The following is a 58,206-nucleotide window of genomic DNA, read 5'->3' on the forward strand; positions in this document are numbered from 1 at the left end:
TTCACACAAGTACAAGACATCTCTGCTCACTTTGGCTAAACAGAAATGTGTCCCTTTGCAAAATCAAACACTGACAAATAAGAGAGCACGACACTGCATGATTTCTAGAGCTGATATTGGGCAATTTGTTCAGCAGAGGGATGTAAGCCTAGTTATGGTTGCATCATCCATGACTTCTAGGAATAATCCATAATGTATGATGCAATACCAGGTTCAGATTGCATCATTCATTGTTTTGCTCAAGAAGCAAGTACTGTCCAAACCGTGTAATAGATTTATTCATTGAGATCCAGTAATTTCTGGTTTAAATTGAGATCCCTTACTTTTATAACTCGCTTATCTTCCGGCATTCCCAAGTCAAGGGTCGTATACACTGACCCAGTAGCATATCTTGAAAACTAAAGGCAATCAACAATTTTAAGCATCATTTTCATTCTCAGTGACCCAGAATCAGTCGAGTTCGACTGTAGACCAGTGGAAGTGACAAGGCAGAATTCAATGGAGGGTGGGGTCCACCTGTAATGAAGAAAGCAGGTGATTGAAAATTAGAATCGCCTGCAGAAAACAAAGCGTCAATCACCATTAGTGCGACCGGCTTCCTATAAATAGGGACCCCCCCACCCTCCACCAAAGGAGAACGGCGGGCGGATGGAGGAAGGCCTCAGCCAGCTCCAGCCGGCAGGGAACAGATTTGCGGTCCCTGAAAACCTCCAAGCGTCCCAGCTTGGACACCTGGTAGCAGGGACGGGGCAGAGGAGCTGCAGGCAGAGGCTGCCCCCGACGGCTGCCCCCGAGGGCTGCCCCCGACGTGGCGAGGAGCCAGCAGGGCCGGCTGGGGTTGGGGCCCACGTCGATCGTCGCCTCGAAGTCGGCTTTCTTGTGAGTGCAGCCCAACCAGTGGGTGGTGAACGCCAGCTAAGGCTAAACACGTGCCTTGTGTGTGTGTGTGCGGTGTTCGGGAATGCGTAGGCTCAGGTGTGAGGTGTGGGGACAAAGGGGTCGTCCTGGGGTGTAGTGTGAGCCCACCGTGTTGTACAGATGTCCGCCGTGGTGTGAACGTGGGCAGGGGGCCCTTGTCTGCAAATTAGTCAAACAAAGCCTCCGAACTACGCGTATTTGTACCATCTTATTTGACAGGTACTAGTCTCTTTTACCGAGTTGCTGACATCCCCAGTGTTTAACAGCGCTGCTGTTGTTTTGGTTTTGGCAGCCAACATTGTCCGTAACCCCTGTGGAGGTTCTTCACTCGGAACTTCCCTTCTAGCCCCTCCTACAACATCAGAGTGCAGCGCCACATTAAATACGCACTACAATGACAATAGTTTAAAGCGATTTGAAGCATGTTTTACTTTTTGGGGGGGGGGGGGCAGAGCTTTGTGACGTCATATTTGAGGGGGGGTCTGACTTTTTGTGACGGGGGGGGGGGGGTCAAAAAACGTCAAATCGCGTGACGTCATTTATGGACGGCCCCTAAGTGCAGCTATCCGAACGGTTAAATTTCATTTTATTTCTCTCAATTTAGATAGATGATCTAATTAGTCTTGGCCAGTCCTAACTAATTTTGCACCGAACTTAAACATTGCTGGCACGCGTGTTCTGCCCCTACCGACAGTTGTGTGTCTGGGAGTGTTTGATATTCATTTGGTGTTCTCTTAATCTCGTGCTGATCATTCGTCCGGTCTGCCCAACGCAGCATTTGCCACACGTGTCAATTAATCCGGTACACACCTTCTGTTAGCTTCGGTAATACATCTTTGGTACGAGATATTAATTTCTATTTGATGTACCGCGCCAAATCTGACTTCGATGTTCTGTTTTTCCAAACATCTGGCTAGTTTATCAGTTACTCCCGCAATGTGTACGGTGTTTTAATCGTTTAAATCACTTGGTCAGTTTCCATGCTCGTGTTATTTGATTTGGTTTCGGCATTCAATGCCCTGTCGATTTGCGCATCATTGTAACCGTTAATTGCAGCGCTTCTTTAACATATTGAATTCCATTTCTCAGGCTATCACCATCTGACGCTTTCTTAGTCCGATGTACGAGCCTCTTGATGAGAGCTGATGTTTGTGTGGGGTGATGGTGTGACTGCATTCAGGCGTCAGCGTGCGTTTACTTTCGGTGAACGCTGTTTTTTACCATTTCGACCGCGTCGTGGGTTATCTGTAGCTACATCAGAGTGCTGAGTCCTCTAAATGACTCGTTGACTGTAACCCTCGTGAACAGAGAAGTCGCATCAAAACTTACGAGAACATCATTCGGCTTAAGCTTAATATCTTTAATTATATTGACGATGTTCAGAGTTTTTAATGAAGAAGAGGCCCTACCGATGTAGGGCTGTATTCGTTTCTTTACGTATTGTGCTCATTTGTATGTGGCAGAGCCGATTGTACTAACTATAGATCTTAATGGAACATCAGGTTTGTGAATCTTTGGTAGCCCATCAAGTCTTGGTGGTTTTGACGCCTTGGGGTTTGATCCGGTATTGATTGCTCTTCCTTGGCAATCGATGACTTGGCAATGATTGCCGTTGTTTTACGTCCCAAGGTGTTGGCTGGGTCTCGTTCATCTTTGACTATTATCGTGATCCTCACGGAGCATCACAACAGTTGATCGGCCGTTATCAGCGGCAAGAATTTGGATATCTTTATTTGCTCAATTCGCACGTTTTGTAATCCATAGAAATAGCCCACACGGCGATGCAATACCCATATGCATTTATATCCCTCCCGCTTCGGGCAAGAAGTGCGCACACGTTTAGTCAACGAATAAAGTCAAACAAAAATAATATGTTTCACCACGTTAGCGAGATGCTTAAGAGGAAACAATATTGGTAGGGCAAATGTGTGCACAAGACAAAGTTCCCGTGGGCAAAATCTAGAGAATACGGCGCAAGTAGGAGATTGACTGCTGCTGCACTGAGCTTGTGGTGGTTACTGCTGCTGCTGCACTGCGCTTGTGGTGGTTACTGCTGCTGCTATACTGAGCTAGTGGTGGTTACTGCTGCTGCTGCTACTGCTGCACCTCCGGCAGCATCGCCACTGAACTTCGCCGCTCCGACTAACGATCTCAGAGCGGCGCGTTCCGTGACCCCGTGGCCAACACGCAGCAGCAGCGGCGCGTGATTCAAAGTAATCGTGAGCGCACGCGCACAAAAATTAGTCTCCATTCATCTAACGCGTTACTTGAACGCGCTTAAAACGCCAGGCGATTGTATACACGTGTGTGTGTGTAGAGCAATACACGGGTGTGTGTGTAGAGCTATGTAGCATTAAAAAAACGAACACAGCGGTCAGGATGGTTAAACTGCGTGTTCAGTTTAATTCGTCACCATCGTCACCGCCATCACCATCGCCATCACCATCATGAACTCGCTTACCCATTTCCTTTGTTACACAATTATAAAAACCCGCTTTCTCCCACGCCCGTGGTTTAGTCGAGTGACAAATCTCGCGTACAAAGAGGAAACCACGGTGTGGGCAAAACCCTGACCAAGCAGGCGAGCAGATTTGTACAGGTTTGAGTACAGTTGTGCAGGCGAGTACAAACGGGGCAATCTTTCCGCACAGGTGAAACCCAAACAGGTAAGTCGAGTACGTACAAAGGTAATTCCCAGCGTAAAGACGTAAGAGAAGCCCCGTGCACAGGTAGTGAGCTCATTGCAACACAGGCGAGTCCAATCGGGCAGGTAAACCCCAGTGCATAGGTGAGCTCGGTACAGTGGTAGCTTGATCCCCAGCCACAAATTGAAATCCGGTGCACAGGTAAATGAGTCAACACAGGTAGGTACGTACGTACGACAACAAAAACAACCCCTCCACCCACCTCACCTGTCGGGCAGGTGAGTTAATCGCACACGGACAAGCGAGGCGTGCAGGTGAGCTCATATGAAAGTGGGAACTAAATTTGCACATGGCGAGTCCATTTTCTGCAGGTGAATTCGATGCAAATGTGAGATCAGTATAGAGTCGAAGAGAGCGTGAAAGTGAGAACACTGCACAGGTAAAGGTGAGATCAACACACAGGTGAACTTATATCCCCGGTTGAAGTCGGTTCGTCAGAAAAGGTGAGAGCAATGAACAGCTGAAGTCATCCCGGGTTGAATTCGGTTCATCAGTAACGTTAAGAGCACCGGACAGTTAAAGTCTCTACACAGGGGAGCTCTGCGTTGGCATCAAAGAGTGCTGAAGAAGCGCCGTGCGGGCGGAGCTGGAACGTCGGACAACGGCCCGAGAAGTCGCCGGGACCTCGCGTAGCGACACCGCAACTTTGAAGAGTAACTCGAAATCCGGCGTAGAGGTGAACAGCCAGTTAAGATGAAGCAGAGGCGAAACTGAAGCCGAATTGCACAGTACCCGTGGCGCAGATGAACCGGAGCTCAAAGGTACAAAACGCCTCGTGGCACGCGTGGCTTCATTTGGGCGCAGGCGAGCGCGGCGGCAACGACATCGTGAGCTCGGTGAGTGCGGCAATGGGTCAGGTGGGCCCCCAATGTTGTGATTTGTCTCGCACGGCCGCACCCTCGAGGCTACTCTATCTCATGTCCTCATCCACATCGTCGTTACGCTCACGGTCTCGAACATTGAACGCTGCCGGGGGCGCTCCAACGCCCTGGTAAAATGCAGCCCACGACAGCTCCGTGCTAGAAACAAAAGTAAACCGCGTTTTCAATAACTGCTGTACTTTGACACTGTTGCAAAAAATCTCATGATGGTGGTCAAGGGGGGGGGGGGCAACTCGTAGCTTTGACCACCGGGGGGGGCAGGGGTGGGGGGACAGGGGGGGGGGGCAAGGCACCCCCCCGTTCTCCCTCGCGCTCGTTAAATTATGTTGTCAATGCATTACGCACGCAACGCACTCGATATTCAAGTTTGTGACTGTACAGGCCACGCGCCCTCTCGTGGCTGTCGCCCTGCGCCGGTTGAGCAGAAACCACCGCGGGTTTCGGAGTGCGACTGATCAACTCAACGTCTGCCGGGTTGCCCGACAGAGATGGGGACATTTCATTGGAGTCGATACACGGTGGGGGACGGAGGCGGCGGATGAGATTCCAAGTGACGAGGTGAGAGAGTGAGTAATATTGATTTGAAGCTTTCGTGACTGCAGGAATCCATGCGCTTTGGTTCTTTCGGTAAAGTCACGTGGGTAGAAAAATAATAAGAGCACGACGTTTCGATCGCGATTGCTGCTGCGGGGTCCACTTTCTGTCCCGCCTCTCCCCCCCCCCCTACTGCTGAGGCCTACTATATAACCTCGTGCCACGGCAGATGTCGCCTACTATGGCAGTTTGTTCTTGCTGTGGTTGTCCCACCTGATGATGATTGCTTGTGTTGCGACCGAAACGTCGTGATCTATTAGTTTTCTACCTACGTGACTTTAGCGAAAGAACCAAAGATTGTGAGTGAATATGTGAGTGAATAGGTGAGTGGGTGAATGAGAAGGTAGGCGAGTCAGTCGGTGAGTAGGTGAGTGAGTGGGTAAGTGGATGAGTGAGCGAGTGGATGGCGAGTAGGTGAGTATTAGGGTGCCACTCAAAGCACGTAGAGGCAGAGGAGAGAATGAAGTGGCTGGAGAGGGTGGGGACTTTGAGCCCCTGTGACTGAGCAGAGTAGAAGGCGACTCAGGCAGTCAATGTTACGTTCCACAAGTCACAGAGGGGCGAGCGATCAAACCGAAACCTCACTGTGCCATACGCATATTGAGTGTCATCCTCCTGCACGGGTGAACCCATATGACATATATATACACGCCTGTTATATACAAATACACAGACTTAGAAGTTGGGACACAGACTGACTTAGCCATACGCAAGAAGAGTTACAAACTTAGGGAAACGGGCCGGTCCCGCCCATGGGGGTGCGGGGGCTGGAGTGCGGGGGGGGGCGGGGCTGGATCGGCCACTGAACGGCATGGAGGGGTTTGCGCCGCCTCGCTTGACAACGCCGAGCTGTTCCCGCAGCGCACGGGGGGACTTTGCCGCGGTTGTCAAGAACTGAGTCCAGAGTCCACGGGTCTCTGTGCAGTCATTGTTGACTCGGCTGAGACCACCGACTCGCTGCGCTTGAGAACCCGGTTTTTAGAATTGAAGGACAGCTGAGAAGCCAGAACCCCGGACACCGGGGACTCGGTGGAGGTGGCTTCGTGTCGCGTTCCCGACATGGACATTGCGAACCCCCTGCAGCCACCCGATCACTGCTTGTGACCTTGAAATTCAACAACAAAATCCATAAGAAGGTTTTTTGGGTTAGATTGCGTAAATAGAAATGTGTCGTTAAACCCACCACCACCTGACGCAGCCAATTAGGAAGGTTTGTCACTTAGACAGAACACGCCAATTAATTACCAGTTCAGCACAACGGTGTTTGAGGGTAAACCAATCACGACATTTACAATTGTACGCGATTTCACCAAAAAAAACCTCATGGATAAGATTGGTCGCGAAAGCCTACTACTATGACGTGTTAAAACTAGCAAAAAAACAACTTGCACTCGACTACATGATGAACATCGATGGAATGCAATTGGCTGACTGGACTGTGATGGGGGGGCGACCGTGAGGTTATAAAGCGTCATCGGTAAACTGTTTCTAACCATGCCGCCGCCGCGTGTGTGAATCCAGCAGATCGTCCTATACAGAACCCTCGTCTCGTCCACTAAATTAACCATCGGTCTATCTTTCTACATAGTGAGTCTTTTGTGTACGACTTGGGGAAATGCGCATCGATGCAGAGAGCGACTCTACACATTAAAGGAGAGAAAGTAAAAAGTAATTCCGTTTGACTTTTGTCAACTCTTCGATTTAAAGCTTTCGTGACTGCAGGGATTCATCTTCTTGGTTCTTTCGGTAATGTCACGTAGAAGGGAAGTAATACAATAATAAAAATAAAACATAATAAAATAAAATAATATAAAAATAAAACATAATAAAATGAAATAATATATTTTATTTTATTATGTTTTATTTTATTATGTTTTATTTTATTATGTTTTATTTTATTATGTTTTATTTTTATTATTTTATTACTTCCCTTCTACGTGACATTACCGAAAGAACCAAGAAGATTTTGTCAACTCGCCAAAAAAATAACCCTCGACTCAAATCACGTGTTTTGACCGACTCCATACACACAGCGTATTGCGTTTATATCCATACTATATATGTACATATATATACTATATATCATATATAAGTATATATACAGGGACTCCTGTAAGTGCAACTTCATTCCTGTCGATTCCAAACACGTCATACGGCGTGTCCACTAAACATGGAGAAATGGCTTTAAAAGTTGTATAATCTCCTCTAGATGTAATGCCACTGGTTCTTTGTGTTCTGCTGATGTAGATGCCACTGGTTCTTCGTTTTCTGTATATGGAGATGCCACTGGTTCTTCGTGTTCTGCAGATGTAGATGCCACTGGTTCTTCGTTTTCTGTATATGGAGATGCCACTGGTTCTTCACGTTCTGCAGATGTAGATGCCACTGGATCTTTACGTTCTGCAGATGTAGATGCCACTGGTTCTTCGTGTTCTGTAGATGTAGATGCCACTGGTTCTTCGTGTTCTGCAGATGTCACTGGTTCTTCACGTTCTGTAGATGTAGATGCCACCGCCGCCATCTATTGCGCGGCGGTTGAACTTACGACTCGCGGTCCAAACAGGCAACTTGACATGCGGACCAGGTTTGTTCGTATCCGAGTTTGTAATTCGAATGTTCGTAAGTAGAGGAGTCCCGGTCTGTATGTATGTGCACAACAGCAGCCGCCATTTTCACACAGTGGCGGTGACATCACCACGCTATTTGTGCCAGGCCAGGTGCACCTCGAAGGCTGTCACGAAGGTGTGTAAAGTGCTGCTGCTGCCAGGAGCTCCACGGGACAGACCCAGGTAAGTACCAATAGTGGACTCCTGTGCCAGGCTAGGTGCAGGAGGAGGTCCCGGGACAGACCCAGGCAGGTGCCACATGGGTTGACCGACCTTAACTTGGCAGAGGCACCACCTGTGCTCCCAATGTGCCAACAATGGCAACAGCCGCCATTGACCACTAAGTGGCGGTGATGTCACCACAGCGCTTGTGCCAGGCCGGGTGCACTTTGAGGCCACTTGAAGCGTCGAGTGCTCGCTGGCAGGAGGTCACAGAACAGACCCAGCAGGTGCCACGTGTTGACCGACTTGGACGACTGGCTGACGATATGTACATACACGCACACCTGTCTCGACGTTCGTCCAACGTGGAAGAGTAGGCCAAACACACCTAGAACCCGGAGGCTTGAATCTTTACCTTTCCAGCTATTGTACATACACACGACTTATGCAATGTACACAGTATTTATCTTAAATCTTTTTTATACAATTTGTGTAGGTAGTGACGTGTATATATATATAACATATGTCTGAGACTATTGTGCTCAATCTAATTGGATTCACAATTGACTGCTTTGGGGCAGATGGCTTCAGTAACTCGCCCGACGATGCTGGTTGTAACTTCCAGCGAAGCGTCCGTGTCGACCCAATTGCTGTGCATACGTTGAACTCAATTTCATTCACACCGTACGTAGCCAACTACGCTAGCCAGAGGTGTGACACACGTTGTGTGTGGATCACTCTTCCCCCGCACCTCTAATCAGCACGGTTGATTACGTACTGTTCGAAAGAAGTTAAACACGCACACACACACACAAAGTCGAAAAATCACTTTCCTCTGCCTATCACTTTTCCCTTTCCAAATCCAAATTGCAAAATCATTTCTGTTGAACTGCTTTTTCCGTGCTAGTTTGTCATTCCCCCGCACCTCCGATCAGCACGGCTGGTTAGGTACTGCGCGAAAGGAGCGCAGACCACAGCGGGCTCACCGTGCAGTCCGTAGCTTGTCTTGAGTGTATCTCGATGGGTCTCTGTGTCTCATTGGGTCTCTATGGGTTGACTTTATGGTCCATCGTTTGGGTCTCATGACCACAGCCGCACGGCCTTGGGCTCGTGTCTCTAACAACAAATTGGCAGTGTTTGTTTGACGGGGCAATGTTGCTACATCGGCCGTGTCGGGTGGAGGAGGGTACGACTACACACGCAATTATTTTTTTTACCGACACGATCCGACTCCAAAAAGTCAGCGAACCGGCGGCTCGCTCCGTTCCACAAGTAAACACGTGACCTTCGCGTCGGCCGCACCACGGAGGAGTCTGGGTTGGACTCCCGACCTCGGGGTGCCAGTCTGCGTGGAGCGTGCACATTCTCTCTTCCCCCTCCCCCCCCCCCGTTCCCTGCCACGGGGCTTCCTCGGCGTTCTCTCGCTTCATCCCATGGCAACAACCCCCATACACCACACACGCACAAACAACGGAACAACGGATATCCACCAAATCATCACCACTTGCTAAATAATCACTGCATTCGCATGGCACGGAGCAGCAACAGCATCGCTGCCCCGCCCCCCGTGCTGTGAACACATGGCAAGACCCCCCCACACCCCTGCAAAGGAGTATTTCTCAGTGACACCGCGTGTCGTTCGTGTGTACCCTGTATGTCTGCCTGCACGTCGCCCACATCTGTCCATCACTCCGCGTACGTTACCAGCGCGCGTGTCCACGTTGCACGGCGTGACCCCATCGTGTGCCGTCGCGTGTTGTCATCAAGTGCCACGAGTCGTCACGTGCCACCACGCGTACGTCATGACGTCTCAACGTTAATCAACAAGCGTGTCAACACGCGTGTCGTCACGCTACGCATGGTCGCGGCTCGTCCACACGTCGCCACACGCGTGCCGTCGTCACATGTTGTAGGCCACGTAGATGGGGTCGAGCTTGTCCGCGAAGAATCCGTCACGCAGGTGCAAGCGCTGCTTCTCCCCCCGCGAGTTGATGGGAATGACGCCCACGTCCACCACCACCACGACGCCAACCTGCACCACCCGGGGTGGGAGAGATGCCACGCCGTTACCATGGTGGACAAGAGAGGGATGGGACGGGTGGAGGGATGGACAATGCCACCACCAAAACAGGACAAAGATCCCCCGTGTGTCGCCTTAACAGACGGTAGGGGAAAGTCTACGTGTTTAAACAGGGGCAAGTGCTGTTAGTGGGTAGCCCCTATGAAGGCCAGCACGGCACTCCACGGGGTGGGTCTCCCGAGTGGTGATGTTTACTGCACACCGCACCAGGTATTCGTTTGAGACAGAGTCGATCTAGGGGAGGCTCGGCACCGATTGAGATAATGGTCAATGGTGTTGGCCGTCAGCGGGAGTCGAACTCTGGTCGCCAGGGTTGTAGTGCAACATCACTGCTCCCCACAACCACCACCACTACAACCGTCACCCCGAAATATCAACGTCACCACCATCATCACCAACACCCCACCAGCATCGTCCTCACCATCATCGTCATACCACCATCAACTTCATCACCGCAATCACCAAACTCTTCATCGGCAGGTTCCACCACCATCATGAAGACGTAATAACAGACAGCTGGGGAAAGTGTGAGCACCACCCAGTAAAACGTGCAACGTTAGACCAACGTTGGACCAACGTTCCACGTGTAATGAGAGCCTATGTCTGGCTCACATGGTGATTGGCTCTGGCGGTCCTGCTCTACAGCCAATGGGGGGAGAGCCTGGGAGCATGGCCCTGGTGTGATCGAGGGATGTCAGCTAGGATGATTGGTTCTGCTGGTCTTAGCCTCAGCCAATGGGAAGACAAGTCAGGGGCGTGGTCCGGGAGTTGATGAAGGAATCTGGAACATTCAGCGCAGGCTATGAAGGATTGGCTGGAGGGTACCACGTGACCCAGGCATTAAATAACGGAAGAGCGGAGGGACATGTGGTCAGACAAGGAACGAAGAGAGAGAGAGGGGCCACGACTGAGCAGGGCTCCAAGTGCCACGTGGCAGTGCGTCTCTTGCCATCTGTCTGCCCACTTCCCATTGCCTGCCAGCAATGGGGAGTGCTTGTGAATGGAGAAAAGTAAATAAAAAGACGGACTCCACAAGCTGTCTCCAGAGTGTTATTACACACGCATTCTAGGCACCCCAAGCCCTCTACCCACTCCAGAGTGGGGGCTGTGACGAGGCAGAAGAAGTCACCAGCCCCCAAGGCCCCCACCAGCGCCCCCCGCTCACCCACCAGCCCCCCCCTCACCCACCAGCCCCCCCCTCACCCACCAGCGCCCCCCCTCACCCACCAGCGCCCCCCCTCACCCACCAGCCCCCCCCCCCCACCCACCAGCCCCCCCCTCACCCACCAGCCCCCCTCACCCACCAGCCCCCCCCCCCCCCTCACCCACCAGGAGGTGATGCTCCTCAAGTGCGGTGGCCGTGACGAGGGCGACGAGGTCGAGGGCCTCCTGCTCGGAGCCCTGCAGCTCGAGCACCACCACCAGCAGGTCGGTCCACTCGAACACCGCACTGGTGACCACAACAATTACTCGTCAACAACAATTACTACAGCCTCAGCACCACGACGAGCCGACTACCCCGATCCAGGCTGCCACGCAGACTCACGCTCCACGTGACGCTACGCCGCCCCCCTCACTTGCACGCCGAAAGTGTGCGTGTGTGCGCACGTGTGTGCGCACGTGTGTGTGCGCGTGTGCGCGTATGTTTGTGTGTGTGTGCACCCCAGGACCCCCCCCCCCCACCACTCGGCGATGTTGCGGTGGGCGCGCAGGATGGACGACTCGATGTCGATGGGGTGGTAGCGCAGCCCCTTGAGCTCCATCGCCTCCTCCAGCGCGCCCACCACGTACAGTGCGTCGTGGCGCTCTGCACGCACGCACACACGCGCACACACACACGCACACACAGAGAAAGATCTCCCCCGTGTAGCCTTAACAGACTCTTGAGGCATCTGCTGTTAGCGAGCACATACACAAACACATACAGACTGGAAAAAATACATCGTCCGGCTATACATTCTGGCACACAAGACACGCACATACGTACACACGCACGTACGTACACACGCATGCACGTAGACACGCGTGCACAGACGCACAAACACACGAACATACATATGCACAGACGCACGAACACACACGCAGACACACAAAGACACACACGCACACGCAGACACACACACAGACACACGCGCACACAGACGCGCACGCACCGCCGCTGGCGTCGGTGAGCTCCGTGCGCCGCAGGAAGCCCAGGTAGCCGGTGCGCGCCCACGCCGTGTGCGTGTCGCCGAAGCTGAGCCGCGCTCCAAAGTGCTCGGAGCAGCGAGCGTCGTCGCCGTGCACCGAGAAGTAGCCGCTGGCGCTGTGCGGGCTGCTCACCCAGATCTACGGAGACAAAGATCCCCCGCGTAGCCTCGACACACCGTTGGGGCAAGTGCTGTTAGCGAGCAGCGCCTACGGAGGCCGGCAACAGCACACGAGCGGGTGGGTGGATGGAGCCAGCAACCACGCCCGGCCGCCTTTGTCTCCCCGGTGGCGACGTTTACACACCGCGCCAGGTACTCATTTGAGGCCGAGTCGACCTTCGCGAGGCCCACGGCAGGTTCAGGTAATCGTCTCCGGCCACTGTTGACCGAGCGGGACTTGAACCCGGGTGGCTGAGTTTGTGGTGCAGTTATTCCGCGTTTTCTCAGTGCATAACCTTGTCTGTCTGTCTGTGTCTGCGTGTCACCCCATCTGTCCATCGCTCTGCACGTCCACCGCGTGTCCCCGCACGTCTCCCCTCCCCCCCGTGTCTGTCCGTGAGTGTCTCCACCCCCCCTCCCCGTCCGCGCTACCCGCCAGCGTGAGCCCCTTGCTGCCTGTGAAGGCTACAAGGGGGGGGGGGGGGTGTGGGGTTTGTTGGGGGCCCCACCTCCCCGAGGTGGGAGTCCCCGAGGGGACCCCGGTGCTCGGGGCTCACGATGATGACCCGCACGCCCGGCAGGATCTGAGGGGACACGGGGCGACGGGGAGATACAAGGACACAGATACAAGGTGGGACAGACAAACATAGATGAGGGCACGTAGGGACAGGGGGAGACACGCAGGGACAAGAGGAGACAGAAAAGGGATGCGGAGACGAGAGAAAGCGGGGAGGCAAAGATTAATTAGTTTTGGAAAACATCGTGAACAGTCAACAAAAAGAATGAGTCTATAGCTACCAGACCTGGGCCAGTCAGTCAGTCAGTCATTGGCTGGGCTAGTCACGTGCAGACACTGACCTTGCCTGACTCCATCAGTGCGACACTGTGAGGAGCTCCCCTCTCCACGATCCGAACCCTGCACACACAAGACAAAGATCCCCCATGTAGCCTTAACAGACTGTTGGGGCAAGTGCTGTTAGCGAGCACCTATGAAGGCCGGCACGGCACACGAGGGGGGGGGGTGGCCAGTGCCACGCCCGGCCGCCTTTGTCTCCCCAGTGGCGATGTTTACACGCCGCACCAGGTACACATTTGTGGCTGAGTCGAGCGGGAATCAAACGCTGTCTACCAGGTTCGTAGCTCGGCGTGCTAACCACTACACTACCGCTACACACACACGGGTACACACACACACACACACGGGTACACACACGTGTACACACACACACGGGTGCATACACACACACGTGTACACACACACACGTGTGTGTGTATGGCTGTGCGTACCGGTCGTGCCACAGCGCTCTCGTGTCCACGTACACCGTGGTGGGGTCGGGCCCTGCCGCACTCTGCTGAGAAACACGCGGCCAGCAGCACACCACTCGGCACACCGCTAGGCATACCACTCGGCACACCGCTAGGCATACCACTCGGCACACCGCTCAACATACCACTCAGCATACCACTCAGCACCATGGCCAACATACCACTCAACATACCACTCAACATACCACTCGGCACACCGCTAGGCATACCACTCGGCACACCGCTCAACATACCACTCAGCATACCACTCAGCATACCACTCAGCACCATGGCCAACTTACCACTCAGCACACCACTCAGCATACCACTCGGCACACCACTCGGCACACCGCTCAACATACCGCTCAACATACCACTCGGCACACCACTCAACACACCACTTGGCACCATGGCCAACATACCACTCAGCATACCACTCAGCATACCGCTCAACATACCACTCGGCACACCGCTCAACGTACCACTCGGCACACCGCTCGGCACACCGCTCGGCACACCGCTCGGCACACCGCTCGGCACACCACTCGGCACACCACTCGGCACACCACTCGGCACACCACTCGGCACCATGATCAACATACCACTTGGCACACCGCTCGGCACCACGATCAACACCACGGCCAGCACAATGCTCATCACACCGCTCAGCGCACGAGCCCACAATCCCCTACCAAATCACGCACATCACACACACAGAGATCCCCATATAGCCTGAAATTCAACTAAACTATTGTTAATTTGACCAGGTAAGGCCCACAGAGCTATGTAGCTATTTTTCATAAGCGACCTGGCCACAAATGACAGCTCAATGAAGTGGCTTATCACGCGTGGTGATGTTGATTCTCAATGCGGAGGGAAAAACCCGAGGACCCGGAGCAAAATCCACGCGACTACAGGGAGAGAGACGCACAAACTCCAAATTTACAGCAGCAGGCGTCAGGGTCGGGATAGAACCCACGACCTCCTGTATACCAGGCAAGATAGTTAACATCTCCCAGCCACTGTGCTGTTAGCGAGCACCTATTAAGGCCGGTATGGCACATGGGGGTGGTCAAGCACCACACCCGGCCGGCTAATGCCACCCGAGGGATGGTTAACACACCACGTCAGTTACTCTGTTAGGGCTCAGTCGACCTAGAGGAGGCCCAGTGAGCGGCTCGGATTTTCGTCACCGATATTGGCTGTGAGCGGGAATTGAACTCCGGCTGTGCGGGGTTCGTTTAAGATGTAATTGTTTTATTTTCTCTACGCTCACACGTGGCGGCTGGCCAACGCGTGCCACATTTGCCCCGGACGTTTAATAGACGTCCGGCAAGCCGGTGACCAGTTTCCCAACCGGTTGAACCCGCAGGCGGTGACGGCTAACGCACACAAGCCGCTTTCAACCGCACGGCACACGCGCGGGAGGGGTGGCGGACGAGGAGGAAGACGAGGAGGAGGATTCCGACCTCTGACCTTTACCTGCTCTGACGTCTTCCCGAGCCTGTGAGGCTGGAGGTGGCGCGGGGGGTGGGAGGGGGGAGAGGGGGAGAGGAGGGCAGGAAGGCACATTAGGACAGGCCACCAGTCGGGCGGGGGGCAGGGGGGGGCAGGCGGTGCGGCCCGAGGTTGAGAATGGGCGCGGAGGAGCCGGCGTGAGGGTTTGATTCGGGGGCGAGTGCCGGGTGGGCGAGCAGAGAAGTAGAGGTTCGTGCAGGGCGGTGTGGAGATGTGCAGGGCATTGCATGGAGGTGTAGGAAGGTTCAAGGAAAGTGTACGGAGGTACACGGTGGTGCAGGGTGGTGCAGGGTGGTGCAGGGTGGTGTAGGGAGGCGCAGGGTGGCACACCTGCAGGCACACGGCGGGGCTGACGCGGCAGCCGAAGGCGGTGGTGACGGCGCGGGCGTGCAGGCCCAGGTGGCGGAACAGCTTGGAGAAGGAGAGCGTGAGGGTGGCGCGCGGACGCTCCTCCGCCACCACCACGCACGTGCGCACCCGCGACAGGTCCACGCCACGCGCCTGCACGCGGCACACCGACGTGCGCAGCACACCACATACAGCACACCACATACAGCACACCGCACGCAGCACACCACATACAGCACACCGCACGCAGCACACCACATACAGCACACCGTGCGCAGCACACCGTGCGCAGCACACCGACACGCACAGCACACCACACAGCATACCGCACGCAGCACACCGACACACACCGCACGCACAGTCACATTCTTCTTCTTTCGTGTGGCGTTTGAGCAAAGCAGCAGCGGCAGCGGCGGCGGGGCTACAACCCGTACGTCTAATGTCATCAGCCAGGCCAACCGAGTTCGGTAGCCCACTTGTGCCGCCAGAGTACGTGTACTCTCAATTGCGTCCGTCGCTTCTGAAACATAAGCTCATAGCGCGGTGGGCTTTTCCCTCACCAGTTGTGTACATGTCTGTTTTTACGGTGATCTGTTTACCGTTCTTCTACTTCGCACTCCTGTCGTGTTTGTATTGTTTGTTGTTGTAACGTTCCGACCCCCGTGTCCCTACTGGGACATCTGTCAAAAAAGAGCTTTTTAGATCATCGGATTCCTCCTGGGTAACTAAATATTCCGGAGCGGTCGTGTAGCGCCGAACACTTCCCGTCCACCTCCGACCACCTAACGCCCTGAACAGCCCCCCACCCAGCCCCCCACCCAGCCCCCCACCCAGCCCCCCTCCAGCCCCCCCCCGCACCTTGAGCGCGTCGGTCTGGGTCCCGAGGCCGCGTGTGCACAGCTCCATGGCGGAGTAGGAGCAGAAGGTGTCCCGCACGCGGTACTGGCTCACGGCCGAGAGCCACAGGGACACGTTCAGCTCCAGCTCCGACGGCGGGATGAGGATCGACTGGTGGCCCGAGTACACGCTGCTCACACACGCACACACACGCACGCACGCACGCAGGCGCATGTGTCTGAGGAAGCGCGCGTACGAAGCGCGCGTACGTAATGCACACAAGCAAGCAAACGTAAACAAGCACGTGTACGTAATGTGCATGTGTACGTACACGCGTCTTTGTATATAAACACGTCGCGCGTCCACGCGTATGCATGGGACGCGCACGCAGACGAGTGAGCAAGCAAGCAAGCGAACGCACGACCGGGCGGACTAACCACGTGGGCAAATGAGTAAACGCACGAACGAGCGAGCGTGTGCGTGTGTGTGCGAATGACCCCGATGGGGACGCGCCGCCGCCGCCGCACACCTGCTGAGACACCAGAGCACGAAGCCCATGCCGCAGTAGGGGTCCAGGCAGAGGGCGACCTCGCGCGACGGGTACAGCTCGCACTGCAGCTTGATGGAGCGGCACAGCGCGCCCACCGCACCGTGCGGCATCTACGGCGGGCAGAGGGGCGCACGTACGCACGATGATGACGGCCGCTCATCCGTTCACAACCGCTCGTCCATTGACAACGGCTCACCTACCCCACACTGGGGGTTAGGGGCAGCGTGGGCACCGTGTGGTTGGTGAGCGCTGGACCCCCCCCCCCGCCGCGCACCTTGACCCCGGCGAGCGTGCCGCTGGTGGAGACGCTGTAGTCGAGGTAGCAGAGCGCGTCGGGGTCGCAGGGAGAGTAGAGCTGCGTGGGCCTCCGCTTGGGCAGGTCGTCTGGGGTGCGGGAGAGATGCCAACACCACCACCACCACCACTCGCCAACCACGCTCAACCACGCTCAACCACGCTCAACCAACACGCTCAACCACGCTCAGCTGTGAGCTCGAGGGCAGTAGTGCAGCAGCACGGGTCGGTAGTGCAGAGTGGTAGTGTGGTAGTGCAGTGTTGCATTGTGGTAGTGTGATAGTCCTGTGTGGTAGTGTGGTAGTGCAGTGTGGTATTGTGGGAGTGCAGGATGGTAGTGCAGTGTGGTATTGTGGGAGTGCAGGATGGTAGTGCAGGGTGGTAGTGCAGTGTGGTAATGTGGTAGTGCAGTGTTGCATTGTGGTAGTGTGATAGTCCTGTGTGGTAGTGCAGGGTGGTAGTGTGGTAGTGCAAGGTGGTAGTCTTGCGTGGTAGTGCAGTGGGGAGGCATTGCGGTGGCTGCAGTTCAGGGTGGTAGTGCGGCAGCTCTGCGTGGTGGTGGTGGGACCTGTGTCGATGATGAGCGGCCAGGCTCTGGCGTCCGGCGTGGGCCCCGCGTCCTTGGAGCGCAGCAGCTTCACCACGGCCTGCGACGCGAGGACGCAGGCCGACTTGCTCACCTGAGCCGACGCCGGTCACGGGGTCACGGGGTCACGGGTCAGAGGAGGCACACGGCTCAGGAGGACAGAGGTCGAGGGGTCAGAGCGGTCTTCTGCACTCATTTTCAGAGGTGGGGGGGGGCACTGTCGCCGACATGACGTCACCGGTGTGAGCAGGGCCACCACATGCTTACAGCCCTTGCCGGGTTTCACAGCAGCAGCACGCCGATGATGATGATGGGGGGTGATGTGATGATGATGGGGGGTGATGTGATGATGATGGGGGGTGATGTGATGATGATGGGGGTGTTGTCGCTCGTTGTGTGGTTGTCAGGGGCCGCACTAAAAGGCCACCAGGGGCCGCCAGTGGCCGGCGGGGCCGCGCTGGGTTAGACGCAGGTCGGGGCAGGGCGGAGGTTGAGGGGGTAACGACGGCACGAGGTTTGCAGTTTGGGGCCCGAGTGGTAAGTGGGGGCAACGATGGCTGCAGTTGGGGCCATGACGGTGTGGCGCGGAGTGGCCAGTGGTTGTGGCTGCGAGTTGTGGCTGGGGGTTGTGGCCGGGCAAGGGCGGTCCGACGTTGCGGCAACAGCAATGGTGGAAGCGGTGGTGATGGTAGTGGTGGTAGTGTTGGCCGTAGTGGTAGTAGTGGTGGTGGTTATGGCAGTGGTGGTGGTAGTGCTGGTGGTGGTAGTAGTGGTCATGGTAGCAGTGGTGCGTCACACGGCACTGGGCTGGTGCTTGCCGGCGTGTCGGTGGTGCGTCTACCTCGACGACCATCCTGGCGGTGGGGAGCGTGGTGGCGACGTGCTGCGGCTGTGGGGGCCGCACGGCGACGGGCACGCAGCCCGCGTACAGGCAGCCGTAGAATGACGCGATCAGCTCGATCCCTGCCTCCCGCACGCACGCACGCAGAGACAAAGACAACATCAAAGATCCCCCGTGTAACCTCGACAGACTGGACGGGCAAGTGCTGTTAGCGAGCAGCACGAGGGGGTGGGTGGCCAGCACCACGCCCGGCCGCCTTTGTATCCCCAGTGGCGATGTTTACACATCGCACCAGGTACTAATCTGAGGCTGAGTCGACCTAGGGGAGGCCCACGACCTGTTCTGATAATCGTCAACGGTGTTGACCATGAGCGGGAATCGAACTCGGGTCGCCGGGTTCATAGCGCAGCGTAGCGCTTAACCGCTTTCTCCACTACCGTTCCCCGCAGAGACGTACGCACCCACGCACGCAGAGACACGCACGCAGAGACACGTGCAGAGACACGTGCAGTGGACGCACGTGGAAACGCACGCAGAGAGACAAAGGTCCCCTGTGTAGCCTCTATCACCACCGGTGGAACCCGGGGTTCGGACCCTGGTTCCAGGCGCCGCTCACGACCCAACCGGCTACCCTCGACGGCAGTGGAGCCGACCCGTGCACGGACCGATTCCCCCGCCACGGCGAGCGTGGAACTTGCGGCGCGTAACGACTACCTGGCGCGTAGAGGAGCGCCACGTGGTCGCCGGGGTTCACCCGCCCCCTCTCCAGCAGCGCCACCGCCACCCGCTCGGCGCGCCGGTGCAGCTGCAGGCAGCTCACGGAGCTGGCCACCGCGCCCTGCGCGCCTCGGACAAAGGCAAAGGTCCCCCGTATTGCCTTTACAAAGTCGGGGCGGGCAAGTGCTGTTGGTAGCGAGCAGCAGCACCTGGTGACGAGGGGTTCACCGAGACAAAGATACACCGCTTAGCCCCCTCCTACACACTGCCCCCCCCCCCCCACACCGGCATAGTCACAGGCTGTTGGGGCAAGTGCAGTTAGCGAGCAGCACCTATGGCAATAAGCTCAGGAGCTTATGGGTGTCCACAATAATGAACGCCGATTTCGAGACCCAGACATCATCGTGGTCCCTCCTCCTGGCCTTGACATTCCTCCTCCTCCTGGAAAGCGCCGCTGGAACCATCATCAACCGCATCGCCACCCACGGCAGAGCCCCGACGCTGCACCACATCCTCGTGAACGGGAAGTTAAAGACGCAGCCACAGTGCTGCGAGCGGCACACCTTGGCGTTGAGCAGGATGAAGATGACGTGGTCTGGAGTGGTGACGGCTCTCCACTGCAGCACCTCGGAGAGGTAGAGACTCTAGGTGGGGGGCAGAGATGGCGGGGGAGGCAGGTGCAGAGTGAGCAACTCTCTCCGTGCGGGGGTCTGCGTTGTGAGACCAGAGAGCCACGTGCCAGAGAGCCAACGCCCACGATGGTAAGTGGAGGGCAGCATCTCGAGCCGTAGATTACTCACTTGTTGATTATGATGTACGTACGAATGTACGTTAAAATTCTTTCGCACCGCACGTAGCCAACCGTGATCATTTGAAGGTGCGGCTGATGGCTACCGGGGTAAGATCGTGATGATGCCTGCAGGGTTAGGCCTCGATTTGTGGTTCTGAGTGACATGGCTCGTGATGATGGCTGCAGAGTGGTGGGTCCAAGTGGCATGGCTCGTGATGATGGCTGCACAGTCGGTGGGTTCGCGCGCCGTGACGACGCCAGTGGCGCGGGCGTCACCTTCTTGGTGGGGTCGTCGTCGCAGGGGCCCAGGTCGCGGCCGCTCGCCTGCGCGATTCTCTTCCCGGCCACCAGACTCCCGACCATCACGGAGGCCGGGCCCACATCCACTGGCACGTGGGACGAGCCGGGGGGGGGAAGGGGAGGCACAAGGGGAATGTACCAAGGATAGCGCGGGGGGGGACAGGGGAAAAGGTGGGGGGGGGGGGGTGCATAGGGAATGCATGAAGACACCATGAATGGGCCAGGCCTCCGGGAATGTACCACAATCAGATAATTTGGGAGGGGGGGAATGTACCACGATAGTAAGGGGGGTGAATGGGGGGGCAGGGGGAGGGTAAGGTGGAATGTACCACGATTGGAAAGGTGGGGGTAGGCCAGACATTACGCGAGTGGCTGACCGGGCGAGGCGGGCAAGGGAGCGGGTGAGCTTGCGAGCGCACGTGCAGTGCTGCCCGCCCTGGAGCCACACCTGGCTGCTTCTGCCGCGGCTTGGGCAGGTTGGTGACGCAGGTGTGCGGGCACACGAGCACGTTGCAGGGGTGCAGGGTCCCCTCCAGGAAGCGCTGGCGCACCTCCGACAAGTGGATGCCGCCCAGCGGCGTCTTGGGCAGCGAGTTTGCGGGCAGCAGCGCCAGGCAGTAGACGCCCACCTGGTGCACACCGTCCACGGCCTGCGGGGAGTCGGCGAGCGCCCGTTAAGGCCGCGACGGTCTTCGCAGGCGGTGGTGCGGCCCGCACGGGCGGGGGCACGCGCGCGCACAGACAAAGGTCCCCCGTGTAGCCTTCAACAGTGTCGGGGCGAGTGCTGTTGGCGAGTAGCGTCGCCGCCTGTGAAGGCCGGCACGGCGCACGAGATTCGTGGGTGGCCAGCACCACGCCCGGTCGCCTTTGTCTCCCCAGGGGTGATGTCTAACACACCGCACCTGGGGAGGTCCAGGACCGGTTCAAATATTCGCCACCGTTATTGGTCGTGAGCGGGAATCGAACTCGGGTCGTCAGGTTCCGGGTGCAGCGCGCGCTAGGCATGACACTTCCGCCCCGCACCTCGCTCACACTCGCTCACCTGCAGAACCCAGGTCATCCACAAACACTCGCTCACACTCGCTCACCTCCAGAATCCAGGTCATCCACAAACACTCGCTCACACTCGCTCACCTGCAGAACCCAGGTCATCCACACACACTCGCTCACACTCGCTCACCTGCAGAACCCAGGTCATCCACAAACACTCGCTCACACTCGCTCATTCACTCACACTCGCTCACCTGCAGAACCCGAGTCATCCACTGGAAGCTGTCGTCCTCCGATGCGTCCGGGCGCTGCTCGGCCACCACCACGATCCGCTCGTCATGCAGAACGGTGATGGAGAACACTGCGATTCTGACGCACAAAGACAAAGGTCCCCCATGTAGCCTTAACAGACCGTCGGGGCAAGTACGGTTAGCGAGTAGCACCTATGAAGGCCAGCACGTTGCACGAAGGGGTGGGTGGTGGCCAGCACCACGCCTGACCGCCTTTGTCTCGCCAGTGATGATGTTTACTACACACCGCACCAGGTACTCATTTGGGGCTGAGTAGCCCTAGGCGAGGCCCAGGACCAGTCAAACAATTGCCACTGGTGTTGGCCGTGAGCGGGAATCGAACTCGGGTTCGCAGGTTCCTCGCGCAGCGCGCTAACCAGGACACTACCACTGCTCTCACGTGTGTGTGTCCGTGCTCATTCATGTGTGCGAGCACATGTGCGTGCGTGTGTGTGCATGTGTACGTGCGTGCATGTGTACGTGCATGTGCGTGTGTGTTTATGCATGTGCGTGCGTGCGTGTATGTGTGTGCGTGCACGTGCGTGTTCAGAATTAGAGCCACTCCCTGTTGTTTGGCAGTCTCCTGCCCCGGGTAGAGGACTGTCCACCCCTCATGGTCCACCGGACCTCCTGAATACCACAGAGATCCAGGCGGTACCGGTCCAGCTTCCTACAGAGTAGTGGCAGCCTCTCCTCCACAGTAAGCATTCGAATATTCCACGTGACCACCCGCAGTGATTTTTTTGTTGTTTCTGGAGGAGCTCCGAGGGTAAAGATTCAATCTCCTGGCTCCGCCAAATGGGGTTTTGGCCAGCAGACGTCATAGACGCCTTTTCCACCATGGCCTCCGGCACAAGCTTAATTAAAGATTTAATTCGTGGTTTAGTGGTAACTAATTGCAGGTGGAGGGGTTACCAGTCCCTCGCACCCGTCCAGAGCCCCCTTTTGCTGCTGTGGTGGCTACAAACGCCAATCGAAATTTGCCCTCTCCCCACGGCACTGAGGTTCCATCTGTTGAGGAAGTACTTAATGTGATCCAGAGTACGAGACCAGGAAAGGCACTGGGCAGATATGATCTCCCAAGCGAAATGCTGAGGGAGGGTTGCGTTTGTGCACAGACTGCCCTTCATCATAACAACAGTCTGGACCACTGGATGGGTTCTGCAGGATTGGAAGGATGCCCTGGTGGTCACCCTCTTAAAGAAGGGGGACCGCACAGATTGTAACAATTACAGGGACATCAAACTCCTCAGTGTGCTGGAAAAGGGCCTGGCAAGGATTATTCAACATCGCCTTACCAGGCGCGCTGGGGAGAGGCTTGCGGAGCCCCAATGCAGTTTCAGGAAAGGGCGGTCCTGCACAGATGCCATATTTTATGTGCATCTGCTACAGCAGAAGTGTAGAGAATTCCAACAAGACCTATATCTCTGCTTTATTGACCTGGTCAAGGCCTATGATACCATCAGTAGGCCTGGGCTCTGGGTTGTTCTTCGTGCTTTTGGAGTCCCTGAACCTCTGCTCACGATCATTAAGGACCTTCATGATGGTGAGCGGGCCCGGGTAAAACTATGTGGCAGCCGGGAGTCGGAACCATTCCCTGTTCACCTTGGGGTGCGACAGGGATGTCCTCCGACTCCCACATTATTTAACATGTATTACGACCACGTAGTTCGTGAAGCCTTCGATGGCTCTACTAAAGGCATTTATATCTGGTACAGATACAATGGGAGGCTGATCATGGAGGAGTTAGAGGCGCTGGTGCTGCACCTGGAGCTTGCCACTATCAGCCCCACCAAAACTAAGCAACTGCCTGGGTATTTTATACCATTGGACACTCCACCCCACAACTCCCAATTGGTGATGGGGCAGTTGTGGAGAGAGTGGAGAGTTTCCCATACCTCGGGAGTGTGCTTATGACCGGCTCTGGTTTGACAACAGAGATCTCACTCCGAATCAGTCGAGCGGCATTCTTTTCATCAGTTGCGTAACGCTGCGTGGAAGCTACCTGGTCTGTCACTCCGCACGAAGCTTCAGGTCTTCTCGGCCACAGTCATTCCCTCCCTTCTCCTAAGCTTGCGAAACGTGGACCCCCCTAATGGAGCATCTTCGCCGGTTAGAAACATTTAGGCTGGCCTGCCTACGACCCATCCTGGGTTTAACCAGGCTGGATTGTGTGAGGAGTTCATAAACCCTTGAAAGATCTGGACAAAGTCCCATCGGTGAGCTCCTCTTGCAGGCAAGGCTGCGTTGGCTGGGTCATGTAGCCCACATGCCAAGTCACCGCATGCCTAAACTGTTTTTTTTTGGCCGGATCGAGGGGGCTAAACGGGCGCGGCACGGGTTAGAGAAAAAATGGAGTGATACAGGAAGATGTGGAGCTGAGTGGCCTTGCCGATGACCGGTACCAGCGGTGATAAGATCGGCCTCTGTGGAGGAGGCTCGTGAAGGACGCTACTGGGCAGTTGGAGGCAGTCGCCCTCCAGCAACAACGGAGGGTGAAGGAGCGACGCTCACGACAACGAGCGGAGCGCTGGGTGGCTAAAGCACAGAAAGTTGGCACAGTAGGGGGCATCAGCCACTCGTCTCAGTCAGTCGACCCGTGGCACCTGCTGGGTCTGCCCCATGACCTCCTGCCAGCGGGCGTTCGACACTTCACGTTGCCTCAACATGCACCTAACCTGGCACAAGCGTCGTGGTGACGTAACCGCCACTTTGTAGTGAATTGCGGGTGTTGTGTGTACGTGCGTGTGTGTGTACGTGCCTCCCCCGGAAGACGAACTTGCCGGGCTCCACAGCGAGCACCGTGGCCACGACGTCGTCCGAGCTGTGGCGCCGGCCACTCACCAACATGGAGCCGTCCACACGGCTCACCACGCTCACCATACCGGCCTGGCGGAGTCACGCCACAACACAGGGGGTCACACCGCCACACAGAGGTCACACCGCAACACAGGGGGTCACACCGCAACACAGGGGTCACACCGCCACACAGAGGTCACACCGCAACACAGGGGGTCACACCGCAACACAGGGGTCACACCGCCACACAGAGGTCACACCGCAACACAGGGGGTCACACCGCAACACAGGGGGTCACACCGCAACACAGGGGTCACACCGCCACACAGAGGTCACACCACAACACAGGGGTCACACCGCCACACAGAGGTCACACCGCAACACAGGGGTCACACCGCAACACAGGGGTCACACCACAACACAGGGGTTACACCGCAACACAGAGGTCACACCGCAACACAGGGGGTCACACCGCCACACAGAGGTCACACCGCAACACAGGGGGTCACACCGCAACACAGGGGTCACCAGGGCTGAGTCCTGCACGCACAGCTCCTGTGAATCATCTGCTCCGGTGAATCTGGAGACTCGAGGTTTTAAGAATTGGGAACCTGAGATCTGAGAATCTAGGATTTCACGAATGTATGATCTGATATCTGTGCATCTGTTGATCTGTGGATATGTGGATCTGCTGATCTGGGATGTGTGGATCTGGGATCAGTTGATCTGTGATTCTGTGGATCTAGAATCTGCAATCTGTGCTGTGAGTGAGAGGGGGAGCTGGCAGACGGGGGGGTGGGGTGGGGGTGGGGGGGGCGACTCACAGGCGACACGAAGCCCAGGAGTCCGGTGCGCACGAACGGGAACTCTGCGTCCACCGGCACGCCCGACTCGCTGAGCGGTGAGAGCTGTGCCGGGGGGGGGAGCGGGGTTGGGAGGGGGGTGGGGGCCGGGGTGGGGGCCGGGGTGGGGGCAGGCATGAGGGAGGGGGGGGGGACCGGGGTTGGGCGTGTGGAGTCGGCACGGCCTCGCCCAGCAGAGGCATTGCCGCGAGTAACGGGGCGGTGTTTGCGTGGCACAGTGGTGGTGCAGTGTAGCGGTGCGGTGTGGTGGACTGCGGAGTGGTGCGGTGTTGTGTGTTGTGGTGGTGAGGTGTGGTGGTGGTGCGGTGTGGTGGTGTGGTGCGGGTTGGTGTGGTGGTGGTGCGGTGGTGCAGTGTGGTGGTGGTGTGGTGTGGTGGTGGTGCGGTGGTGCAGTGTGGTGGTGTGGTATTGTGGTGGTGTGGTGTGGTGGTGGTGCGAGGTGGTGGTGCGGTGTGTTGGTGTGGTATTGTGGTGGTGTGGTGGTGCAGTGTGGTGGTGGTGCGGTGTGGTGCGGTGTCGTGTGTTGGGGTAGTGGGGTGGTGGTGCGGTGTGGTGGTGCGGTATGGTGGTGGTGCGGTATGGTGGTGGTGCGGTGTGGTGGTGCGGTGCGGCGCACCTCAAAGCCGGCCTTGGTGATGCCGGGCAGGGCAAAGTAGCCGGAGGCGGTGCCGCTGGAGCTCACGCAGAGTTCCCCCAGCTCGTCCTCCCGGCAGAGCGCCGGCGCGTCCGTCCTCACCACGCTCACCACCGCTACGGCACACGCACACCACGCTCACCACCAGTACCGTCGCACGCTCACCACTCTCACCACCGTTACCGACACGCTGAGACACACTTACCACGTCATGGCAGTGATGATGGGGATGGCGGTGATGGCAGTGGTGATAGCAGCGGTGATAGCAGCGGTGATGGTGGTGGTGATGGAATCGACTGATGTTATCAGTGATGATAGGGGTGATGGCGGTGCAGGAGGTGGTGATGGTGGTGGTGAATGAGATGGAGATGTTATCGGCACTGAACGGGTGCGAGGGGCTGGTAACCCCTCCACCTTCAATTAAATGACCACAAAACCACGTGAAAAATATGCAACTAAGCTTGTGCCGGAGGCCCCGAGGGGACAGGCGTCCATGACATTTCCTGGCCAAATCCCATTTGGCGGAGCCAGGAGACTGAATCCTTACCCTCGAGGCTCCTCCAGAAACAACAAAAAGCCACTACGTGTGGCCACGTGGAATGTTCGAACGCTCACTGCGGAGAAGAGGCTGCCACTCCGCAAGCCTCTCCTCCTGCCAGGACATTTTCTGGCACACTGAGGAGTGAGAAGCCCCTGTAGTTGTTACAGGGCATCCTTCCAATACTGCGGAACCTGTCCAGTGGTCCAGAATGGTGTTATGTCATCTAGGGCAGTCTATGCACAAATGCCAGCCTCTCTCAGCATTTCACTTGCGAAACATGGACCCCGCACTCCCTAATGGAACATCTTCACCAGTTAGAACCATTTAGGCTGGCCTGCCTACAATCCATCCTGGGTTTAACCAGGCTGGATTGTGTGATAGGAGCAGCACGGGCTAGAGAAGAGATGGAGTGATGTGGTACAAGAGGACTTGCCGATGACTTGTACCAGCGGTGTCAATATCGGCCTCTGTGGAGGAGGCTCGTGAAGGACGCTACTGGGCAGTTGGAGGCAGTCGCCCTCCAACAACAACGGAGGGTGGAGGAGCGATGCTCACAACAACGAGCGGAGCGCCGGGTGGCTAAAGCACAGCAAGTTGGCACAGTAGGGGGCACAAGTGGTGCCATCAGCCACTCATCTCAGTCAGTCGACCCGTTGAACCTTGGTCTGCCCTGTGACCTCCTGCAAGTGGGCGTTCGACACTTCACGTGGCCTCTACGTGCACCTAGCCTGGCACAAGCACCGTGGTGACGTTACCGCCCCTTTGTGGCAAATGGCGGTTGTTGTTGTTATCGGTCATGTGATCAGTGATGGTGCTGATGGAGGTGGTGATGCTATTGGTGATGGTAGCGGTGATGGTGATGTTATCAGTGATGTAATCGGCGATGCTATTGGTGATGGTAGCGGTGATGTTATCGGTGATGGTAGCGGCGATGCTATCGGTGATGTTATCGGTGATGGTGATGATGTTATCGGTGATGTTATCGGTGATGGTAGCGGTGCACGCGAGTCTCACCACCGGGCAGGGCCGGGCCGATGTCGAGCACGGCGAGGAGTGAGGGTGCCGCGCCGCGTCGCTCCGCACACCGGACGCCGTGGCTGAGCGCGCCGAGACTCAGCGTGACGCGCTCCGGGGTCCCGCCCGGCTCCTCGCCCCGTCTGCCGGGGAAACGCACAAACACAACAAGGATCCCACACCCCCTCCGTGTGAAACTAGAAATAAAAACTATCAAACAAGGCACCCACTGAGCTACGTAGCTCTTTTTCAGAAGAGACTTGGCCATCACAAATGATATTCCTGCCATCTGGCCACAAATGATATCACATTGACCTGGCCACAAATGATAATCCAACAACAATGGGCTCCCCAGCGGAGGTGGGCCTCCTCGTGGAGGTAAGTGTTCCTATCGCGGAGATTGCCTTCTTCGGTGACATTGTCCTCCTCGTGGAGATTGGGCCCTCTCGTGGAGGTGTGTCCCCCCCCCCCCCCACCTTGCGGATAGATGGGCCCTATCGTGGATGTGATCCACCTCGTGGAGGTAGTCCCCCTCGTGGAGATGAGCCCCATCGTCGTGTTTGAAAGAGCGACCCTCCTTTCTCTAAAACAAACTATTTTATTTGTCCAGTTAAGGCCCCACTGAGCTCTGTAGTTATTTTTGTCAGAAGCGACCTGGCCGCAAAAGTGGGTGAGCGTCGAGTGGGTGTTGAGTGGGTGAGTGCTGAGTGGGTGAGCGTCGAGTGGGTGTTGAGTGGGTGAGTGCTGAGTGGGTGAGTGTTGAGTGGGTGAGTGTTGAGTGGGTGAGTGCTGAGTGGGTGAGTGTTGAGTGGGTGAGCGTTGAGTGGCTGAGCACCGAGTGAGTGTTGAGTGGGTGAGTGTTGAGTGGGTGAGTGTTGAGTGGGTGAGTGTTGAGTGGGTGAGCACCGAGTGAGTGTTGAGTGGGTGAGTGTTGAGTGGGTGAGTGCTGAGTGGGTGAGTGTTGAGTGGGTGAGCGTTGAGTGGGTGAGCACCGAGTGAGTGTTGAGTGGGTGAGTGTTGAGTGGGTGAGTGTTGAGTGGGTGAGTGTTGAGTGGGTGAGCACCGAGTGAGTGTTGAGTGGGTGAGTGTTGAGTGGGTGAGTGTTGAGTGGGTGAGTGTTGAGTGGGTGAGTGCTGAGTGGGTGAGTGTTGAGTGGGTGAGCGTTGAGTGGGTGAGCACCGAGTGAGTGTTGAGTGGGTGAGTGTTGAGTGGGTGAGTGTTGAGTGGGTGAGTGTTGAGTGGGTGAGCACCGAGTGAGTGTTGAGTGGGTGAGTGTTGAGTGGGTGAGTGTTGAGTGGGTGAGTGTTGAGTGGGTGAGTGCTGAGTGGGTGAGTGTTGAGTGGGTGAGCGTTGAGTGGGTGAGCACCGAGTGAGTGTTGAGTGGGTGAGTGCTGAGTGGGTGAGTGTTGAGTGGGTGAGTGTTGAGTGGGTGAGCACCGAGTGAGTGTTGAGTGGGTGAGTGTTGAGTGGGTGAGTGCTGAGTGGGTGAGTGTTGAGTGGGTGAGCGTTGAGTGGCTGAGCACCGAGTGAGTGTTGAGTGGGTGAGCGTTGAGTGGGTGAGCGTTGAGTGGCTGAGCACCGAGTGAGTGTTGAGTGGGTGAGCGTTGAGTGGGTGAGCGTTGAGTGGCTGAGCACCGAGTGAGTGTTGAGTGGGTGAGCGTTGAGTGGGTGAGCGTTGAGTGGCTGAGCACCGAGTGAGTGTTGAGTGGGTGAGCGTTGAGTGGCTGAGCACCGAGTGAGTGTTGAGTGGGTGAGCGTCTCGCTCACCGCCGGATGGCGACGGTGAGCCCCTCTGCTGAGTAGGCGCAGGGCTGCACGGCCTCAGGGCGCAGGCCCCGGCACCGGAACGTCGACACAAAGGCGTCGCAGGACGACAGCGACCCTGGGGGCCGGGGGTCACGCGGGGGTCATGCGGGGGTCACGTGAAGGTCACGCGGGGGTCACGCGGGGGTCACGGGTCATTAGGCCGATGCCGAAGAACCACAGACAAGAGGGGAGAGGCGGCAGCAGCCAGCGCCATGCGCAAACTCCGCTCACTCTCACAAAGACAAAAGTCCCCTGTGTAGGCTTAACAGACTGTCGGGGCAAGTGCTGTTCGCGTGCGCCTATGAAGGCCGGCACGGCACACGAGGGTGTGGGTGGCCAGCAGCACGCCCGACCGTCTTTGTCTCCCCAGTGGCGATGTTCACCCACCGCACGGGGTGCTCGTTTGAGTTGATCGAGGGGAGGACGCCCACGACCGGTTCAGACAATCGTCACCGGCGTTGGCCGTGAGCGGGAGTCGAACTCGGGTCACAGGGTTCATAGCGCAGCGTAGCGCTAACCGCTGCACCACCGCTCCCCACACGCTCGCAGACGATCACAGACACACTCTCTCACACAGACACACACTCTCAATCAGACACACACTCTCACTCAGACACAAACTCTCACACAGACACACACTCTCACTCAGACACACACTCTCACTCAGACACACACTCTCAATCAGACACACACTCTCAATCAGACACACACTCTCACTCAGACACACACTCTCACTCAGACACAAACTCTCACTCAGACACAAACTCTCACTCAGACACTCTCATGAACAGGGTGAGAAAACATAGAAACTCCACGCAGCAAGGTGCCGGAGTCGGGAATCGAACCCAGGCGCTGCTTGCGATGATGGGGAAGATTGATGACGATGTTGACGACGACGACGATGACAATGACGCTGACGATTACAAAGGTGATGACGACAATAACTATGATGATGACGATAATGATGATGATGATGACGACAATAATTGTGATGGCGACAATGTTGATGATCAAAAACATGCCGATGATGACGACAATGACTCATGCTGACGACAATAACTATGATGATAATTGTGATGCCGACGATGCTGACGATGAAAAAGATGCTGATGATGACAACGATGCCGACGACAATAATCACGACGATGACACCGCCGCCGCTCACAGGGGTTGGCCGCGTCAGCGACGAGCAGCGAGCGCAGCGAGGCGAGCTCCACGTCCTTCTGCTCCTGGAAGCCCACCATGGCCCAGTGCAGGTCGCGCGACTTCACGCACGCCACGGCCGCTGGGACGCCACGTGCGGCGTGGCACGGGCGGAGTGGCACGGGTGGCACGGCACGGGCGGCGAGCGGTTGCCGGGGTGAGGAGACGGCGCAGGGGGTGAGGGTGGGACGGGGAGACACGGCGGTGGTGAGAGACGAGGCGGTGCGCTGGTCACACCGCGCCGTGTGCTGCGTTCCGTCTGTGTGACGGTGCAGTACGGTATTTGTAGCATACGCGGTGTGTGTGGTGTGTGTCGTGTGGTGTGTAGCAAGCTGCGGTGTGCCGCGTGCGGTGAGTGGTGTGTAGCAAGCTGCGGTGTGCGGTGTGCCGCGTGTGGTGTGTAGCACGCTGCGGTGTGCCGCGTGCGGTGAGTGGTGTGCCACGTGCGGTGAGTGGTGTGCCGCGTGTGGTGTGTAGCACTCTGCGGTGTGCCACGTGCGGTGAGTGGTGTGCCACGTGCGGTGAGTGGTGTGCCGCGTGTGGTGTGTAGCACGCTGCGGTGTGCCGCGTGCGGTGAGTGGTGTGCCACGTGCGGTGAGTGGTGTGCCGCGTGTGGTGTGTAGCACGCTGCGGTGTGCCGCGTGCGGTGAGTGGTGTGCCACGTGCGGTGAGTGGTGTGCCGCGTGTGGTGTGTAGCACGCTGCGGTGTGCCGCGTGCGGTGAGTGGTGTGCCACGTGCGGTGAGTGGTGTGCCGCGTGCGGTGTGTAGCACGCTGCGGTGTGCCGCGTGCGGTGAGTGGTGTGCCGTGCCGGGGTCTCCAACCTTTGTAAGCGAACACCTTCTGCAGCCAGGACACGGGGTTGACCTTCATGAGGGCGTAGGGGACGCACACCACGTGCAGCATGCAGAACACTCCCTGCAGGGCACAGCACCCCGCCAGCAACACTCGCAACAACACGCACAACAACACTCGCAACAACACGCACAACAACACCCGCCAGCCGCACGTTGACGCCACTTCCAGCACCACCACCACGACCACCGGCACCGCTTCCGTCTGCCCCCCCACCCCCCCCACCACCAACCCCCCCCACCACCACCACCCCCCCACCACCACCCCCCCCCCCCACCACCACCCCCCCACCACCACCACCCCCCCCACCACCACCAACCCCCTCGCCACTCACCGCCAGAATCCCGTGCCAGAGACCCACGTCCTTTTTGAAGTCGAGGACGTTCACCATGGTTTCCCCTGCGAAGAAGAGACAGCCGATGAACACAACCAGCCTGGGTGCAGGCCGGGGTGCAGGCCGGGGTGCAGGCCGGGGTGCAGGCCGGGGTGCAGGCCGCGGTGCAGGACGTGGAAGTTGTGCATGCCACGTGTCGCTCAGGTGTGGACCCAGCGTAGACGAGGGGCGATGTGGGACAATGGTTCGTGCGGGACAGCGGTTCATGTGGGGGACGCCGCGGGGCACCTTCGATGTAGGCGCAGGCCTGGCGCAGGGCACGGCAGTGTTCCAGCGCGGCGCGGCGTGTCACCGTGACGCCCACCACACTGCCCTCCCTGCCCGTCTTGTACTGCCGCGGGCACACCGACACGGGCACACACGGGGGAGGGGGGGGGGACACGATCGTCATCATCGTCCTCATCATCGTCGTCATCATCGTCATCGTCGTCATCGTCGTCGTCATCATCATCATCATCGTCGTCATCGTCATCCAAGGACTGCGGCAGCGCGAGCTCGACTCCACCGGCATGGCGCTTTGCGAGCGCTCGGCCCCCTCACCTCGATCATGGCCGTGCTGTCGTCGGCCTCGTGGACGTGAGGCCTCCAGTCCTTGGGCGGCTTCGAGAGGTTCCGCGAGTCGGTGACGAACCACTGCACCTTGGGCCAGCCTGGGACGACGTGAAAGGAGAGACACGGCGATGACGACGAAGACGACGATGACGATGACAATGACGATGACGACGACGACGACGACGACGATAACGACGATGATAACGATGACGATGTTGACAACGACGACTATGACGGCGATGACGATGACTACGATGATATCGACGACGATGATATCGATGATGATGATGACAATCACGACGACGACAACGTCCACCGCTGTGCGGCAGCTGCTTACGGAGGAGGAACTGCAGTGGGTTTAGCGTGTGGCCCCCACGGTGGGTTGCATGGCCACAGTCGTACTGCTGCGGCTCGTGTCTTGCAATCCAATCGAGTCACCTGCACTGTAAGTGACGTGCCTGATGGCTGACGAGCTACGTGCGTACGATACGCGAGGCGGGCGATGCGTGTGATGCATGTGACATGTGTGACGTGTGTGACGTGTGCGACGCGTGTGATGCGTGCGACCTTTGAACTGCACGATGTCACCGGTGGGGCCCTTGGGAAGGCCGCGGTGGCACGCGTCGCTCGTGAGCGCCACGGCCACGCCGCACGTGCCCAGCAGGAAGCCGATCTGCTGGCTCGCCGAATCCTGCACCCACAGCACAGGTCGCCACGGTCAACCCGCCACGGTCAACCCGCCACGGTCAACCCGCTACGGTCAACCCGCCACGGTCACCCGCCATGGTCAACCCGCTACGGTCAACCCGCTACGGTCAACCCGCCACGGTCAACCCGCTACGGTCACCCGCCACGGTCAACCCGCCACGGTCACCCGCCCAGGTGAAGAGGGTGACAATGATGTTGATGTTGTAACTCATCAGGAGGAAAATGCTGCTGATGCTACTTCTGCTGCTGAGGAAAGCACTGCTGATGCTGCTGCCGAAGATGATGATAGTGCTGATGATGGTGATGGTGGTGGTGCTGCTGTTGCTGCTGCTGCTGATGATGGTGGTGGTGGTGGTGGTGCTGCTGATGATGGTGGTGGTGGTGCTGCTGATGATGGTGGTGGTGGTGGTGCTGCTGTTGCTGATGATGGTGATGGTGGTGGTGGTGCTGCTGCTGATGATGGTGGTGGTGCTGCTGATGATGGTGGTGGTGGTGCTACTGCTGGTGGTGGTGGTGTTGGTGCTGCTGCTGATGGTGGTGGTGGTGTTGGTGCTGCTGCTGATGGTGGTGGTGGTGTTGGTGCTGCTGATGATGATGGTGGTGGTGCTGCTGATGATGGTGGTGGTGGTGCTGGTGCTGCTGATGATGGTGGTGTTGGTGCTGCTGATGATGGTGGTGGTGGTGCTGGTGCTGCTGATGATGGTGGTGTTGGTGCTGCTGATGATGGTGGTGGTGGTGGTGATGGTGGTGGTGGTGCTGCTGATGATGGTGGTGGTGCTGCTGATGATGGTGGTGGTGGTGCTGCTGATGGTGGTGTTGGTGCTGCTGATGATGGTGGTGGTGGTGGTGCTGCTGATGGTGCTGCTGCTGCTGCTGATGGTGGTGCTGCTGCTGCTGATGGTGGTGCTGCTGCCGATGCCGCCGATGGCAGTGGTGGCCCGCGCACCTTGCGGGAGAGCGGCACCTCGACGGGCACCGGCGTGAGCTGGGCCAGGAGGCAGCCGTAGAATGCGGTGACGAACGCGGTGGCGTCGCTGTTGGGGTACACCAGCGCCACCTGGACAAAGAAAACGGCACCCCCCCCCACCTCCTCCGTATCGCCTCGGCCACTCGCGACGGACGCGGAATTCGACACCGAGCGGAGGCTGCCCACCACCTAGGCCCGATAGCCCCGCGAGCCACGCTTCACCGCACAACCGCCACGGCCACAATCACCTCCACCACCACCGGCATAACCACAATCACCACCACCACCACCGGCATAACCACAATCACCACCACCACCACCGGCATAACTACCACCACCATCACCGGCACAATTGTCACAATCACCACACGGCCTGCGATGATTACTACTGATCAGGCGAGCACGCCGACACTCACACCACCACAACCCCCACCATTACCACCACCACCACCACCATCAATACCACCACTACTAGCATCATTACCACCACAACCACCACTATTATCACCACTACCAACACCGCAATCATAATTACCACCACCGTCATCATTGTTACTACCACCGGCACAACAACCACTACAGCCACCATCACCACACAGCCTGCAATGCTAACTCACGTACACACGCACAAAGCAAAGACAAAGATCCCCCCCCCCCCCCGTATGGCCTCAACAGGCATGTTGTGGCAAGTGCTGTCAGCGAGCACCTATGAAGTAGTGGTGGTGTAGTAGCAGTTTTGGTAATAATAATAGTAGCGGTGTAGTGTAGTAGTCGTGGTGGCATAGTAGGAGTGGTTGTTCAGCCGTGGTAGCGGTGATATAGTCGTGGTTGTGGTGTAGTAATCGTTTAGTGGAAGTGGTTTAGTGGTAGTGGTTGTGCATTAGTGGTAGTGGTGATGTAGTAGTGGTCATGGTTTAGTAGTGGTAGTAGTGGTGTAGTGGTGGTGGTGTAGTAGTGGTGGTGGTGTAGTAGTGGTGGTGGTGTAGTAGTGGTGGTGGTGTAGTAGTGGTGGTGGTGTAGTAGTGGTGGTGGTGTAGTAGTGGTGGTGGCGTAGTGGTGGTGGTGTAGTAGTGGTGGTGTAGTAGTGCTGGTGGTGTAGTGGTGGTGGTAGTGGTGTAGTAATGGTGTAGTAGTGGTGTAGTAGTGGTGGTGGTAGTGGTGGTGGTGTAGTAGTGGTGGTGACGTAGTGGTGGTGGTGTAGTAGTGGTGGTGGTGTAGTAGTGGTGGTGTAGTAGTGGTGGTAGCGTAGTAATGGTGTAGTAGTGGTGGTGGTGGTGTAGTGGTGGTGGTGTAGTAGTGGTGGTGGTGTAGTAGTGGTGGTGGTGTAATAGTGGTGGTGGTGTAGTAGTGGTGGTGGTGTAGTAGTGGTGGTGGTGTAGTAGTGGTGGTGGTGTAGTAGTGGTGGTGGTGTAGTAGTGGTGGTGGTGTAGTAGTGGTAGTGGTGTAGTAGTGGTGGTAGCGTAATAGTGGTGGTGGTGTAGTAGTGGTGGTGGTGTAGTAGTGGTGGTGGTGTAGTAGTGGTGGTGGTGTAGTAGTGGTGGTAGCGTAATAGTGGTGGTGGTGTAGTAGTGGTGGTGGTGTAGTAGTGGTAGTGGTGTAGTAGTGGTGGTGGTGTAGTAGTGGTAGTGGTGTAGTAGTGGTGGTGGTGTAGTAGTGGTGGTGGTGTAGTAGTGGTGGTGGTGTAGTAGTGGTGGTGGTGTAGTAGTGGTGGTGGTGGTGTAGTGGTGGTGGTGGTGTAGTAGTGGTAGTGGTGTAGTAGTGGTGGTGGTGTAGTAGTGGTGGTGGTGTAGTAGTGGTGGTGGCGTAGTAGTGGTGGTGGTGTAGTAGTGGTGGTGGTGTAGTAGTGGTGGTGGCGTAGTAGTGGTGGTGGCGTAGTAGTGGTGGTGGCGTAGTAGTGGTGGTGGCGTAGTAGTGGTGGTGGCGTAGTAGTGGTGGTGGCGTAGTAGTGGTGGTGGTGTAGTAGTGGTGGTGGTGTAGTAGTGGTGGTGGCGTAGTAGTGGTGGTGGCGTAGTAGTGGTGGTGGTGTAGTAGTGGTGGTGGCGTAGTAGTGGTGGTGGCGTAGTAGTGGTGGTAGTGTAGTAGTGGTGGTAGCGTAGTAATGGTGTAGTAGTGGTGGTGGTGTAGTAGTGGTGGTGGTGTAGTAGTGGTAGTGGTGTAGTAGTGGTAGTGGTGTAGTAGTGGTGGTGGTGTAGTAGTGGTGGTGGTGTAGTAGTGGTGGTGGTGTAGTAGTGGTGGTGTAGTAGTGGTGGTGGTGTAGTAGTGGTGGTGGTGTAGTAGTGGTGGTGGTGTAGTAGTGGTGGTGGTGTAGTAGTGGTGGTGGTGTAGTAGTGGTGGTAGCGTAGTAGTGGTGGTGGTGGTGGTGTAGTAGTGGTGGTGGTGTAGTAGTGGTGGTGGTGTAGTAGTGGTGGTGGTGTAGTAGTGGTGGTGGTGTAGTAGTGGTAGTGGTGTAGTAGTGGTGGTGGTGTAGTAGTGGTGGTGGTGTAGTAGTGGTGGTGGTGTAGTAGTGGTGGTAGCGTAGTAGTGGTGGTGGTGTAGTAGTGGTGGTGGTGTAGTAGTGGTGGTGGTGTAGTAGTGGTGGTGGTGTAGTAGTGGTGGTGGTGTAGTAGTGGTGATGGTGTAGTGGTGGTGGTGGTGGTGGCCAAACTCACCCTGTGTCCCGGCTTGAGACCGCCGTCCGGCTTGCCGCTGAGTTTGTGGAGCAGCGTGAAGGCCACCTTCACGCTCCGGCTCCACAGCTTCCCTGCACACACCATCACCATCACCACCATCACCAACATCACCATCACCAACATCACCAACATCACCAACATAACCGTCACCATCAACATCACCACCATCACCAACATCACCATCACCAACATCACCATCACCAACATCACCATCACCAACATCACCATCACCATCACCAACATCACCAACATCACCATCATCACCATCACCATCACCGATATCACCATCAACATCACCACCATCATCAACATCACCATCACCGATATCACCATCAACATCACCATCATCATCACCATCACCATCATCGACATCACCATCACCAATATCACCATCACCAATATCATCATCACCAATATCATCATCACCGATATCACCATCAACATCACCACTATCATCGACATCACCATCATCGACGACATCACCATCATCATCGACATCACCATCATCGACATCGCCGCGCCACGAGTGTGAGCGCGTACCGTAAGTGAGCGTGCCGAGCGGCTTGCCGTAGGCGTCCAGCGTCGTGGTGCACGGCATCTTGGAGGCCGTGCTCCCCCACCGCTCCAGCACCGCTTCGAGTGATGCCCCCGCCGCACCGCACTCAACACACTCACCACAATCACCACCACCGCCACCACCGCCGCCACCGCCGCCGCCACCGGGACCCACCACCAACCTCTCACCCCGCCCTGGCCTCATCTCGGGACCGCGGGGCCTCGGCTGGTTGGGGTCCGGCTGGTGGACTGCGACGCCGCAATAAGAAAACAAAGACAAAGATCCCCCGTGTGGCCTCAACAGACTTGTTGGGGCAAGTGCTGTTAGCGTGCTCCTATGAAGGCCGGTGTGGTGCACGAAAAAGTGAGTGGCCAGGACCATGCCCGGCCGCCTTTGTCTCCCTAGTGGCCATGTTTACTACACGCTGCACCAGGTCATTCGACCTAGGGGAGGTTTTGGACCGGTTCAGATAATCGTCACCGGTGTTGGCCGTGAGCGGGAATCGAACCTGGGTCGCCGGGTTCGTAGCGCAGAGCACTAACCACACCCAGACGTGGGCAAAGGTCTCTCGTGTCGATTGCACACGATGTTGGGGCAAGCCCTGTCAGCAAAGGCCACCAGGCCTGGCCCTCTTTGTCTCCCCAATGCTGATGTTTACGCAACGCATCGGGGGTGTGGATATATTAGGGTCGCCGCTAAACTACCGCTCTCCACCAACATCATCATCATCATTGTCATAGGCCCTGTGTAGGCCCAATATAGGCCCCGTATAAGCCATGTGTAGGCTCCGTGCAGGCTCCGTGCAGGCCCCGTGCAGGCCCCATGGAGGCCCCATGGAGGCCCCGTGCAGGCCTCGTGTGCGAGCGCGACGCGGCGCTACCGACGAGCGTGTGTGGAGTTCTCTCGGTACCTTCCAGGAGCTCCTCCGAGTCGTCCACAAAGAACTCCTTGAGCGGAGGTCTCTTCGGCCGCTTGAGGGTCTCCACCAGCTGCTGGATCTTGGCGGAGACACGGCTATTCACCGGGACTCCTGCATGCGGCAAACACGCGGAATCATCATCATTATCATCATCCACCCATCAATCATCCACCCATCAATCATTCACCCATCAATCATCCACCCATCAATCATCCAACGATTGATCATCCATCATTGTCATCAGCAGCAGCAGCGGTAGCAGCAGCACCATCATCAGTAACTGCGTCACCAACAACAGCGCCATCACCAATAACTGCACTACGCTCACGGTCAACGCTGGCGACAAATATCTGAACCGGTCACATGCAGCTTGCACCGTACATCGGCGCGCTAACTGCTACCACTACCGCTCCCCCACCACCATCACCACCGCCGCTGCCGGAACCACCACCACCACCCACCGCCACCACCACCCAACACCACCACCCACCGCCGCCACCACCACCACCACCCGCCACCACCACCTCCGTGCTGGTGCCACGCACCGTCGGCCGTCTCCATGAGCTCGACGTTGCCGAGGCGGCGTGGGAGGCCCCGCACGGAGGCCACGTGCGAGCGCTTGGCGTGGGGCGGCCGCCCAGGGGGGTGGCGCTCGCCGGCGCCGCTCGTCACGTCCGGCGGAGCCCCGTAGCTCCCTGGGTCGCACGCACACACAGACACACACACAGACACACACGGATACACACACACAGACACACACACACAGACACACACGGATACACACACGGATACACACACACAGACACACACACAGACACGCACGGATACACACACAAAGACAAGTCACATGAACCCCCCCCACTCTCCTCGCACTGTGACGTCATCACCCCGTTACTCCTCGATCTACGAGACCGGAAGCAAGAAGACTTCTTCGCAATTCCGGCGAATCGCGCGATGAGGCTGCTGATGGTTGTTGTTAAATAAATGTTGGAGTGAGTTTACTCTCCAACACGCCGGTGTGCTGTGCTAGTCTGTAGTTTTCCTTTCCTGGGCAACACATCCAGTGTTCTCGTCGCCTTCAAAATTGTGAAACTGCCGTTGTTGAGTGTGCCTGTGCACCAGTGCCAACGCAGCACCCAACCGTGTAGCGATGGCAGTGGCAGGGGCTGTGGTGGACAGCGGGGAGCGGTGCAGCGGTCGTCTCCAGCTACAGAACCACTCAATTGTAATTGCTGGCGAAACGTTGGACTTCAGATTATAAATGTTGCGGCTTTGCTCTCCAACACGCCGGTGTGGCTGTACTAGTAACGAATCGGCACGTTTTGTCTACGTGACAAACCTTGCTCATTGGCTGTGCCGGGTGATGGCCGGTTAACGACACATTTATATTCACGCGATCTCATCCCCCAAAATACGGATATCCCTGCGTGTAGCCTGTAACACACTGTTGGGGCAAGTGCTGTTAGCGAGCAGCACCTATGAAGGCTACCGGCACTGTGGCACACGAGGGGGTGGGTTGCCGGCACCACGCCCGGCCGCCTTAGTCTCCCCAGTGGCGATGTTTACTACACACCGCACCGGGTGCTCATTTCTGGCCGAGTCGACCTAGGGGAGGCCCAGGACCGGTTCAGTGTTGGCCGTGAGCGGAGCACGGTTATTATGTAACGGTACGTGATCTTCGGATCGTGATACACCGTCAGCTGCATCGTCGGTCCCGCCGCTTGTCGCTCGAAACATTCGCCAAGCACTTCCCGCACCGCGCCCGGGGCGGGCGGCTCAGCCCGGGGCCCGCGGGGCCCTGACCGCGGGCCTACTACTCCCAAGGCGCCGCAGCTTTGCCACTCGCAAAACATCGAGCGGCGGCCGCACCCGCCCGCCCGGGTGACGTCGCGGGCGCGCTACTTTACGGCCGCGGTCGATGTTGGAGGCGGCGGCTGGGGGCCCCGCGGCGATCGATGGGCCCGGCCGCTCCGCCACGGCCGGCGGGTTGGCGCCGCGAGTCTATAAAACGTGGCGCCGGCCCTCCCCCGCGCCCCCCCGCCGTCAACGGCCGCTTTATTTACGGCGGCCGTCCGCGGTTTACGACGCAGACGGCCGCGAGCGGACCGGACGGGCACGGTGGGCGCTTGCGTTTGACGGCGCGCGGTTAAACTCCCTCCTCCCCGGCGCTTTACGAGGCCCCGGGGGCTCGCCGCCCGTCCTCACCGACTCGCGAGCGGCCCGCCACGGCGTCGGCGAGGGCCCCGACGCTGCAGGCGGCGCCCGGCCCCGCCGCCGCTTCCGCCCCCCCGGCCCCCCCCGTGGCCGCGCCCGTCCCGTCGGCCCAGCGGGGGCCGCCCAGGCACGCCAGCGCCCCATGCGACACCGACAACCGGGCGCCGTCGCCCGTCGGCCAGTGCTGCTGCTGCTGCTGCTGGTGGTGGTGGTGCTGGTGGTGGTGGTGGTGCTGGTGGAGCTGGTGGAGCTGCTGCTGCTGCTGGTACTGGTGGTGGTGCAGGTGGTGGTGTCGATGGCGGCGGTGGTGGACGGCGTCCGCGGCCGGCCGGCCGATTGCTCCGCCGCGGACCGGCGTGCAGTCGGAGCTCACGGAGCGCCGGTCGGCCGAGCGGCCGGCGCTGTGCGAGGAGGACGACGAGGCGGACGAGGAGGAGGTGGAGGAGCGGCGCACGGCCCGGCTGATCCACCGCTCCACGCTGAGGCTGCACGGGCTGGCGGAGGAGGGGGTGGCGCCGCCGACGCTGCCGCCGGCGCCGCCGCCGCCGTCTTCGCGGCCCACGGCCGGGCAGTGCAGAGAGCCGTCATCGTCGGATGCGGACGAGGTGTCTGAAAGGACGGGGGGGGGGGGGGGAGCCCAAGTGGTATGAGTGCGCGCGCATGTTTGTGTGTATCTATGTGTGTGCGTGTGTGCGTGTGTGCGCGTAGGTGCGGCGTAGCGGGTTAGCGCTACCGCTGCGCTACGAACCCGGCGACCCGAGCTCGATTGCCGCTCACGGCCAACACCGTCAGTGACGATTATCTGATCCGGTACCTGGGCCTCCCCTAGGTCGACTCGGCCTCGATTGAGTACCTGGTGCGTTGTGTAAACATCGCCGCTAGGGAGACAAAGGCGGTCGGGCGTGGTGCTGGCCACCCACCCCCTCGTGTAGCGTTGTGGCCTTCATAGGTGCTACACGCTAACAGCACTTGCCCCAAGAGTCTGCTAAGGCTACACGGGGGATCTTTGTCTTTGTGTGCGTGCAGGCACCTGGGGGGGTGTAGGTGTCCACGGACATCTGTGCGACTAGCGAGTGGCGTTTGGAAGGCATGGGGACCCCCGAGCGCCGCTCGCGCTGCCTCGCCAGTGCGGCCTGCACCGCCTCCGAGTGCTCGTCTGCACCGCCCACGCACACGCACGGACAGACACGCGGACGCACCCACGCACATGGACAGACACGCGGACACACGCACGCACACGGACAGACACGCGGACACACGCACGCACACGGACAGATACGCGCACGCACGCACACGGACAGACACGCGGACGCACGCACGCATGCACGCACACGCACACGGACAGACACGCGGACGCACGCACACGCACGCACAGACACGCGGACGCATGCACGCACGCACATGCACACGGACAGACACGCGGACGCACGCACACGGACGCACACGGACGCACACGGACGCACACGCGGACGCACGCACGCACACGGACGGACACGCGGACGAATGGACACGCGGACAGTGAGACCGATAGACAGTCAGACAAAGAGATGGACAGATGGACAGACGTATGGATGGATGAATAGAAAGAGAGATTAATGCAAATACAAATAGATGGACAAACGGACATGTGGACAGATGGACAGACAAACGGGCAGATATACGCATGGAGAGACAAAGCAGCAGATAGAAAGTTATACTGGCAGATGTAGGGTGAGAGACAGACGGACAGATGAGCAGAGGGACAGAAGTAAAAGATAGGTGGACAGATGGATGGACAGACGGCTGGACAATAAGGTCGATGGACAGACACCGGAACGGAGACAGATCAACTGGTGGTTGGATAAATTGATGACAGACGGTTGGACAGATGGATGGATAAAAAGAATGGACAAGCAGATTAGACAGACAGACACGTACAGCGTTGGTTGTAGAGATGGACAGACAAGGCAGGGCCTAAAGCAGTAGCGATCATCACAGAATAAATGGCGGTGGCAGCAGTCCCAGTGATGGTGGTGGTGATGATGGCGGTAATGATGATGGTGGTAAGGGTGATGATGATGATGGTGGTAATGATGATGATGGTGTTAGTGGTGGTAATGATGATGGTGGTGGTGGTAAGGGTGATGATGATGGTGTTGGTAATAATTATGGTGGTGGTGGTAATGATGATGGTGTGGTGGTAATGATGATGGTGGTGGTGGTAATGATAATGGTGGTGGTATTGATGATGGTGGTAGTAGTAATGGTGGTGGTGGGGGTTGTGGTGGTGCGAGTGTAGGCGTGCTCGCCTGATCGGTAGTAATCATCGCAGGCCGTGTGGTGGCGGTGGCGGTGGTTGTGCCGGTGGTGTTGGTGGAGCGGTGAAGCGTGGCTCGTGGGGCTGTCGGGCCTAGGAGGCAGCAGCCTCCGCTCGGTGTTGAATTCCGCATCCACTTTAACAACAACAACAACAACACAAGTAGTAGGAGTAGTGTTGTTGTTGTTGTTGTTGCGAGGGGGGCGGGGGGGTTTGGGGGGAGCTGCCGCCGCTGCTGCGTAATCCCAAGTGAGTCCGCCGCGCGCTCGCTCCACGTGCTCGCTGCACGTGCTCGCTGCACGTGCTCGCTGCACGTGCTCGCGCCACGTGCTCGCTGCACGTGCTCGCTCCACGTGCTCGCTCCACGTGCTCGCTGCACGTGCTCGCTCCACGTGCTCGCTGCACGTGCTCGCTCCACGTGCTCGCTCCACGTGCTCGCTCCACGTGCTCGCTCCACGTGCTCGTTCCACGTGCTCGCTGCACGTGCTCGCTGCACGTGCTCGCTCCACGTGCTCGCTCCACGTGCTCGCTCCACGTGCTCGTTCCACGTGCTCGCTCCACGTGCTCGCTCCACGTGCTCGTTCCACGTGCTCGCTCCACGTGCTCGCTCCACGTGCTCGTTCCACGTGCTCGCTCCACGTGCTCGCTCCACGTGCTCGTTCCACGTGCTCGTTCCACGTGCTCGCTCCACGTGCTCGCTCCACGTGCTCGTTCCACGTGCTCGCTCCACGTGCTCGCTCCACGTGCTCGCTGCACGTGCTCGCTCCACGTGCTCATGCCACGTGCTCGCTCCACGTGCTCGCTCCACGTGCTCGCTCCACGTGCTCATGCCACGTGCTCGCTCCACGCGTGGCGAGCACACGACGCGTTTTCGCAACAACGCGAGGGTCCCCCCCCCCCCCCCATTGTAACGCGGACCGTGCACCGTTGTAACGCAGCAGGCGCCCTTCCGCTATAACGCGGTTTCTGAGCGGTGGACGACGAACTACTTTCCTGCGCCGCGCGGCTGAACGCTCGTTGGCCGGGTGTCCGCAGCGCGGAGTGGCACGCCGCCGCCTCGCCGCTCTCAATGATCACCGTCGTCACACGGCGTCACGGCCGGCCGCCCGTGTAACGACGCGGGGATAAATTACGGCCGTCGGCTGGGGGGGGACCCGCTCGTAAATCGGCTCGGCCGGGTGCCGCGTGGCTCGCCGTGGTACGGCCCGGCAGTGCCGCCCGGCGCCGGCACCCGGCGGACGATCCCTGCCCCTCGCCGGTTCGCTCCGGTAGCTCTCTCGCTGTCGGGCGGTCTTGGCCGCTACTTCCGCTGTCACCATCGCCCCCCCCCCCCCCGTCACTCTCTTGCTGCTACTGCTGCTGCAGGGACGTGCGGTCAGGGGAGGCAGGGGAGGCACAGCCTCACCTGTCAAACTCCAATGGAAATAGCGGTTACTAAAAAAAAATAAGAATAATTACGTTAAAAAATATTAAGATTTTTCCACTGATCTGTGTTTTAAATGTCATTTCCGTACGATTCCAATCATTTTTATAGTCAAAATCGCCAAATGTGCGGAGCTCCGCTGCAAATACATGAAGAGACGAGAGGTGAGGCAGCGACGAGCTCAGCCTCCCCTCTGATTGCGCAACCCCTCAGTAGCTGGATGGAGCGCGGGCAATAAGCGCGTGCCTGTCACTATGTCTCTCTGTGTCACCAATGTAATGTTTGTAGACCCCTTCATTTCATGTCCTCGCCTTCCATACTCCAGGTAACTTATTTCACGTGTGTGTATCAAGATATTTAGGCTCGCTGGTCTCGTCATGAAACTGCAATGAAAAAGCACCAGGGGAGGCAGCTGTCACATCTGCCTCACTGAGGGGAACGATGTGTCTAACACGCCCCCCTCAGTGAGGACACGCCCCCCTCAGTGTGTGAATCTGGCTCTGACACGAGCCAGTGCCTCCCCAGCCATTGACCTCACCGCACGTCACTGTGCCACTGTCACCATCGCCCCCCTGTCACTCTCTTACCGCTACTGCTCGGTCGGGGGGGTGGGGGGGGGGTTGGGCGGGGGGTGGGGGTCAGGGGGGGTGGGGGTCAGGGGGGGCGATGGTCTTCGTCGCCTCGCGCATATCGAATCAAATCGACGTTGAGACGTATGTTGTGCACCACGACGCCGGTCAACGCGACTGCCGGGGATGACGTCACGACGGGGGGGGGGGTCTTTAACGTTAGCGGCGAACACGACGGGGAAGACGCGCGCCGGCGTATTAACCGGCCGCCCCGGTTCGAACCGTGAACCTCGGCGAGAGCGGGCGGCGGGAACGGCGGTTACCTGTGATGTGTGGTTACCTGTGATGTGTGGGATGAATGGCGAGCGAAGCTGGGACCTCTTCCTCCGGTAGCCTCTCGGTGTGATGTCGCCTGCACGCACACGCAGACAAAGATCCCCGTGTGGCCTTCACAGACTGCAGGGGCAAGTGCTGTTAGCGGGCACGCCGAGGGGGTGGGTGGCCAGCACCGCGCCCGGCCGCCTTTGTCTCGTCGGTGGCGGTGTTTCACACGCCGCACACACCGCATAGTGCATCCCACACCATACGCACTGCACCATGTACACCACACCGTACACAACACCGTCCGTACACATATCATATACACCACACACACTGTACAAACCGCACACACACTGCATACACACCATTAACACCACGCACCATACACACCACGCACACACAACATACCACCCCACATGAACTTACACCGCGTACACACACACACACAACAGCAACACTGAACACCACTTTGCCATCACAGACAAATCAGCCCGTGCCGCGCCGCGGCCTGTGCTAACAAACAGTCTGGAATATTGTATATTGCCGCATCACTGCAGTATATATACATATTTTTAAAAATCCCAGTCATTCTCTATCCACTGCTGGATGAAGGCCTCCCAACCCCCATGTCTGCCGCGAGGCTGTGTAGATAATCACGTGGATGTTGTAGATCGAGAGGTGAGCTTGCGGAGAGCCAATTAGGCATTCACAAACAGGTTCAGATCGATAAATACTTCACCTGGTGACGTGCACTTGCAGATATTCAGGTCTAGAGATGGCCGTAAAAAAATGCGACCGCCGAGCGAGGATCGAACTCGGGTCGCCGGGTTCAGAGCGCATTGCCCTAACCAATGTCCCACCGCTCCAAACGCACGCGAGACACGGACACACACACGGATGTAATGCACAAAGACACAGGCGCACACACACACACACACGAGACATGAACAGAGACGCAGACAGACGCACATACATGTTACATAGTAACACACACACGTACTGTACATTAGCACACACCGCACATACGTCGTGTGACGGTGATGAAGCGAATGCCAATGAATGGCGGGTGAACGAATTGGTGGTGAATGAATGACACACAAATGGATAAACGAGGGGTGAATGGATGACCCGGGAGGAGGGGCAATGCACGAATCACTCGAGGGAAGATTAATGAATGACGAATGAATGACCGGGAGGAGGGGGTTGTTTATTCATTCATGTGATGACAAACGACTGGATGAATGACTCGAGGGAGATGATTGACTGAAGGACGAATGGCGAATTAATGGGTGAGCGTGAGCAGAGTGGGTAACGTGTGAACTAATGACAATCGAATGCATACGCGAAGGACGAATGAATTACGGGCGAATGAACCGATGAATGAATGAACGAAAGCGTGGCATGTGTACGCACCTTTGGACCGGTTCGAAGTGATGGGTGTCCGAGGTGACAGACAGACACTCTAGATAGATAGACATTCAGATAGACAGACACTCGAGATAGACATTCAGATAGACAGACACTCGAGATAAATAGACATTCAGATAGACAGACACTCGAGATAAATAGACATTCAGATAGACAGACACTCGAGATAGATAGCCAGGCGGGGAAGGTAATTACACACGCAGACACATTGGACTAATTACACAACAAACAACCACCAGATAAGCGTACAATCACACGGAGATACAGGCGATTAGGATGGACAGTTAGACAGATAGACAATCACACGGACAGGGAGATACACATAGAGTTAGTTAGACACGGAGATCCTCATATGGACACTGAGATGATACGATAGGCATGCAGATTCTAAAGCCATGGCCATGAAGATGGACACGATCAGATGGACGTGCATCAGATGGACACGATCAGATGGACGTGCATCAGATGGACACGATCAGATGGACGTGCATCAGATGGACGTGCATCAGATGGACACGATCAGATGGACACGATCAGATGGACGTGCATCAGATGGACACGATCAGATGGACACGATCAGATGGACGTGCATCAGATGAGACATTCAGACGGAGAGACAATCGCGTAGACGGTTCTCACGCCGTTCCGACAATGTAATATAAACACAGAAGAGAGAGATAGACAAACACTTCTGCATGGAGCTCCAGACAGACACGCACAGGACGACGCAGGCCGCAGTGTTCACGGCATACACTCAGATAGACGCAGATGATCAGGCCAACAATAACAGTCTCGGCAGCATGGTACTCGGACACACGTCGAAATGAGATGTACCGCAGAGGGACGGGGATTGAGAGGAGACGCGGACACGCGGTGAGCTTACAGATACAGGCGTGTGTAGAATGACGGATGTCAGACAGATGTTTGTAGAGCGACACACATGGGATGGACAAGCAGCTGTGTCGAGCTATAATGTAGTCAGAGACAGGCAGAAAGGTGAACAGAGTTGCACTGCAATGCAGACGTCAACATACACGCACACAGGGGCATGCACAGAGCAGACGGACGGACAGGCAGCTTAGGCGGCTAATTGGAGAGACGTGTGGACATATAGAGACGCGGAAAGATGGGCAGATGGTGTTGGCCTCTACATAGACAGACAGAGAGACACGCAGATGGATAGACAGAGAGAGACACGGGCTGGCAGGGCTGTGGCACACACCTCGCGGTGTGCCCCAACAATGGGCGCGGTGAAGGGAGAGAAAGCAGAGAGAGCGCGGGGAGAGCGTGGAGAGAGCGGGGAGAGAGAGGGGGGCAGAGAGAGCGCGGGGAGAGAGAGAGCGGGGAGAGAGAGGGGGGAGCAGAGAGCAGGGAGGGAGCAGGGAGAGAGCTGAGAGCAGAGCTGGGAGCAGAGAGGGAGCAGGTTGATAGCGGGGAGGGAGCGCGGGGAGAGATGGAGATCAATGGAAGGGAATGGAACAAGATCCGGGTTCTCAATCGACGGCAGCGGGCGATTGGAGAGGGGTGCACTGGGGGAGGAGAGAGGGAGGAGAAAGGAGGAGAGCGATGGGAGGGAGAGCGAGAGACACCGGGGGGAGATGCACAGAGAGAGAAGATGAGCGGAGAGGTTGAGAGAGAGCGAGGAGAGAGTGGATGGGATTGTCAAAGGGAGATGGTGTAGAGCACGGGTCTAGAGAGCGGTGACGAAGAGGAAGGGGGGGATAGCGATGGGAGAGAGAGAAAATGGAGAGGCCGAACGGGAAAGAGAGGAGAGATGGAGGGGCGAGCGAGCGCACGTGGAGGGGGGGAGAGACAAAGGGGGAGGGAGAGAAGAGGGAATGGGGCAGAGAGAGGCAGAGACACGGGGAGAGAGACACGGGGAGAGAGACACGGGGAGAGAGACACGGGGAGAGAGACACGGGGAGAGAGACACGGGGAGAGAGACACGGGGAGAGAGACACGGGGAGAGAGACACGGGGAGAGAGACACAGAGACGCGGGGGGATGGAGACACGGGGAGGGATACACGGGGGGATGGAGACACGGGGAGGGATACACGGGGGGATGGAGACACGGGGAGGGATACACGGGGGGAGAGACACGGGGGGGGGGAGAGACACGGGGGGGGGGGGGAGAGACACGGGGGGGGGGGAGAGACACGGGGGGGGGGGGGAGAGACACGGGGGGGGGGGGGAGAGACACGGGGGGGGGGGGAGAGACATGGGGGGGGGGGGAGAGAGACACGGGGGGGGGGGGGAGAGGCACGGGGGGGGGGGAGAGACACGGGGGGGGGGAGAGACACGGGGGGGGGGGGAGAGACACGGGGGGGGGGGGGAGAGACACGGGGGGGGAGAGACACGGGGGGGGAGAGACATGGGATGGGGGGGAGAGACACGGGGGTGGGGGGGAGAGACACGGGGGTGGGGGGGAGAGACACGGGGGGGGGAGAGACACGGGGGGGGAGAGACACGGGAAGGTAGACACGGGGAGAGAGACACAAGGTCGACACAGCAAGGGACGGGGGCGAGGCAGGGTGACAGGATCCACGAGGCGTTGCACGCAGCTGATTAACAGAGAATGCCGCCCCACTGATTCGGAGTGAGACCTTGCTAATGACAAAGATCCCCCGTATAGCCTTAATAGACTGTAGGGGCAAGTGCTGTTAGCGAACACACATGAAGGCCGGACACGCCCGGCCGCGTTTGTCTCCCCAAGTGGCGATATTTTACACCACACCGGGTACTCTTTTGAGGCCGAGTCGGCCTAGGGGAGGCCCAGGACCGGTTCGCATGAACGTCACCGGTGTTGGCCGTGAGCGGGAATCGAACTGGGCTGGTGGGTGTTGCAATTTATTTACGAAATCACGGCGCTCGTGTCAATCCACTGCTGGATGAAGTCCTCCACGTCGGTCATGGGGATTGGTTGACCATACTTCACCACTCGGGTACGTGCGGGTTGTGTGTGGTGGGGGGCAAGGTGGTGGGCAGTGGAGAAGCGGCGAGCACAGTCAGCACACCGCACTCCGAAACTCGGCCACCCGAGTTCCCGGCGCTGGCTGTCTCAAGACAGCAAAGGTGCAGCACCTGCAACGGCTGGCTGGGGCTGGAGGTGCCTGCGGCGCTAGAGTTGGGGCAATCGTTGGGCCCGCCCTGCCGCGTCGACCACACGTCTCGGAAGACGCCGTCGCCCAACGCGTTGCCCCCACCGCACGTGCGGAGGTGACACGTGCGGCGGTGACACGCGCGGCGGAGACACGTGCGGCGGCGCTTGGAGGGTGTATTTCAAGGAGCCCGTGCCACCTGGAGCCGGAGTCGAACCGAGGCACCTCCCGCCCCTCTGGATCGCGAGCCCAGCGCGCGGCTACAACCGGCCGCCGCGGTTTACATCTAGACGCGCGCGTTCGTTTGCAGGTTACTCGCATTTCATTATCGACCAACGCTGGAAATTCCGCAACTCCCGTTACGTAATGAACAAAAAAATAGAATTAGCCAAACAACTTCGCTGTGAATTCACGGCCTAATACTCGCGAAGGAATTCCACCGATTCGGGAGGAATTATGGGCGGGGGGGGGGGTGTTGAAATTCCAATTACGTGAAGGATATTTCAATCGTTTGTACGTCCAGCCCAAGAACCCCCCCCCCATCACCACCACCCCTCATGCAGCTGCAATGGCTGCTTTGAGTACATGGTCCAGATCGCCCCCGAGACCCTGGCTGACGGAGGAGGTGTTCAGGCTGCTGATAAAAAGCGACAGGCCCACTCTCATCGTCTACAGCATCCCACGTCGGAGAATGAGGAGGCTTACCGCAGCCTTCGCTCGGAGGTTCGGAGAGCCGTGAGGCGCTGCAAGGATGGGTGGTGGTTGCTGAGGAGATGGAGTCTGCCTCAATGGCCCGCGATCACAAATCGCTTTTTTATCGCTCTTTCGTCAAAAAAGTAACCTGCAGCTTCACACCTATTACCATCATTCGGAGAAAGAACGGTGATCAATCTCCGGCCCCCAGGAATAGGTTTGCAGATTTGCTGAGCATTTCTGTGAGGTCCCGGGGGAGGGGAAATCCCTCAGCCTGGAAAACATCGTGGGACAAAGTGGGGATAACCCTGCGGAGGCTGCGGTGCCTCAAATATTGGAATAAGTCACCCCCTTTAAGTGGCTGGCTGAGGTGCCATCTGTTGAGGAAGTACTTAAGGCGATCCAGAGTATGAGACCAGGAAAGGCACTGGGCAGAGGTGATCTTCCAAGCGAAATGCTGAGGGAGGGTGGCGTTTGTGCACAGACTGCCCTGCATGACATCATAACAACAGTCTGGACCACTAGGTGGGTTCCGCAGGATTAACAACGACAGGGGCATCATCTCACTCCTCAGTGTGCCGGGAAAGGTCCTGGCAAGAATTATTCAACATCGCCTTGCCAGGCACGCTGAGGAGAGGCTTGCGGAGCCCCAATGCGGTTTCAGGAAAAGGCGGTCCTGCACAGGTGCCATATTTTCTGTTGTTCTGCTACAGCAGAGGTGTAGGGAATTACAACAAGGCCTATGATACCATCAGTAGGCCTGGGCTCTGGGTTGTTCTTCGTGCTTTCGGAGTCCCTGACCCTCTGATCACGATCATTAAGGACCTTCATGACGGTGAGCGGCCCCGGGTAAAACTACGTGGCCGGGAGTCAGAGCCATTCCCTATTCACCTTGGGGTGCAACAGGGATGTCCTCTGGCTCCCACATTATTTAACATCTATTTCGACCATGTAGTTCGTGAAGCCTTCAGTAGCTGTACCAGAGGAATTTCCATCTGGTACAGATACAATGGAGGCTGATCGATGCCCAGGTGCTGTCAAGGGATGGCTCCCTATTGCTCAACCATGTTATGTATGCTGATGATCTGGTAATTGCTGCTCATTCAGAGGAGGAGTTGGAGGCGCTGCTGCTGAACCTGGAGCTTGCCACCAAGAGGTGGGGCTTTACCATCAGCCCCACCAAAACGAAGCACCTGCCTGGGTATTTTGTACCATCGGACACTCCACCCCCACAACTCTTAATTGGTGATAGGGCAGTTGTGGAGAGAGTGGAGAGTTTCTTATACCTGGGCAGTGTGCTCACGACTGGCTCCGGTTTGACAGCAGAGGTCTCACTCCGAATCAGTCGAGCGGCATTATCTTTTCATCAGGTTACAGGACGCTGTTTGAAAGCTACCTGGTCTGTCACTCTGCACAAAGCTTCAGGTCTTCTCGGCCACAGTCATTCCCTCACTTCTCTACACGTGGACCCCCCTAATGGAACATCTTCGCCGGTTAGAAACATTTAGGCTGGTCTCCCTCCGATCCATGCTGGGTTTAACCAGGCTGGATTGTGTGAGGAGCTTACACATCCTTGAAAGATCTGGACAAAGTCCCATCGGTGAGCTCCTCCGGCAGGTAAGGCTGCGCTGGCTGGGTCATGTAGCCCGCATGCCCAGCCACCGCATGCCTAAACAGTTTTTGTTCGGCCGGATTGAGGGGGTAAAACGGGCGCGGCACGGGCTAGAAAAGAGATGGAGTGATGTGGTACAGGACGATGTGGACCAGAGTGGACGTACCAATGACTGGTACTGGCAGTGTCAAGATCGACCTCTATGGAGGAGGCTCGTGAAGGACGCTACTGGGCAGTTGGAGGCAGTCTCCCTCCAACAACAACGGAGGGCGGAGGAGCGACACTCACAACAACGAGCGGAGCGCCGGGTGGCTAAAGCACAGCAAGTTGGCACAGTAGGGGGCACAGGTGGTGCATCAGTCAGTCATCTCAGTCAGTCGACCCGTGGCACCTGCTGGGTCTGCCCCGTGACCTCCTGCCAGCGGGCGTTCGACACTTCACGTAGCCACAAGGTGTACATAGCCTGGCACAAGCGTCGTGGTAACGTCACCGCCACTTAGTGGCGAATGGCGGTTGTTGTTGTTGTTGTGTGCGATGGGCAGCCCAGTTTCTCCGCTGCCTCCTGCCACTGCCTGTAGCGATCGCTGCGTGCGAGGTAGAAGCCACGCGCCTAAGCTTGGGGTAATCCCGCATTAGCTCACTCCGCACAGCGCCACCCCACGCCACTCCACCCCACCCCACGCCGCCCCACCCCACGCCTTTAGGGGCAGGTGCTGTTAGCAAGTAGCATCATGTGAAGGCCGGCACGGCACACAAGGGTGGTGGGTGGACAGCACCACGCCCGGCAACCTTTGTCTCCCTCGTGGCGATGTTTACATACAGCACCATATATGCTAGATTTGAAGCTTTCGTGACTGCAAGGATTCATATTCTTACGTTTTTTCGGTAAAGTCACGTAGGTAAAAAATTAAAATTAATAAAAGTAAAATAAAAATAAAATCACGACGTTTCGGAGGCAACACAAGCCTCCGTCTTCAGGTGGAACCATCACAGCACGATAGCTGTATCAAGTGAGAGAAATTCCAAGAAAACAGTCCTTGTATATATACTGGTTGAGGGTGGGAGGAGCCAAGGTACCGCACCGAACCTCACAAAAAATAATATTCAGGGCCTACCTTGGCTCCTCCCACCCTCAACCAGTATATATACAAGGACTGTTTTCTTGGAATTTCTCTCACTTGATACAGCTATCGTGCTGTGACGGTTCCACCTGAAGACGGAGGCTTGTGTTGCCTCCGAAACGTCGTGATTTTTATTTAAATTTTTATTTTACTTTTATTAAAAAAAATTTACCTACGTGACTTTACCGAAAAAACCTAAGAATTTGAAGCACCATAAACTCGTTTGAGTCTGAGTCGACCCAGGGGAGGCCCAGAACCGGTTCAGACAATCGTCACCGGTGGTGACCAGCACCACCGCCTGACGCACATTGATACACCCCCCACTCCCACGCATGCACACGTGTTCAGCCAGTCACTAATATCACGCACAATCCCCGATGCACATTCGGGTCAAAAGACAAAAATCACCACCCGCCCCCCCCCCCCCCTGTACAGTCTACGCAGGGCAAGTGTTGCACACGTGGACACATATTACAACAAGAATGTTGCTCGTTTGAGGCTGAGTCGACCCAGGGGATGCCCAGTACCGGGCACATGCATCGCCACTCTGTTGTTAGCCGTGGCGGGTAAAGGAATACGGTGGGTGGCGCTTCAGCAGCGAAGTGCGCTGACCACTTGCGCCACCGCTCCACTGGAGCGTACACCACACGTACACCACACGTGCACCACACGTGCAACACACGTGTAACACACGTGCACCACACGTGCACCACACCTACACCACACGTACACCACACGTGCAACACACGTACACCACACGTGCACCACACGTGCACCACACGTGCAACACACGTACACCACACGTGCACCACACGTGCACCACACGTGCACCACACGTACACCACACGTACACCACACGTGCACCACACGTGCACCACACCTACACCACACGTACACCACACGTGCAACACACGTACACCACACGTGCACCACACGTGCAACACACGTACACCACACGTACACCACACGTGCACCACACGTACACCACACGTACACCACACGTGCACCACACGTGCACCACACGTGCAACACACGTACACCACACGTACACCACACGTGCACCACACGTACACCACACGTACACCACACGTGCACCACACGTGCACCACACCTACACCACACGTACACCACACCTGCACCACACCTACACCACACGTACACCACACGTGCAACACACGTACACCACACCTGCACCACACGTGCACCACACGTGCACCACACGTACACCACACCTGCACCACACGTGCACCACACGTACACCACACGTACACCACACCTGCACCACACGTGCACCACACGTACACCACACGTACACCACACCTGCACCACACGTGCACCACACGTACACCACACGTACACCACACCTGCACCACACGTGCACCACACGTGCACCACACGTACACCACACCTGCACCACACGTGCACCACACGTGCACCACACGTACACCACACCTGCACCACACGTACACCACACGTGCACCACACGTACACCACACCTGCACCACACGTGCACCACACGTGCACCACACGTACACCACACCTGCACCACACGTGCACCACACGTGCACCACACGTACACCACACGTGCACCACACGTACACCACACGTGCACCACACGTACACCACACGTACACCACACGTACACCACACGTGCAACACACGTGCACCACACGTGCACCACACCTGCACTACACGTACACCACACACACGTACACCATTACTCGCGATCCAACCCTATTACCCGCGATCCAACCCTATTACCCGCGACTCCGATCCTATTACCCGCGATAGAACACTATTACCCGCGACACCAACCCTATTACTCGCGACTCCAACCCTATTACTCGCGACTCCAACCCTATAACTGGCGATCAAACCCTATTACCCGCTACTACAACCCTATTACCCGCTACTTCAACCCTATTACCCGCGATCCAACCCTATTTCTCGCGAGACAACCCTATAACCCGTGCTCCCACCCACCCCGGCGTCCCCTATGAAGCGGCATCGTTCCCCTTGAAGACAACTCAGCGGCGGCAGCGGTGACGGGTATCGGGTCTGGGTCACGTGGTGCGAACACCCCCCCCCCCCCCCACGAGTGCCAAACCAACCCCTCCCACCAATGCCCCCCCAATTCCCCCATACCCCCCCCCCCAATATCCCCCCCAATCCCCCCTCCAATGCCCACCCCCCAATATTCCCCCCCCCCATACCCCCCACCAATGCCCCCCCCCACCCAAGAGTCCTCATCTCCACCACCCCCCACGACCCAGCTCCCCCCACACCCCCCAACAGGCAAGGTGTACACGGGGCACAGCAACAACAACAACACAACAACAACAACAACAGCAGAGAGAGAGAGATGACGAAGCTGCCATTGCAGTCGATGCAGAGACGGGGACACGAGGAGCGCTCACGCGGCAACGCGCCACGGGGGGCGGCGGCGGCGGGGAATGATGGCAAGACGGTCGCGCGTAACCCACAACGCGGCGTGGGGAGGTTGTCCGCGTGTGTCCGCGTGTGTACGTGTGTGCGTGTACGTGCGTGCGTGTGTGTGCGTGCGTGTGCGTGTGTACGTGTGTCCGCGCGTGCGTGTGTCCGCGTGTGTGCGCGTGTGTGTACGTGCGTGTGTGTGCGTGCGTGTACGTGCGTGCGTGTACGTGCGTGCGTGTACGTGCGTGCGTGTACGTGCGTGCGTGTACGTGCGTGCGTGTACGTGCGTGCGTGTACGTGCGTGCGTGTGTCCGCGCGTGTGTCCGCGCGTGTGTCCGCGCGTGTGTCCGCGCGTGTGTCCGCGCGTGTGTCCGCGCGTGTGTCCGCGCGTGTGTCCGCGCGTGTGTCCGCGCGTGTGTGTGTCCGCGTGTGCGTGTGGGATGAGGTCTTCACCCAGCAGTGGATGACTGACAGTGGTGGGAGCTTGTGGCTGCAGGCGGTGTGCCGCGGAGAGAGGCGAACGCGACGACAATCACGGCCCCCGCTTGCGTCGTGACGCACACAAACAACAACAACAACAACATCAATCGCGATGTCATATCGGCAGCCATGGTCAATCCACCGCTGGATGAAGGCCGTCTCCCAAGCCTCCTCCCGTCATCAATCGCAGCAGCGGCGGTGGCCACTCCACTGCTGGATGAAGGAGGCATCCTCCCCAACAGCGTTACCTGTGGGACGATCTCGGCCCCAGCACCCGCTGCGCGCCGCCTGATCTCACTGCTCCAGCTTCACCCCCTCCCCCTCTCCTCCCTCTCCCCTCCCCCTCTCCCCTCTCCTCCCTCTCCCCCTCTCCCCTCTCTCCCTCTCTCTCTCCCCTCCCTCTCTCCCCTCCTCTGTTTTTTACGATCAGAGGAAACAAGAAGGTGCTCGGTGTAGTCGGCACTTTGCTTCGTTCATCAGTTCGTTTTTTTTTTCAATGCTTTGCTTTGTGCCACGCGCCCCCTTTAAAATGAAAGATTTCACAAAAAATGTCACGCTCTGCTCTCCTCCTTCTTACCCCTTCCCTCTCTCTACCCCCTCTCTCTACCCCCCCTGTTTTCTATGCAATATTTTTAAACTACGACAAGTGATGCATCTGCACGCAACCCTTCTCGCAGTCCTACAGCCTCCGCCGGGTAGCTCATTCTGCATGCAGAGCTGTTCTGCCACCGAGCACACGGCCTCCTCCAGCGCCCACTGCTGCTTAAAGGCCGGCATCCCTCCCCCTCTCCCCTCCCCCTCTCTCCCCTCCCCCCCTCTCTCCATCTCCCTCCCTCTCTTCCTCTACTCGTGGCTGCCGCTCCCCAGAAATCCAGCCCCTCCCCTCAATCCACTTTCTCCTCTGCCCCCCTCCAATCTCCCCCACTCCAATCTCCCCCCCTTCAATCTCCCCCCCTCCAATCTCCCCCCCTCTAATCTTTCCATCCCCCCACCCCACCAAGACTCCCCCCAACCCCGTCCATCCCCCCCCTCTACCCCCCCCCCTCCATCTACTCCCCCCCCTCCATCTACCCCCTCTACCCCCACCTCTTTCAACCCCGCCGCACCAGCCTGCCTAGCAGGCTGCAATGCTTCACGAGCCTGGATCTGCTGATGAGACCCCCAGGTGGTCCAAACCGGTTTCGAGATTGCTGAATCAAATGCTGCTGCTGGGTAACATCGGGCTGGAGAGCCCCTCCCCCTCTCCTCCATTTCCTCCTCCCCTCCAAAGCCCCCCCACCCATCCCCCGATCAATTCCACCCACCCTCCCAAACAATAGAACAAAAATATCAACGCATTCGTCAATTAGGACACTCTGTGTGCGTGCGTGTGTTGTGTGTGTGTGTGGCCTTTATAAACATATATAATAGGCGACGTTTCGGGCAACGGCTCTTCTTCATCGCACGACTATTGCCCGCAGCGGTGGTGCTGTTCAATGTGACGCCGCCCTTTGTCAGCCCACTGCTGGATGAAGGGCGATGGGCGGCGTGGGTCGACCATACTTCACCACGGTGGCCAGGCTCGGGCTGGTGGAGACTTGGTGGCAGCGAGGACGTTCTCGACACCCCCATTCAACCAGCCCAAGTGCCCGGAGTGGTCGGCAGAGGGCAGTGCAATAATGACTATACAACAATAAGGCTGCACAGAAACTAAACTAAACATCATTTCAGAGACAGACGAATGCCACGATTCCTTATGTCACCTGAGACTCGTGTGAAACCCAAGAATCTCACCTCCAAGTACCCATCCAGCAGTGGATGGAGCACCGTGCCAGCCGCTACGTGAACAGCATTGTCAGCGATTCGATGACGTCACGCTCATAACCTCCGCAACGACGTCATGGTCACGGAGGCGATCGTGACGTCATGCCTTTAAACCACACAGGCGGATGGGTATCTTAAGAGCGAAGCCATGGGCGGGTGGGAGGAGGGGGGCTTAAGGGGGGCTCTGGAGTAGCGACGCGGGGGAGTTGGGTGGATCATGGCTGGAGCCCGTAAATTAATTGGGGGGGGGGCTTAAGGGGGGCTCTGGAGGAGCAACGCGGGGGAGTTGAGTGGATCATGGCTGGAGCCCGTAAATTAATGGGGGGGGGCTTAAGGGGGGCTCTGGAGGAGCAACGCGGGGGAGTTGAGTGGATCATGGCTGGAGCCCGTAAATTAATGGGGGGGGCTTAAGGGGGGCTCTGGAGGAGCAACGCGGGGGAGTTGAGTGGATCATGGCTGGAGCCCGTAAATTAATGGGGGGGGGGGGCTTAAGGGGGGCTCTCGATGCTCCGAGTAGGAGATATAAAGGGGTGGAGAAATGGCGAACACCACATGTAAACACAAGTGTTTGCATG

The 58,206-nt window shown here is 57.7% G+C and overlaps 1 protein-coding gene across 1 annotated transcript; it reads right to left on the minus strand.

Moving 5' to 3' along the window:
* Positions 1–9,484: 9,484 nt before the first annotated feature.
* Positions 9,485–56,605, minus strand: LOC144951406 (disco-interacting protein 2 homolog C-like). Its single transcript, XM_078881646.1, has 41 exons — positions 56,558–56,605; positions 56,077–56,116; positions 44,982–45,053; positions 42,642–42,785; positions 41,384–41,509; positions 40,345–40,962; positions 38,685–38,834; positions 38,131–38,250; positions 37,205–37,468; positions 36,644–36,735; positions 33,975–34,085; positions 32,888–33,011; positions 32,309–32,418; positions 31,997–32,099; positions 31,709–31,773; positions 31,344–31,437; positions 30,483–30,602; positions 29,279–29,393; positions 27,512–27,654; positions 25,939–26,072; positions 25,284–25,367; positions 24,422–24,549; positions 21,625–21,739; positions 20,829–21,030; positions 20,357–20,466; positions 19,854–19,934; positions 19,288–19,411; positions 18,574–18,695; positions 17,715–17,826; positions 17,127–17,236; positions 16,832–16,962; positions 16,324–16,492; positions 15,448–15,618; positions 15,082–15,111; positions 13,582–13,646; positions 13,153–13,210; positions 12,804–12,878; positions 12,100–12,274; positions 11,630–11,753; positions 11,276–11,396; positions 9,485–9,898 (listed from the first exon to the last, which is right to left on the minus strand). The coding sequence occupies exons 1-41, from the start codon at positions 56,603–56,605 to the stop codon at positions 9,767–9,769; spliced, it is 5,232 nt and encodes a 1,743-aa protein (XP_078737772.1). The 3' UTR covers positions 9,485–9,766.
* Between the last annotated feature and the right edge of the window lie 1,601 nt (positions 56,606–58,206).

Source organism: Lampetra fluviatilis, chromosome 62 (assembly GCF_964198595.1).
Source record: "Lampetra fluviatilis chromosome 62, kcLamFluv1.1, whole genome shotgun sequence".
In the NCBI taxonomy this organism is placed as follows: Eukaryota; Metazoa; Chordata; class Hyperoartia; order Petromyzontiformes; family Petromyzontidae; genus Lampetra; species Lampetra fluviatilis.

What these genes read in the sequence shown, in the direction of transcription:
- LOC144951406 (XM_078881646.1), bottom strand. Translation starts at nt 56,605, where the DNA reads ATGCCGGCCTTTAAGCAGCAGTGGGCGCTGGAGGAGGCCGTGTGCTCG. An exon ending in ACGACGACCCCACCAAGAAG is followed by an intron (nt 19,935 to 20,356) that starts GTGACGCCCGCG and finishes CCCCCCACCTAG; the next exon opens with AGTCTCTACCTCTCCGAGGT. An exon ending in TTGAGGAGCATCACCTCCTG is followed by an intron (nt 9,899 to 11,275) that starts GTGGGTGAGGGG and finishes CGGGTGGTGCAG; the next exon opens with GTTGGCGTCGTGGTGGTGGT.